The sequence below is a fragment of the Phragmites australis genome, chromosome 8, assembly GCF_958298935.1.
Source record: "Phragmites australis chromosome 8, lpPhrAust1.1, whole genome shotgun sequence".
Taxonomy (NCBI): domain Eukaryota; kingdom Viridiplantae; phylum Streptophyta; class Magnoliopsida; order Poales; family Poaceae; genus Phragmites; species Phragmites australis.
The window spans coordinates 8,557,444-8,618,391 of record NC_084928.1 but is presented as its reverse complement, the minus strand read 5'-3'; the positions used below and the strand labels follow the sequence as shown (position 1 = coordinate 8,618,391).

Genomic DNA, 60,948 nt, shown 5'->3' with positions numbered 1-60,948 from the left:
TTTCGTTGTGGCCGACTTTAGGACCACGTACAATGCGATCCTTGGACGACCAGCGATGGCCCAGTTCATGGCCATTGCCCACTACGCATATCAAGTGATCAAAATCCCTAGGTCAGTAGGGGCCATCACCATTGTTAGCAACACCAAAACAGCCCTGCACTACGACAATAGGAGCATCGACATGGTCGAGCTGACTCCCAGATCGCAACCCGTGACCGCTGAACCCAGCGGGCGACCGGTAAAGGACCATGTCATCGCCAGCCTAGACGATCGGCTCAAGGCAGTGAGCCTGGACGACACCGACCCTACCAAGTCGGTCCAGATAGGGGCCGCACTAGACCCCAAATAGGGACTCACACTCATTATCTTCCTCTAGACAAACGCAGATGTTTTTTCATGGAGTCCGTCTGATATGCCCAGAGTCTCTAGGGATGTGATCAAGCACAAGTTATCTGTGCGACCAGACGCACGACCAGTAAAGCAAAAAGCGCGTCGATTCGCAACCGATCAGAAGGAAGCGCTTCGTTAGGAGATCAACAAGCTCCTGGAAGCAGGCTTTATCTAGGAGGTGCGGTACCTAGAATGGCTGGCTAACGCAGCCATGGTCTGAAAGCACAATGGCAAGTGGAGATTGTGCGTCGACTTCACTGACCTTAACAGGGTGTGCCCAAAGGACCTTTTCCCTCTTCCCCAAATCGTCTAGCTAGTTGACTCAACGGCCGGCAATGATCTGTTATGTTTCTTAGATACTCGATCGAGGTACCATCAGATTAGTATGTTTAGGGAAGATGAGGAAAAGACGGCTTTTGTTACACCCATTGGGGTCTTTTGCTATGTAAAAATGCCTTTTGGCTTAAAAAGTGCCGGTGCCACTTACCAATGGTGTATTCAACTCATTCTCCGATCGCAGCTCGGAAGAAACGTTGAGGCATATGTGGAAGATGTGGTTGTCAAAAGCAGGACCAAGACAGACCTGGTCGCAAACCTTCAAGAAATCTTCGATAATCTCCGGAAGTACCGCATGAAGCTAAACCCGGAGAAATGTACGTTTGGGATTCTGTTAGGAAAGCTGCTCGGATTCCTCGTGTCTCATCGATGGATAGAGGTGAATCCTAACAAGATCAGGGCCCTCGACCAGATGAGATCCCCGACCAAGTTAAAAGAGGTTCAGAAACTAATAGGATGCATTGCTGCTCTGAGCAGGTTCATCTCAAGGCTAGGGGAGAAGGGACTGCCGCTCTTCAAATACCTAAAGAAAATTAACCAGTTCCAGTAGACGCCGGAGGCAGAGGTGGCATTTCAAGAGCTCAAAAGGTACCTCTCCTCCCCTCTCGTATTTACCATGCCTCGACCCGACGAGGAGCTTTTGCTCTATGTTGCCTCAACACCACAGGTCGTGAGCGTGGTCCTGCTCATCGAGCGGGTAGGTCTCCAACGACCAGTGTATTACGTCAGCGACATCCTGCACGACGCGAATGCTCAGTACCCACAGGTTCACAAATTGCTATACGCCATCCTAATGGCCTCTCACAAGCTCAGACACTATTTTTAGGCTCATAGAATCAAGGTGATTTCCTTATTTCCAATTAAGGAAATTCACCATAATAGATATGCGATAGGAATAACATCAAAGTGGGAAGTAGATCTCAGAGGATTCGATCTCCAATTCATCCCCCGAACGTCTATCAAGTCACAGATGTTGGTCGATTTTGTAGCCGAGTGGTCGTCCTTCGAGCCCGAGCAGGTATAGCGACTAGAGGCAGACGAACACTGGACCATGCACTTTGACGGATCGTTAACACTAAAGGGAGCCGGTGTTGGAGTGCTTTTAACCTCACCTATCGGCGACATCCTCAGGTACATAGTTCAATTATATTTTCTAGCCACTAATAACACTACTGAATATGAGGGCCTCTTATCAGGAATGCGAGCAGCTTCCACACTTGGAATTAAATAAATATTGGCAATAGAGGACTCGCTACTAGTCGTGAACTAGGTGCAAAAGGAGTTTTAGTGCTCTGACTCGACAATGGCGGCATACCTCGCGGAAGTGAGAAGACTAGAGCGACGCTTCGTCGGCTTTGAGGTTAAGCACGTCCCTCGCAAGGACAACTTCCTAGCTAATGAGCTGGCCCGTCTAGCTTCTTCTTGTAAACATGTCCTGGTTGGAGTCTTTAAAGAAAGACTCTCACGACCATCCATCGCAGTCTCAGGCCAAGGTGAGGGGATGCTCTGCTAGAAAATGGAGCACCCAAGGCAACACCTTTGAGGCAACACCTCCTTCGATGCCGTCGACATCGAGCGGTCATTATATGGTCGCCCTGCTTGATTTGGGTACGACATAGATGGATCAGATCTTGGATTACCTTCAGAATCAAGCAGTCACTAACGATGATGCGTCAGTAGAAAAGATCTCGTGGAAAGCCCATAAATACTCCCTGGTAGAGGTGTCTGTCGGTGGATGAACACCGCGAGCAGGGATCCTGAGGGACCCCCTTTGAGATTCGGTCGGGGGCTGGTCCTGGAACTACCTCGAACGCGAGATTAATGCAAATTGGACTTAGGCAGGATGGATCGTCAGCTAGTAGAAATGAATGCACCAAGAATTTAGACAGGTTCAGGTCGCGCGGAGGCGTAATACCCTACTCCTGTGTGTCCAGTGTGTCGTCAATGCTCCTCTCCTTTTGTCTCCCTCTATTTCTCTTTTTTTTTCAAAGTGCTCCCCCTCTTTATCTACCGGGGGGGGGAAGTCTTTCAGGGAGTGCCCAGAACGAGGGCACAAGTTCCTGTAAACAATAAATAGAAAGTGACCATCATTGGTCTACAGTTGATGTTACAGAGGGTTGAAAATACATCCCTCGGACGGTTCCATCGGTCTTCGTGTTCCAGCTTTAGCAGGCGCAGGGGCGCCCACCGGCCAGTTTCTGAGTACTCTCTCAGGCCCTTTTGGTCAGAGTAGGTCTGACGCAGTCTGATGTAACAGGGCGATAAGCCTCAAGCCCATCAAAGATATCTTCAAGCCGTCTTTCTTCATGGGCCCCGCGAGGGGACATGCGATGGGACCTGCCGTATTAATTGTGCCCACGCCTTTCTGCCAGGCGGCAGCAAGGACTAACGTATTCAGAACGGCAAGCGTGGGGGAGAGTGGTTGGATGTGACCATCCACGCTTCCCATTAAATGCAGCATCGAGCCTCCCACCGACCGATATCTCATCGTGGAGTCCTTGCGGGGTCCACTGGCATGGGGCTTGCCGGGTGCTCGGGCACCCACTCCCTTATCGTGCTTCCCTCGGGTCCTCGGGGAGGTGGTCCCTGAGGTAAGGCGCCATGTGGTACCGCGCTGTCCTGGCCTCGGGACTCGGGAACCCCCGGATCCCATATCACCGACAGTGTCCCTCTACCATCGAGGGAGCAACAGCCGTTTACTGAAATGCATCACTCAAGAAGAGGGAAGCATAGTACTCTCTGATATCCACATAGGCATATGTGGTTGCCACGCTTCATACTGCACTCTAGTTGGAAAAGCGTTCTGGTAAGAATTCTATTGACCCACTGCCCTCTAGGATGCCTGAGCTGGTGAAATGGTGTGAGTCGTGTCAGTACCACAACTGAAATAACAACCTACCAGCTCAGACATTACAAACTATACCACTCTCTTGACCTTTTGCTGTCTGGAGGCTCAATATTGTGGGACCATTCCCCATAGCCCCAGACGGTTTTGAGTTCCTATTCATGGCAATCGACAAGTTTACTAAGTGGATCAAGACCGAGCTCGTTAGGAAGATCACCATCATAGCCGCGATTAAGTTCATACGAGGGCTGGTAGTGCGGTTTGGCAATCCAAACCACATAATCACGGACAACAGAATTCAGCTCACCAGTAGTGCTTTCTGAGACTATTGCAAATAGATCGGGACCAAGGTTTGTTATGCGTCTGTGGATCGCCCCCAAAGCAATGGACAGGTCGAAAGGGCGAATGGGATGATACTGCAAGGGATCAAAACTCGGGTCTTCGACTGGCCTAAAAGCTATTCGAGACGCTGGGTGGACGAACTCCCTACAGTACTCTGGTGGTTACGAATGACCCCTAGCCGGGTCACAGCCGAAACTCCTTTCTTCCCGGTTTTTGGGGTCGAAGCAATTGTCCCCTCTAAAATCACCCTTCAGTCGCCCCGAGTCAGCAATTACTCGGATAACGACCACGTGGCACGATGGGAGGATGACATAAATCTGATCGAAGAGTTCCGCAATTGTGCTCTAATTTGAGCCGCTCGTTATCAGCAGAGCCTCAGATGCTACCACGACTGAAAGGTGCGGAAGCGAACACTGGTCGTAGGCAACCTTGTCCTTAGGTAAATCCAGAATAAGGCCGTGAATTACACAACTCCTAGAACATCGCCTTGTTGTGCATGTTTTTTGTGTAGGGTCACTCGAAGATGGGCTTATCTTTCTATTTTTTAGGACCTTTCGGACAAGCGTGAAATATAGCTTGTAAGTTCTTAAATTCAAAAAGAAAACCCAGAGTCTCTGTTTTGTAGGACTTCACAACCAAGACACAGGCTCCCAACATATTGATTCTCCGACCATAGCACGTGACCACGCTCGATGACCACTACGGAACTTAGTGACTAAGATGTCAAACGACCAGGAGGCCAGCAACAATACAGGCTACAAGTCCTCGCTAGGGCCTAGTGCTACTCAGCCCTGACGGACTTGCCGAACCTTGTCTTATCCCGTGCACCAAGAACCTGACTAGTGGGCGGATAGAACAAGAAGAGGCGTTCAACCCTCACGCGTTTTCATTCATAGAGAGGTTAGGTTACATGTCGACTAGTTGCATTCAATCAGACTAACTATCCTATTACATGCCTATCCTATCCTCCCTGGCTTAAGCGTCTAGTGCAAAGTTGACAGAAAGAGTCCGCTGAACTCTCGCCTCTATTTGACCTTGAATGAGTTAAGGAACATCTTGAACTTCTCCTTAGGGTGGCAGCTCATCACTCCGGGGATCGGACGACGACTGACATAAGGTCTAGGGAAGGTGGCCGACACAGAGACCCTGCTGGGGTTGTTGACCGGCACCAGGGCACCCTGCAGATCTCCCTTCCGCTTCATTCTAACTCTTCCTCTTCATCGATCTCCTTCTCTAGAAGGTCCCAATCGACCCCCTCCTCATCATCGTAGATATCGATTACCTCGGCTGTGGGATCCGCCCGGGCAGGAGATCAAGACAGGCCGGGGGGGCAGCCTTCTTTGGAATGGCGTGAGCTTGATGGTCACCGACTTCAACCTCGTGAGTGTACCCGCGGCAAACACCATTTCCGGAAGCACCACGGCGAGCCGGAAGCACCACGGCGAGCGGATCCGGAGTTGGAGCCAACTTTGCCCCCGCCAAGCCATCCGAGGTCATCGACCTCTCCGACGATGAGGTAGGGGAATACGCCATAGCCTCCGGGCCTGCAGACACTATGAGGTTGAATGCAAGATGGGATGGAGATAAATGGATTCTAGGATCTAAAAGCTTAAGGGTGAGAAGGAAGATGAGAGGGTGGCTCGAAAGGCCATCAAGCACTCCTCCTTTTTAAACCACAACGACACCCCAACCAGCACGACCTTCAAAATCGCTCGAAACCTAAGGGGGCGCATACAAGGAACCCAGAGTCCTTCAGGTCCAACGACAATTAATGTTTCTCTTTCTCTCATACCCTCTTCTTTCCCACTCGGGATATTTAAACCTCCCCACATGAAGTGAAGTTTAGAGTTGCACTATAAGGACTGACAACATCAATGATCACTCTCTAGGCAGACTATGTCCGCCCGGGGCCTAAGTGGTGTGACCAAACCGAACCACGGTCACGAGAAAGCTCGGGGGCTACTATTGATGTATTAGGTAAAGAGGTACTCTAGCAAACAGGCCCCGTGAGGGATATAACGGCCAGAGACGCATATTTCCTAAAACTGGTTAGTCATGCGACCAGAGTATGGTTACCATAGCCAGTACGAGGCATGCGCGACCAGTCTCCTTGCACCATCACATAAACCCATGATCGGCCTCACCTGGTCGTAGGGCCGGATCTGACATAACCTGTCCAATCACATTTATTGAGATCTACTCAAGTGTTTTCCTTCCCCAGGCGCCAACTCTAGTGGGTGAATTCAATGACGACGCAGAGGGGTCTTGTCCCGTCTGGAGGTGGACGCGGCACTGCACGACAGACGAGACGTTGTCAGCAGGCCAATCAGGCAAGTGGTCGCGGACGGTCCTCCGTAATGATGCCTTAGGTTGATATTAGGATGAGCAGAGTCTTCTGTTTAGACTCACATGTAGTTCTCCTTCTCCCTACTATATAAAGGGATGATGACCCCATTTGTAAAGAGAGAGATCAAGTCTGACAGCCAGTTAGAACGATCTTTGTAACCAATTGAGATCCTCCATAACACAACACACAGGATGTAGGTATATTATCCTCCAAGAGACCTGAATAAGGGTGGGCGTTCGGGTATAACCCAAATTTTCGGTCGGGTATTTCGAATTTCGGTCTTCTGAAACTAGTATCTAAAATATGGTTAAAAATTCGGGTACCCGAAAATTCGGGTCGGGTATCCGAAATACCCAAAATACCTAAATTTCTTATATGATACTCCTTTTGTTATTTTTGGTTTGATGTTTTAGATTTATGCATAGTTATTAAGAAAAAAAGCAAAAGCTTACCATATGCACTTAGTAAAGTTGTCGCTTACTACCTTGTCAAAATTTTGTGTCCTAAACTACCCACTTGTATGATGTATCACAATTCAGACACTAAATGAGGGAACATGCGCTATAGGAACATATATGTATATGTCTCTTCTCGAAACAGTATAACATCAAATAAAAAAAGAACACTTTTCCACTCCAAAAACACTAAATGAAAAGAACAAAAATAATATTTCAGGTACCCGAGGAACATACCTGAAAAAACAAAAAAAATGGTTATCTGGGACCCATACCCGAAATACTACCCGAAATTTCGGTCTTCGGGTAATTCGGGTTTGATCTCGGGTAGTTCGAGCTCGGTTTTCGGTCTCAGGTATTTTTGCCCACCCCTAGGCCTGAACCTATATAACTTCTTGTGTCCCTAAGTCCATTGTACGCGTGATTCTTGAAACACACTCACCCGTTGTTTAGCATACCCCGAAATTATTGTTAGGGACTAACCCTCAACAATTATGATCTGAAAATACATTAAGAAAATTTGGCCCCGTCATTCTAGACAATCTTATTTTTCTGTACATGAAGAAATAAAGAAGCCATTACAATTGTCGGAAATACTAAGCCTACTCAAGGCACTAAAATAGAGGGTAAATTGAAATCTATTGTACAATAGGTGTCTCAATTCAAATTTACTATTTCTAGGCGACAAAACATTTCGCCCTTCCAACAAATGATATGTTTAAAAATAAAAATATCACGTACCATTCTCTTAAAATTCAAAAACTATCAAAATAGTCATGATAAATTCTGAAAAAAAATTGGTGGTGTAGAGAATACTATGATCTAGTTCTCCAACAAATTCCAAAAAAAAAATATAACCTGTAAAATAAGAAACAAAAAAGATAAATTTTATTATACATAGTGTGTCAGACTCTATACAATTGTCTTTTTTTATTGTACACGTAATTGTTTGAGTTAATTTTTTTGGCAGCTAGATTATAGCATCATTTACACCATTAGCAGCGCATCCATCAGGGGAGAGGGGTTCGAGCCCTCTATCCCGTGAGCACAATTGAGAGCCCTCTAGTCCCTCCTACAATTTTGAGGATAAAAGAGGGAAAAAAAAGAAGGAGAAAAGAAAGAGGAGAAAGAAGAGAAAAGAGAGAAAAGGAATGAAGCAGAAGAAAAAAGGGTTGAACCTCTCTAATCTTTGGCACTAGACCTGCCACGATACACTATACATTTATTTTAGATTTTTTCATAACTATCTGATAGTTTTTGGATGTTAAAGGTATTAGAATGCTGTATTTTTATTTTTTAATCTATTTTTTAAGGCGACAGGCTCAAAACGAGCCATTTTTTACAATTTTTCGATATAAAAAATATAAAAATAAAAAAGTTATAGAAAAGATTCAGACCAAACAGGCCCCAAAGCCCACAGCAAGGCTCAAGCAGCCCGAGCTCTGCCCGACTGCTAGATTCCCGGCGTCACGCATTTCCCCCAAACGCCGGGGGAAAAATCCGCCACCACCACCGCCACCGCCACCGCCGCAACACCATGCTCCACTTCCGAAAGCTCCTCTTGCCCCTCATCTCCGCACGTCCTCTCCCCACCCCCACCGCCCGCCTCCTCTTCTCCACCACCGCGTCCACTTCCCTGGAGCCCTTCGCCGTCGAGGAGTACCTCGTCGCCACCTGCGGCCTCACCCGAGCCCAGGCTCTCAAGGCATCCAAGAAGCTCTCCCATATCAAGTCCCCCACCAAGCCTGACACCGTGCTCTCCTTCCTCTCCGCGCTCGGCCTCTCGCGCCCTGACATCGCCGCGCTCGTCGCCGCCGACCCGCTCTTCCTCTGCGCCAACGTGGAGAAAACCCTAGCTCCCCGCGTCACCGAGCTCGGCGACCTCGGCCTCTCGCGCTTCCAGATCGCGCAGCTCGTCCCGCTCGCGCGCACCTGCTTCCGCAGCAGCTCCCTCGGCCCCAACCTCGGGTTCTGGCTCCCAGTCATCGGCTCGTTCGAGAAGGTCCTGAAAGCGCTCAAGCTGAACTCCAACATCCTTGGAAGCGACATCGAGAAGGTGGTCAAGCCTAACCTGGCCCTCCTCCAGCAATACGGCATACATATGTGCAATTTCCTCCATACATTCATGCCCATGGTGGTCACCAGGCCACCTAAGCACGTCCAGGATGCGGTGGCATGCATCAGTAAGCTTGGCGTGCGGCAGGACTCGCCTATGTTCAGCAATGCGCTCATGGTGTTTGCGGTCCAGAGTCAGGAGAAGGTCGACGAGAAAATCAGGACCCTTGAGATGCTCGGTTGGTTGCAGGACGATGTGCTGATAGCTGTGAGGAAGATGCCGTCTTTGCTGAACATGTCGATGGAAAGGTTGCGGAGAAATTTGGATTTCTTGACCAGGGATGTTAGGCTGGAGATACCTTATATTGCTCAAAGGCCAGTGCTGGTTATGTATAGCCTTGAGCGCCGGTTGATACCCCGGCATCGCTTGCTCGAGATTCTCAATTCAAAGGGATTACTTGATGCTAAGTTTGACTTCTATTCCGTGGCTGCACTGAGTGAGAAGAAGTTTCTGGACAGGTTCTTGCGGCCTTACAAGCATATTGTTCCAGACCTTGCTGCTGCTTACACATCTAGCTGTGGTGGGAAAGTACAACATTGACTTACTATCTGATATGACTGAGCTAGAGAATGTGCTGATGCTTGTGCTGGGAGTGTACCAATAGGACTACTGTATTTGAAGGGCGGTTTTAAGGTTTGCCTTCCCTAGGCTAATTGTTTTCATGTTTTAGAATTTTGATGTAGGCGATCCATTGTAGTGTCACTAACTAATTAATGAATGTCAGAGCCATGGTCCATGGTTCCCGTCTAGTAAGATCAGATATGTATCAGGTGGGATGGATGGATGGATGGTTGAGATAAGGCGTGTGTGCACAAGCTCATGCGGTTTTGCATTTCCCATCAGATATCGTTCCTTTTGGAATGGCATTTCCTGGTGCAACATGCTTCATTTAATACGGAGTATGTAACTTCTTTTCTTAGGTTTTCACTATTTTATGCTGTTTATCCTGAATGGTTTATAAGTTCTGTTGCCAATGCATATGGGGAACAAAGAAGATGATAATTAAATACTGCATGCTACTCCTACCTTGACATTCAGGGAAATTGTGGTGGGAGTTCATTTCTTCAGTTTTGCCCCCAAACTGGACTTTGGATGTCTAGCGTAACTTTGTGTACTTTTTTTTGGTCCTGATGGAATTATCATTTGATTCCTGGTATATATTCTGTCAGGAAAAAAACAAATTGAATCATGCATCTTTCTGAATTTTAAGCTAAATATATAAAACTGGCTGCCAGCCAGTCTGCCTCCTCGACTGCAGGTGAGCCGGGGCGCCACCACAGCCTCATCAGTGGACCACGCTGACACCGCTGCCCCATCCGCCCAGGCCGGGGCTCGCGCCTTTGCACAACACCACCTCAGATCTGACAAGAGGAAGAAAGGAATGAGAGAGGGGAAGGAAGGAGATGTCGATGGACACCGTTTGGTGACGCCGCTGGCCACTGCCATCGCCACTGGCTGACGGTGGCCGTTGATGGGCGAGCAGCGGGGTGCTTGGGCTGGAGATGGTGTCGTCCCTCACACCGACACCGAGGTACCATGCAATTAACCCATATGCTGACTTCAAATCTTGATTTTCTTGTATCATGGCTGGAAAGGGTCTGCTTGTTTGTGTTATATTTACCATGCAAATAAAATGAGCAGAAGTGGTATTCCTGGATTGCTTCCTACAAGATGGACTTGGCTTGGGCCTAATCTTTCTGGGATACGGGCGTCCAGCACATTGGGAGATGAAGGGTAAAGATGACATTTCAAGCTAATAAGCAGGGGAAATGATAGTTGCTGGAAACATTTACGTTACCGATTTTTAAACAAAACTTGTACACGATTATTGATATTTTATCTCTCAAGTGATTCCATTTTTGTTTTGCTAATTTTTCGTCAATCGAATTTGCATTCGAGGTACGCCTATTTTGTCTGACTGAAATACCCATGTCTGCTGCAGATTTCGTTGAAGTGTTGGTTTGTGTCGATTTAAGTGCAAATGACATGTTTAAGAGCTGAAATTGTATGATTTGACCATATAAATTGCATACTTTGACTGGAGAAGGGCGGTTTATGGCAGCTTTGAGGAGGGCACGGCGACGGTCGTGGATGAGCTGATGTCCGTGTGGTTCATGCCTCGGCCGAGGCTATCTCCGGTGCATACCTTTACGATATAGGCAGATCACGTTGCTGTCATATTTTCTGATTACATATCGACCACATTTCATGATCTGCAAATACTATTAAATAAGGTAAAGCAGAAGTGTGCGGGGCACATTCACAGCGAAAGATCGCAACCTGTTCTTATTTGGAATGTAAGGTTTTCAAGTGAATTTTGCATAAATTTTACATGGCTGTGTTCAATTTTCATATGAATATGCACAAAAGTAAAATCTACGTTCAAAATAGGGGCTGAGCGTTTCTTCATGCATCCTTGTAGGCATTTGGTATAAGCATTTGCTCTGCATACTTGAATCCAGTAGGATCCAGCTTGACAAATCAAGAACAAATCCATTGTACATTAGCTTGACAAACAAGAGCAATTGCACTGAATAAGGACGGCCTAAATGCTCACAGGTGCACTCAAATGACCAGATGGAGCCGTGCATGACATTGTTCATCAAGAATGGCCTTCATTGGCCACACAAAGAAAGCATAACAAAATTTTGCAAACATAAATGATAACCACAACAAATCTCAATACACTCTGTTGACAAGGCAGACAGCTTCAATTGACAAGTTTGGAAACCAGAACAAGTCAATTCCCAACATTTATCAAGTTGGTGAAACCCACTGTTGAGCCCTCAAATAAAATTATCTACTAAAGAAAGCTTACATGTATGAACTGAAATTTGGGTCTTTCAGATCGCTAGACATGTAGTAATTTCACTGTAATCACATATTTTATCCAAGTGCACAATCAGTTCGTTAAAAATGAGCCAAGAATGACATAATTCCACTTGAATTGAGCATACAGGGTCTCCTGCACAATAGGAAAACGAAGCCTTGATCAGTGCAGCTAAAATTATTACCGCAGTAAGAAACAATTCTGTACTGAAATATTTCCGAGCCATTTTATACATCTGTTAACAAATTGCAATTTTGTATGACAATGAAAAGGCACAAAACACAAATTAAAGAGGCTGGAATCAGGTAATGTGTCACGCGCGACAGGATCTGTTGAGAGGGGTGCGGGAAGAAAGGTGACACAAACCGCGGGAAGAGTAAGAAATAACAATCGAAGGGGTGGAGAAATCGTAAGTTCGTTTGCAGCGGTGCGGTTCAGATGAAGTAAAATGAGGTCACCTATTTGGTGCTACATACAAGAGAGGGGAGGAGTGGGATGAACCACCACCATCGCCATTAAATTCTTTTTAAATAAACAGAGATCGAAAATACAAAAATATCACCTAAAGGGGTGAATAGGTGTTTTTATAAAAAAATTATCCCCTTTTACTGTTAGCCTAAACTTGCAGCAGAATATAAACTAACATATTTTTTACAAGAGAAAAATTTTAATATGTTAGGCTCAACTAGTGCACAAATCATCCTAAATAAGTGTGAAAATCACGATCCTAGTGTGACAAAAATTATTCAATTCTAACAAAAGATATGTAAGAAAACACTAATTGAAAAAAGCTGAAAACACTGTTCACCGAAGTATCCAGGTTAATCCGGATACTCCGGATTATACAGTTCCAGAACCTCCGGGTAAATCCGGAATCTCTGGGTTCTGTACAGAAAATGAGCTCGAAACTGATATTAAAGAACAGGGTAAAGAGTTAGAGCTCAAACCAAGTAATGTCGTGTGTTCCAAGTGATGATTCTACGTATATCCACGGAGAACCCACAATCAAATGCACACAAACAAGTAGATCGAGTAATATGCACAAATATTGAGCAAGAACTCAAAAGTAGAGAAACAAAAGAGGAGACACAAAATTTATTTCCCGAAGTTCGGATTTACCACCGTGAATCCTACGTCTCTGTTGAGGAAGCTCCAACGAACCGGGTCTATTTCAACCGCTTTCCTCGATCCACTCTTGATTTCTTCCCTTGTGGAGGCGAAATCAAAGTCTTCACAAACTTCCGCGGCACACTACAAACTTAGGTGCTCGCCGGCAACACCTAGCTGGCTAGGAGCTCTAAGCTCCAAGAGTAATAAATGCTTCACAAACTTCTTGCTGATAAACTCAAGTGCTCAAGATTGGATTTAGCTCACTTGCACTCAATCTTACAATCTCACAACCCAACTCACTTTTCTTCTCAAATCTCTCACTAAAAAGGAGTGAGAAGGAGTTCTTTTAGCTCTAAGAAGTGTTCTTTTTCGTGCTCCAGCAGCCCCAAAGGAGGGGGGTGAGGGGGTATAAATATCCACCTCCAAAAAATTAGCCATTGAAGACTTTTCTAGCATGACACGGAGTATTCGGGGCAATCCAGAGTATCCAGGTTAACTGAAACAACCCAACCCGAGACTCTCTAGCGGAGCCTCACCCGAAGACTCCGGACAACCCGGAGTATCTGGGTCAACCCAAAGTATCCAGGTTCAACACAACTGACCTCTGAAAAACGGCGATAACTTTTGATCCCAGAGTCCGATTTCGACGATTTTGGACTCTATGGAAAGCTTATTCAGAGGGATACACATCCCAACTAAAATCATGACCTAAAACATATAGGATTAAATTAGGAACACTCCGAAACCCAATTCGGATACTTCCACACTTTCTGCTCCAGATTTCTAAAAAGAACTCTCACTATGGGTTTGGTTAGAAACTCTTGAGCATTGAGACACGATAATTAGCTCATATTGCATCCCTTTTAATAGTGCGGTATACCTATACTCAAATTCAAAGATAAAACTCGTTTGAACCACTTTGAGTATTTGAAAACTTTCAAGTACTGTTTTTTTCTTTCAAACCTTGAGGGTTGTCAACTTCCATATATTCTTCACTATATCTCTTCTTGATTCTTCATATGATTGATGTGAATTATCCATAGCTTTCCATGGCCTCGCAAGGTCCATCGGCGCAAAGCCTTCACTCGCTCTTCACCACTGTCTTGGTCCTTCGGCGCCAAGCCATTTGCTTGCCCTTCACCACCGGATGGTCCATCGCAGCCGAGTCTTGCTTACCCTTCACTGTCTTGCCATAGAAAATCACTTTGTATTCTATATCTTCAAAGGATTCACTTTATCAAATATGGAGTCCACTATTGTTCTTCACTCTTGGCACATATGATTTCAATTCAACTTATACTTTCTTATGAATCCTAACCCCAACTCACTCTTAAACACATAGCACACGGGTTAGTTCATAAAACTCTATTGATAAGTCATACCTTTAGTTACTTGATCTCCACAAGTAACTTAGCCTTCAATCTTATTGCCAATCTTATTGAGCTTCTTCTTTTTCTTATGAGCATCACTAAAATCTCAATGACTTTTGATGCAATTCTTTGAACTCATGGTATTTCTCAAAGAATCCATACTTCATCATTTATGCATCTCATATGGAATAATCTAATAGCAATTCTCAATATGATTGTTAGTTTATAGGCATTGTCATCACTTACTCAAGCATCACTAGAGCTCATTCATCTCGATGCATTTTCAATCTCTCCATTCACCTAGAGCTCATGTATATCTGCCTAAAAAAAAGAGCTCATGTATATCTCTTATCCATGCATCACCTATGGAACAATATACTAACAAACTCAACACCATAGGTATTGTTATTAATTACCAAAACCATATATATAGGCTAGATACACTTTCAGAGATAGAGATAGAGATAGAGATAGAGATAGAGATAGAGAGATTAAACTACGCTAAACCGTACCACGTTAGACAAAACCAACATTAGGTAGTTTTGGACCTGATTTGAACGATGGGTTATTTTTAACAGAAATGGTTTTTTCTTTTTAACCAAAGATAGTAGGTCATTTCCTTTGTACGTCTACTCCCGTAGTCTCTAATATATAATACAAGTTGGTTCTAGTGTCACATCTTCTTTCTACTCTTCTCTTATCTAATTGAAACCTTTAAAATTCAAATAATGTATTTAGAATTGTCATCCATCCTCATTATCCAGTCTCCTTATCTCGTTACCAGCTACGGATATAAGATCTATTTTACTAATAAAAATAAATGAAAAAATAGGAGAAAAATTAGCGGGTAATCTCTTCTTTTTTCGGATATCATCTAAAATCAAAATACGGTATCATTTCCAATATATTCGTTTAGCGACACTTATATAACATATGTATACTTATGTACCTCAAGTTCATATTTGATATTAGCATATGCATTGTTTATATTTTCGTTACCTAGTTGATGACAAAACCGGTAAAGGATAACTAACCCGGTGAGCAGCACCTGAGAAGCCCAGTCTAGCACTGCAGCGACGGATTTCGTCAGCAAATTGCATTCGGGAGGGACCCCGTCAGGGCACGGTTAGCCGGCGGCTTGTCCTTGGTCGTCGAGATCAAGAACGAGTAGCAACAGGAGGAGGAAGAAGGAGGAACATGACTGCGGGAGCTAGGAAAAAGATGAAAGATAATGTAAATTGTGTTTGATCGATTGGTTGATGTCCTCAAATGGCCATGACCCTCTCATATTTAAAGGGTAGCAGGTCTTAGTCGTAAGAGATCATGACTCATAATTCAAACCGAATGAGACTTACAGATATGATTCGGCTATGCCTACTTAATCTCCAAACTTTCTATAACAAACATATATTTCCTATTTGAACATGTAAAACTCCCATACATCTACCGAATACACTTTAATTTAGTTCGGTCTTTTTAGATTCGACCAACTCTTCCATCTGTCCGAATACCAACTGCATGAATAAATCATGATCACTAGTCGCCTGGTCATTCGTCATGACCACTGATCATGTTTACTGGTCTGAAATCACAGTTCACTGATCGAAAGTTACTGTTCACTGGTGTGGAGCTACTATTCACTGATCATATTACTGTTCATCTGGTCGCCTATTAAACCACTCGTCGCTGCAATGGTCACTACAAATATCAAATCTTGTCATCAATATAACCAAAGATAGTAGACCGTTTCCTTTGTACGACGACTCACGTAGTCTTTACTATATAATACGAGTTGGTTCTAGTGTCATCTCTTCTCTCATCTAATCGAAACCTCTAAAATTCAAATAATTTATTTAGAATTACCATTCATCCTCATCATTCAGTCTCTCTGTCCCGTTACCGGCTACGGATATAAGATCCGTTTTACTAATAAAAATAAAAAATAGAAGAAAAGATAGCAGATAATATCTTTTTTTATCCCATCTAAAATCAAAATATAATATAATTTTCAATATATTCATTCAGTGGAACTTCTATAACATATCTATACTTTCGTTACCTCAGGTTCATATTTGATATTAGCATATGCATTGTTTATATTTTCGTTACCTAGTTGATGACAAAACGAGGCACAAGTCACCCGGCAGTGGCTCAAAAGTTTAGGACTGAACCTTACCGGAGGCGCCGGTTTCGTGATTTCCCCACCCACCGCAATCCTGCCCGCCGCCGGCGCCATGCTCCGCCTACGAAGATGCATCCTTTCGCATCTCCTCTCCCCGTTCCCTCCTTCCACACCCTCCACCCCCACTATCTGCTCACTCCGCCGTCTCCTCTCCGCCACCGCAAACCCCTTCGCCGCCGAGGAGTACCTCGTCGCCAGCTGCGGCCTCTCCCGGGCGCAGGCCCTCAAGGCCTGCAGGAAGATCTCCCACCTCAAGTCCCCCTCGAAGCCCGACGCCGTCCTTGCTTTCCTCGTCGGCCTCGGCCTCTCCCGCTCCGACGTCGCCACCGTCGTCGCCAGATTTCCGCGCTTGCTCTGCGCCGACGTCGGGAAAACCTTGGCTCCCCGCGTCGTCGAGCTCGGCGACCTGGGGCTGTCGCGTGCTGAGATCGCGCGCCTCGTCTTGACCGTCCAAAACCCCTTATGCAGGAGTTCGCTCGGCCGCAATTTTGGCTTCTGGCTCTCGGCCTTCGGCTCCCTCGACGAATTCCTGCAGGTCCTTAAGGTGAACGACGGTCTCCTCAGCAGAGACCTTGAGAAGGTGGCCAAGCCAAACATGGAACTCCTTCAGAGATGTGGGATAAATGTTACTGATTTGCTCCACACTCACAGGTTTATGTCTCGAATGCTGACCAGGAGCACTAAGCACCTGCAGGAAGCTTTGGCACTCGTTGATGAATTTGGAATTGAGCAAAGCTCGTGGGTTTTCCCCCACGCGTTTTCAACATTTGCAATCCTCAGCCGCGAGAAGCTCACCAAGAATATACAATTGTTTGAGAAGCTTGGATGGTCAAAGGATGATATATCATTAGCGGTGAGGAAGGAACCGCGTATCCTTCGCTTAACTGAGGAAAGAGTTCGGAGAAGTTTAAAATTTCTGGTGGTGGATGTTGGGTTGACGATACCATATATTGCACCAAGGCCATTGTTGATGCTGTATAGCATTGAGTGCCGGTTGTTGCCGCGGCATTGCTTGATGAAATTTCTCAAGGCGAAGGGGTTGCTTAATGCTGAGTTCAACTTTGACTCTATTGCCAAAATGAGCAACGGGAAGTTTCTGCACAGATTCGTGCATCCTCACGAGGAGAGTGTTCCAGGCCTTGCTGCTGCTTTTGCCTCTAGCTGTGCTGGAAAACACCAATGGGAGCAGCTATGTGAGACTTGATAGAGGAAAAGAGAAAGGGATGGCACTAATGTGCTGCTTGCTGCTTGCAGTGGGGAACTGCCCACTAGGTTCAGATTGCAGGAACCAAGAACCAGCTTGGCATGCAACAAAGTTTTGACACTTAACAGTAAGCTGGTAATTTCTGTTTCAGTGGTCTTCGCCTACCTATCGCGTGCCTGCTACATGCTGGTTCGAGTGCGCTGAATGCCCAATGGAACTGGTCTGTTGGTTCCTGAATCCTGATTGTTGACTTGTCTTCATCAGGTAGAGAAGTAACTATGTGGCCTAGTTATGCCCATGACCAGAATATCTGTGCTCTGTATTAATCAAGTTGACTCAAACCTTCAACATCTTTATTATAATATTATGTGTTAAAAGCTTCACAAGTATGCATTAGTCATTGTTTTAATTTGTACTCCTATATGATTTCATGGGCTTGCACTTAGTTAGTATAAACTATTGCTCTATAGTTTCTAGACTGATGCTAGAGACATGTCATGACTCATGGCACACACTAAGGGTATAAGTTGTCCCAGTGCAATTGCATTGCCATCTTTACTGAGGAAAGGGTTCAGAGAAGTTTAAAGTTCCTGGTGGTGGATGCTGGGTTGGCGGTATCATATATTGCACAAAGGCCAGTGTTGGTGTTGTACAGCATTGAGCGTCGGTTGTTGCCGCGGCATTGCTTGATGAATTTTCTCAAGGCGAAGGGGTTGTTCAATGCCGAGTTTAGCCTCTTTTCTATTGCCTTTATGGGCGAGGAGAAATTTCTGCATAGATTTGTGCATCCTTACGAGGAGAGTGTCCCAGGCCTTGCTGCTGCTTTTCCCTCTAGCTGTGCTGGAAAACATCAATGGGAGCAGCTCTGAGACGACAGAGGAAAAGAGAAAAGGCTGACAGTAAAGTGCTATTAGAAATCTGTTTGAAGGCTTATCATCTGCATGTTTCGTTCTTGCTCAAAAAAAGAACTAACATTTTCTATAGGTGATCATCTTTAGCGTTGCTAACTGATGAAGAGCAGTGCTCTACACTGTGACATTCCGATTCCGACTAGTTAGATATGGATTGTGGAACCAAAGTTTGATTAGTGAGCATAGTTATTAAGAGGCGTCGCCATATCGGCGATATATCATCGTGGCGAGAAACAGTAGCTCGCCACGGCAACGCCATGGCTAGGTCGTGTATGGCATCTGCCATAGCAGTGTGATGTTGCCGTGGCGCCTCTGTGGCATCCTGTGGCGAGAAGAAGCCCTATGGCGCCCGCCACAGGCAAATGGATGATTTTGTCGTTGTCTCGTTGATGGCCTTCACCGACTAGATTTTCCATCGTCCACAGGTCCATTCCGCCGCCTCCTGCTCCATTTCGCCCGTTGCATCCCCCCTGAGGATGGAGCTCTCATCAAGAACTGTAGAAGAGGGAGGAGAAGCAAGCTCAACGATGGTATTAGGGCGATCAAGATCTGTGGAAGAGGAAGAGAGATGAATGCAGGAGAAGGAAGCATCGATCTAGATCTGGTGTCTTCAATTGGAGTGGCGGCTGCAGGCTGCTCGGTGGTGCTGTTAGGGCATGAAAGCGGGAAAAATGTTAAGATTGGCTGTTGGGCTTGGAAGAGGTATTGGGCTGAGCTGTGTAGTGGCCTATATCACCTCTCTTTTCCTTTTATTCTCTGATGTATATGTGATATAGGCAAACCCTGCTCCCTTCTCCTTTCCCCTTTTCTCCTTTTTCTTTTTTCTTTTTCTTTCCTCCTCCATGCTGTTCTTTTGGTGTTTCTTTAGTCCGTATGGCGTCGCCACGCCGCACCCCATAAGTGATATAAATGTAAGGTAGTGGATTGCTACGTCTCGCCACACCGCCATAATAACCTTGTTAGTGAGTATGTATTTGCTTCCTTAGGGTCTTTGCGATCAGAAGTTTTTGTGTTCTTGCTCGAAGCAATGTATTTGGATTGACATACTTCCTTTGTGTTCTGATCTCCATCTTTGAATTAGTTTTTGAAACTAGCATGTTCTTGGAAGTGTTTTAGTAATACAAAACTGGAAATGCAGTTGTTTTCTTCTGGAGCCAAATTTAGTTGCGACAAATTTTGTCTTGCTTTTGTGTAAGCCAAATTGAAGATATTGCGGAGCCTTTATAGGATTTCTGTTCTGCAAATTAGAGATTCAAGATTGTTAGACTGGCTAGATATGTAAAGTTAAACTGTTTTTATTTTTGTGGAACAAAATGATCAATGCTTCATGACCTCTTCGTTGTGTCCGTCGATTTATAATAAACGTGATCCGTTCAATTGTTGGGTCATATGAAGAAAAGAATACAAAGGTTGGGCACTGCAAGCCACAATACGGAGTTTAGCTGAAGTTGGATGTACTATAACTATACCCAGTTTACATTCCCCTTATAAATATAACATAGAAATATGTACTATAGTTGTCCCCAGTTTTCAGTCCCCATAAAAATATGATATGGAAATATGTACCCTAATCCATCCTACGGACCAATTTGTATGAGCTGTTGTGCCTTCCACACTTCATCCATGACTTCATATGCAAAGTGATAGGTGGTTCTGAGCTCCTGGATGCATTTCAGGGATCTGTCTTTCTGGATGTTTTGATGCAAAATCCTCTCACGCCAACTCAACCATTCTGTTTTGTGCTTGAGGAACTGTACACTCCATGAAGGCCAGTGCTGCATTTGTGCAGCTTTGAGCACTGCAACATTGCTTGCGTAAGGTCCTTAAGGCATTGTGATTTCTGAATGTCAAGTGGACTGCTATTTTACGGCCTCGCTGCTGAGAGAAAACTTTTTGGTAAGTTTGCATCCTTATAAGTTGTCACTTGCAATGATTTTATTCCAGACTTTTTTAATGAACGATTGCGGTGACCATTGCGGTTTCTAAGCTGCCGGTGGTGCTGAGGAACTCCAAGGACCGTCTGCGCCGCATGCCGGAGTTCCTAATCACAGGTCTGCATTGCTCACATAGCTTGGAGGGCCGCCGCATGCCCCAGCACTACGATGTGAAGTTTCTTAAGGCAAATGGTTGTTGAAGCACAACCAGAGCCGCTATACCGCAGCCCAGGTGAGCGAGAAGGTCTTCATCCAGAAATTCAAACATCCTAGACTATCTTCAATCATATTCTCTTTATTTCTTTACCTTTTCGATTCTCTTCTTCGTTCTCATTCCTTTTATTTTCTCTCATCTTCAACAGCTTTCTTTCGAGAAGAATCGTGAAAGAAAAGAAGAGAATCTCGTTATGAAGGGAATCTTGGGAATTCCTTTGTAACAGAAACCGAGAAAAAAAAATCGTTGGAACGCTAAAGAGAATAAAAATCTCATCGTAAAGGGATTTTAAACACTGAAAAGAAACCCTTAAAGATGATCTTACAAGATGTAAAGAAGCTGCACCGCTTCCTTGTGAAAGACTGCTGCTGCCAGTGGGCAACTAACTGCCCACTAGGTTCAGATTGCAGGAACCAAGAACCAGCTTGGCAAGTAGCGAAGTTTTGACACTGAGCACTAAACCGGTAAACTGTTTCCGTGTTCTTCGCCTAAGTTGTGGCTAATGTGTAACTGAACGATATTTTAGCTTCCAGTCGTATTTTTAGTTGAGTGGCATCCTATCGTTGAAATACTCCCTCCGGTCAATAATATGTCGCTGAGGGTTTTGGGTGAAGTACACAAATACAGTACTTGTCACCGAGGCAAAAACAGGAGCAAATGGCCTCTTATGCCCCCAATTAATAAACTACTCAATCATTCTGTTTTCATAGCTAACTCAATGAATGCCTACTCCCATGCCGTTACTTCTGTTCAGAAATAGTAGACGTATTTTTATTCGGTTTTAGTGGATCTACATTCCAATCACTTATCATGACAGTTCGGTGTCATTTTATTTGTCGTCATTTTTCAAACAGCCGTTTTTTCGCCCACGGGCAAAAACACCGAAATTAGGGTGAAATTTCGAAAATTTCGGACAAAGTGGCACAACCAAAATGATTGCAACAATTGACAGCGTAGTTTGACAAAACAAATGTAAAGAATTGCATATACGTTGAAGGGATATATAATGCCAAAAGGAGAAGGAAAAAAACTCATTCTTCGTTCTATATAATGCAAAAGTATTCTGGCGAGAAGATGAACCCAACAGTAAAGTTAGATTTTAACTAAGATTTTCTTACAAAATATATTATTTATAGCTACAAAACATATATAGTGTGAAATTATTTTGAATTACGAATCTAATTATATAGTTTTTATACACTAGATATTTCTATAATTTAATTAAATATTAGTTAAAGTACACAAAGTTTGACTTTTTCAAAATAAAATACGTTTACTATTTCTGAATAGAGGAAATACCAGTGAGCGAGATTAGTACTCTCAAACAACAATCTAAATGTTATTGGTGCATCTGTTGATCTGAACAATCGACGCATCCTAAAAAAACCTTAACCAAACAAAAAAACCAAGATCATGGCTACTAATCAGTTCGCGGAGATCTACTCCGCAAGAACATAAGTTGTAAGAATTCGAATGTAATAGAATGGAACTGAAAGCGGAGAATAAAACGAGGATGATTAGCAATAGTAGAAGAGATGAGGGATCTAACCGAGATGGGCATGAGCATGGAAATTAAAGATGGAGCAGGGAAGGCTAGGAGATGGAGGCCTACTAGTACAAGTGGCCTTCTTCACTGGTATCATTGGAGGAAGTTGATGAGGCACTTCTCTCTAATACCTTCAGCACGACTTGTACATCTGTCGTAGCCATGGACGATGAAGATGCACTCATCAGCGGTAAAAGCAGCTGTTGGAGAGTGCTGGAGGCATGCAGAGACCAGATTTGACGACGACACATGGTGGTGGTTGAATGGAGACGGTGTGCGAGAGATGTAGTTCTCACGTCGTGGTTGAGGTAGCAGCTGGTGAATGGAGGCAAAGGCAGTGGATTGGTGCGTGAGGATCGCGAGACATGATCTATAGTTTGGTGTGTGAGGCACCTGTGAGGGCCATGAGACGGGAGCACGATGACAGTATCGTCAAAAGGTTTGTACCTTAATTTAAACGAACATGTGAAATGACAAGTAAAAGTGATCTGAGGAGTATATATCTCTAAAGAAAATTGTATATAAGTTTTTTATGAAAGAATAGCTTTTCACAGAAAAGAAGCAGTTAAATTATAAATCAAGTATACTTTTGTTGACAGACAAATAAACACCACTCAAAATCCACAGCAAATTGCGGGATATGGTCAGTAATCATGCTTGTTTGCAGTGGCAAGGGTGTAAATCAGGGTTCAAAAATTCGTCGGTAACCGACCAAAATACGCGATAACCGGTCATCTCGGTCCGACTCGGTTTCAGAAACCGAACGGTAACCGAATTTGAATTCAAAAAATTTGAAAAAATAAAAAAATTCCAAAAAATTCCAAAAAATCGTAAAAAAACTAGATACAATTCTAAGACCTTCTGTGAAAAACAATTTCAAAAATAATATCGTTTGCAACATATTCTATAGGGAGGAAGTTTAAAAAAAAGAAAAAAGTTGAAGCGTGCGGCTCAGTTATTAACTCACATTAAGAAAAAGCTTAACACGCAAACATATATTTTTCTTGTGTAGAACTTATCTTAAGAGGATCTTTAAAATTGATTTCACTTTATTTAGAGTTTTATTAATTTCTCTATGATTTTTACAAAGTTCACAAGCATAAAGTGAATATATTAAGAAACAACACTGTAATTAACTTTTTCATATCTAATATTATTTTCCTACATAAATAATAGTATAAATAAACTAATAAAAGTGGTTTCACTAATTTTTGAGGTGTGATGGGTCAGTTATGAATTAATATAGTCGCAATATATTTACACAATCCTGCATGTTACAATAACTAATTCATGAGTTCATGTATTTTTAAAAGAGATAGGATCATGTAAGAAGACTAACAAAATTAGTTTTATGATTTTTGGATTAGCAAAGAGTAAACTATACATTTAATTTGGTTTAACAAATACATTTTCTCACAGAAAAATTTTGAACTTTTTTATGAGTATAAATACTTTTATCATGTAGATCATGTTACAAGAAAACCGAAAAAATTTGTTTCACTTGATTTGAAACTCAGATGAATTAGTTTTACCGATAATGCGAAAAATTTAAGGAAATCACTCGGTAACCGATCCAATTCAACCGGTTATCGAGAGATCGATTTCACGATTTTTCTCCAAATTTTAAATTTTATCAAACAAATTTTGTCTGAAAATTTTTGAAAATTTAAGCAGTTATCACGGTTACCACGGTTTTTCGGTTACCGTCGCAGCTCAGTTAAGCTGGTAACGTGAACCTTGGTGTAAATACAGAAAACACTAGGGCCACGTAGCAAATCACCCTCAACTAGAAAGTGGAATTGTTGAAGCCGTCCGAACTCCGAAGTCCAAACCCAACTTCGTCGGCCGCCGCCGTCGCCACCACCGCCGCCATGACCCACCACCTCCGAGTGCGCGTCCTTTCTCTTCTCCTCCATACCCCATCCCATCCCCCAGCCTCCCGCATCTCTCCTCACCGCCTCCTCTCTACAGCCGCACCCACTTCCGCAGAACCCTTCGCCGTCGAGGACCGCCTCCTCTCCACAGCCGCACCCACTTCCCCAAAACCCTTCGCCGTCGAGGACTACCTCGTCGCCAGCTGCGGCCTCACCCGAGCCCAAGCTCTCAAGGCATCCAGGTATCTCTCCCACCTCAAGTCCCCTTCCAACTCCGACGCCGTCCTCGCCTTCCTCTCCGGCCTCGGCCTCCCCCGCTCCGACATCACCACCGTGGTCGCCATCGACCCGCGGTTCCTATGCGCCAGCGTGGAGAGGACCCTAACTCCCCAAGTCGCCGAGCTCGGATACCTCGGTCTGTCGCGCCCCCAGATCGCGCGCCTCGTCCCGCTCGCCCTGAGCTCCTTTCGCATCAGTTCCCTCGGCCGCAACCTCAGCTTCTGGCTCTCGGTTTTCGACGGCTCATTCGAGACGCTCCTTCAGGTCCTCAGGTATAACTGCGGCATCCTCAGGGTCGGCATCGAGAAAGTGGCCATGCCCAACTTGGCCTTCCTCCAGCAATGCGGCATAAATATCTCTGAAGTTGCCGTTATGAATATGTACTCCAGCCGGCTGTTCACTCTGAAACCGAAGTCTCTACGGGAGGCTGCGGAGCGAGTAGAGGAGTTAGGCGTAAAGCGGGGATCGCGGATGTTCCCCCGTGCACTTGCTTTGGTGGCGTTCATGAGCAAGGAGGATGTTGCTCGGAAGATAGGGCTGTTACAGAAGATTGGCTTCTCACAGGATGATGCTTTAGTAATTGTGAGGAAAGCACCACCTGTCCTGCGCTTAACCGAGGAAAAGATTAAGCGGGCTATGAATTTCTTGACGACGGATGTAGGTCTGGAGGCACCATACATTGCAGAAAGACCAGCGCTGTTCATGTATAGCCTTGAGCGGCGGTTGTTGCCCCGACATTTCCTGCTCAAGGTTCTCAGGGAGAAAGGATTGCTGAACATTGAGTTTGACTACTACTACACAGCCTCGATGGCGGAGAATATTTTTCTGCAAAAGTTTGTTCATCCTTATAAGGATCATGTCCCAGGCCTCACTGACGATTATGCCTCCAGATGTTCTGGGAAGGCTGCTGGGCAAGAAGTCTGAACTGGATGATGCTAAAGCTCGTTCTGGGAAAGTACAGGTTGATTGTTGCAAAGTGGCGATAAACGTTAAGGCTTGTCATTGCCTTGTTTTGTTCTGGCAATCTTTCCGATTTATCGTTCAACAGGTTGATATTTCTCACCATATGGTTCTTGATATCACTCTAGCTGTCTAGCTACATGCTTGTGCTCAAATTATTATTGCTATTTAGTTCAGTTATGAAGGTTGCAATAGATTAGTGAGTGCAACAAGTTAACAGCTTGCTTTCTGTATGTGATCCTGCTTTTTCCAGCTTGCACTAGCTTTCTTCTTATATAACAAAGTTGGTATCTGTCACCTTCTCAAAGGCTCAAAATAGCAAGCTATGTAGAGAATTTAGACCTGATGTCTTGTGCACCCCACATGCCTACTTGATCTGCCGTAGCTGCTACAGTTGAGATATGCTTGTCAGTCATGAAAATTATGAAAGCTTATTTGAGGAATGATGACTTTACTTGCTATGTAGAAAAAAAAAGAAATGACATAATTATAAATGATCCTGGGATTTCATCCTTGAGAGCTTGAGAAATGACAAATGAAAAGTCATCGAAATGAATTATAAGTAATGTATTCACCTTTATCTGATCATTATATGATTTTACTTCATTTTTTTACAAAGTCATATGCTCTCTGTTTCATAGGATATTGAGGCTGGATGTTGTATTTTTTCAACGCTAACCATCTTTTATCTGAATTTTGGTCCTTTGTCATGCATTCAATCACGTGATTCATTCAAACTATTAGTGGGTTTCTTTATATTGGTAAGTGCTTTGATTGCTAATTCGTCATCATTGTACATTGTCACTTATCATGTTGAATCATAGATGCAATACATTTATGCACATTACTCTATTCTTAGGAGAACAGTTGGGGATGTCCCTACTGATTACATACATACTACTATTTATTACAATGTTGCTTGATATTTTGATGTGTGGTGATGTGTATGCTGACATCGAGTCAATTTTTTTCTGGATCATCCACTGCACTAATATGTAGATTTGAGAAAGCGGTGACTTGTTTGCTTCTTTTCAGAATAAAATAAGCATTATAAATTGCAACTGAATAATCTTCCAGTTAATATACCGGGGGTGTTTGGTTTAGTATCAGCTTGCTTGGAAAAGCTGATGTTGGGGATAAATGTGTGGCTTCTTTGGCAAGCTTGCAGGCTTTCCTTGACAACAGTCCAGCCCATTTTTTTCCTTAGCCATTGTCACAAGCAGTCTTCGCTGTCCTCCTAGATCCCTGGGATGGAAATGTAGGAAATCCTCTACTTTCGGATGAAATCCAACTATTACCATGCATGGGCCACGGTGTGCTGTAATCTGTTTTTAGTTTTTGTATCGTTCACTTCATGTTCATACATTTCTTTATATAATAATTTAAGCAGACATTTTTTAATAAACATAGTTCACAATTTTCAAATTTAGCTGTGTTTCTATATGCTGCCAGTAGAGTCCTCAGTTCTTGTCTGTCTGTCTCCCATACGGTTCTTGTCTGTCTCCCATATGGTTCTAATGAGCCGATTGCTGATGCCATTGCTCCTGTCTCTGAGCTGATTTGTCTATTTGACGGGTCTGTGATGCATGCCATGGTCATGGCCAAACACGCATTCTACGTATAAATTTTGTAGCGCTCACAAAACTTGCTATCGTTGTTTCTGATACATTTACATAGTAAATCTTTAGTTTTAGATACACCTTTTCAAATTGCGATACACTGGCACACCAAATATGTAGTTTTGTAACTCTTTTAAAATACAGATTTTTAGATAATTTTGTAACCTTTCTTTCGGTGATAATTTTGCCAGCTTACATGCAATAACTTTATAAAATGGATTTGCATGAACAAGCACTGGTATTTGATTATACCATATGGTTGCAACTGTTATTACTCATATAGGACGTTTACAGCACAACTGTGATGATGACCCAATTGTTGAGAACTTTTTTTGGGGTACTTTCTTCAATAGCTGAGAACTTTTTTTGGGGTACTTTCTTCAATAGCTGAGAACTTTTTTGGGGGTACTTTCTTGAGTACAAAGCAGACAAACATCACCCGCACATGCATGTGTAAATAAAATAGGGAAAATTTGCTGTGGGACATCGAACATTAATGGCAATTGCCATTTCACACTAAACTTTCAATATTTAGCTAGGTAGCATTATAAAATCATGGTTTTTTGCCACAACACACCTAGCAATTGGATTAATATTTCTTCTGATTTGTGGTGAGAGAGTGCTGATGAAAAGACTTTTTTACCTTTGTGGTTTGCAGCAACAGATTTTAGAAATCTTTGCCACAGCACACCGGAGATATTAGTTAGATTAACAAGTAGACGTGTAGCCTGACTAGTAAATGATGTATAACAAAGAGAATAAAAAACTGATGGACAAATTTGCACATATATAGTCTGAATTTTTTCCAGTCTGGTCTTTCGATCTTTTCTCTGCGGTGACGTGTGTTTACTAGTGGTGGTAGGAGTGTTTGTCCGTGTTGTACAGACGCACGGTTTGGTTGCGTAGTGGGTGGCATGCTCAGAACATTGGTTGGAAATTTGGAATCGACGGGCGAGTGACTCCGGATTCATAGAAAAAGTTCTCACCCAATTCAGGCTACATATGTGCAAATTTGTCCATCATTTTTTTTTTCCTCTTTGTTATACATCATTTACTAGTCAGGCTGCATGTCTACTTATTAATCTAACTAATATCTCCGGCGTGCTGTGGCGAAGATTTCTAAGAACTATTGCTGCAAACCACAAGGGCAAATAAGTCTTTTTATCAACATTCTCACCACAAATTAGAAGAAATATTAATCTAATCGCTGCGGTGTGTCATGGCAAAAACCATGATTTTGTAATGGTACCCAGCTAAATATTGAAAGTTTAGTATGAAATGGCAAAGGCCATCAAAGTTTGATGTCCCATAGCAAATTTCCCCAATAAAATAAAATTGGACATTAGCAACTCTAGTGAGCCGGATGCAAAGGGACGGGGATCCTCCGACGGTATTGTATGTCTGTTGACATGTGAGGTCTAGGATCGTATGTTAGCGGACGTGTAGCAGCGGTGCATTACATCATAGGAACCCTATCATGCACCAGGTGCACGACCCTTTTCTTTTTATGGAAAGTTCAGAGATGGTTATTGATTTTTCAAACTTGTTTTCAATGTTGGTTGGTTTTTTCATAAGCCTCGTTTGGCACACGCTTCTAAATTTTTGTAGGAGACTTTTACTGGTTCCTTTGAAAACTGATTTCAAATTCCTGCGAAACTTATGCGGACCAAACATAGTCTTTGAGGAGAATGTGGATTTGGTGTGCTTGGATGCACTATAAATATAAATATGGGCTTTGGGCTTTAAATTCGGACTTCCTTGTCGGATCGGGCCTATTCCTTATCGGGTACAAATATGGGCCAGCTTTTATATTTACTCTGATTCACTTGTAGTTTTTGCGTTTGCTTCAGAAAACTAAAAGAATTGAACCGCTGAAGCACACAAAAGCTAAACCCAATTTTGTTCGCCGTCGTCTGTCTATCGTGACAGAAACAGTTCCTCTGATGTAACTATATGGAGTAATGTTGTCGCTGACATGTGAGCCTCATTGAGAGTTGGCCCATATATCAATAGCCACACGTTAAGTGAAGTTACACTAGAGCATCTCTTCTCGCCGTGATGGCATGATCCACCACCTCCGGCAACGCATCCTCTCCTTTCTCCTCCACACCCCATCCCATCCTCTGGTCTCCCACACCTCTCCTGTTTTCTCTCCCTTTCTCCCCCTTGCCACCATGCACCACCACATCCATTTCCGCAAAACCCTTCGCCGTCGAGGAGTATCACGTCACCACCTGTGGCCTCTCCCAAGCCTAGGCCCTCAAAGTGTCCTAGAAGCTTTCCCACCTCAGGTCCCCCTCTAGGCCTGATGTCATCCTTGCGTTCCTTGAAGGCCTTTGAGTCCTCCGCTCTGACATCACCGCCGTCATCGCCGTCGACCCACGTTTCCTATGCATTAGCGTGGAGAGGACCTTTGCTCCCTGCGTCAACGAGCTCGGAGACCTTAGTTTGTCACGCACCTCCTCCCTCTCTGCATGTGCTCCTTTCACAACAGCTCTGTCGGAGGATTAACTCCTGTCGCAGGGATCCCGAGAGACTCCTTTTTAGAGATTCGGCCGGGGGATGATCCTGAATAAGTTCGTCGGAGAAATAAATGGGAATGAATGCAACGGTCGGTGGGGGGGGGGGGGTGTGACAACCTAGTGCAAGAAGAAGTAAATGCACCGGAATTTAGACAGGTTCGGGCCGCACGGGGGCGTAATACCCTACTCCTGTATGGATGCTATAACTGTCCTGAGGAAGTCCCTCAAGGATGTTGCTGGTTACAAGGATGTTGGCCTAACTATGAGCTTGAGGCTCCTTGTTCTTCGGCTGGAACTGTGCTCAACCTTGCTCACAGTGTCTCTCTTGCGCTGTGTTCTTCGTGGGGTTGGGGTTCTTTTGCCGTTGTTGGTGTTGCCTCTCGCTGTTCTTCAGGATGGATCGATCCTTGCTTCTGTGCCGCCGGCTGTTTTAAGTACCCGCCGGCCGAGACATGCCCCGAATGGGAAGGAGGGGGCACGAGTTCCAAGATGCCATGAATGAAAAGGGCATCATCATTTCTTCTGGGTGAAGTGACCGGGGGTGGAAAATACGTCGCACGCCCGGTCGCCCGTCACCATAAATACCCTGGCAACGGGCGCCGTGGAGAGGGCCCACCGGGCAGCCGTAGAGCAACCCGGCGTGCCCGCCCTGTCTTGTTCCCCTGCCACAGCAGCGCGGCAGACGAAACGCCTTGATCCTCACGATGTTATCCCGAGACAAGCCGGATGGCACGGGACGTGACCTGTGCAATTAATGACCCCACGCCTCTCTGCAAAAACGTGGCAGGAACTGACGCTGAGCGCGGCGGGAGCAGTTGGAGGTGTCAGGCCACGCACGCTCATTAAATGCGGCCTCGGACCTCTGGCTGGTTGACACCTCATCGGCAGGCCCCTCGGGGGCCTTTCTGGGTCGTCGGGGTACCGAGTGCTCAGGGGTACTGCTCACATCCCCGGGCACTCTCTCCCGAGAATGCCTATCCTTGTCCTCGGGGTGCCGGGTGCTCTGGGGTATTGTTCACCTCCTCGAGCACTTTCTCCCGAGCACTCTTGCACGAACCCTCGGGGAACCGAGTGCTCGGGGGCTGCCACGTACAACCCCGAGCACTCTCGCCCGGGCACTCTTGTACGGATCTTCGGGGAACCGAGCGCTCAGGGGCTGCCGCACGCAGCCCCGAGCACTCTCTCCCGGAACTTAGCTCTTCCGATCGTCGGGGGACTAGGGTGCTCGGGGGTGACCGGGCACCTCCCCGAGCACTTTCTTCCCGGTACTCGGATTCCGTGGATCATCGGGGTACTGGGGTACTCGGGGGTCACCGACTGAGGCCCCGAGCACCTTCTCCCGGGACTTGGCCTTTCCTCATCCCACAAGAGAGACCTCGCGGGATGGCGCCATGTGGCGGATGGCTGGCCTGGCCTCGGGATTCGGGGACCCCTGGTTCCTGATACACCGACAAGCTCCCTCGACCGCAACCTCGCCTTCTGTCTCTTGGCCTTTGGCGGCTCATTCGAGACTCTCGTCGTTGCATTGAAGCATAACTCTAGCCTACTTGGCGGCCACCTCAAGAAGGTAGCCAAGCCCAACGTTGCCTTTCTTCGGCAATGCTGCATAAGTGTTTTTGAAGTTGCTGGTATGAATTTCTACTCCAATGGACTGCTCACTCTGAAACCAAATTTGTTCGGGGGGCCATGGAGCGAGCGGAGGAGTTAGGCGTGAAGCGAGGCTCATGAATGTTCCGTCGTGCACTTGGTGTAGTCACTTTCATGAGCAAGGAGGATGCCGCTAGGAAAATAGAGTTGCTCAAGAGGATTGATGTTAGGTCCTGGTTGCCGGTGCGTTTCTTCCTTTGCCGCCAAGTGCTGAGATGTTTGATTTCTGTCTGGTGCATCTGGATGGGCCGCGGCCCATGTAATTATGGGTGTATGGCTAGGTGTATGGGCTCGTGAACCAGCTATATAGGACAGTGAGATGTACTCAATTGGATCGAACATAACCTTCCTCTAACTAATGAACAGAGATAAATCCTCATTCCCCACGGCTCACGTGTTCTACCCGCGTGCTCCTCTCTTGTCACCGCGAATCCTTCCTCACGCTGCTCGTCGGTGACCCTCAACGGCGGGGAACGTGACAGTTGGTATCAGAGCTACTCACCTCCACCACCGCTCATTTTGGCTTCGAAGAAGAAATCGACGAAGTTCGAGGCGCATATGGCGACCTCGATGGATGGGCTGGTGAAACAATTCTAGGGCTTCAAATTGATGCTTCAACAGATGCTGGACAAGCTTAGTGGCATCGAGGCATGGCTCTCCACCGCGGACACGTCGCTCAGTTTGCTCCTGCAGAAGTTTGAGGAAGCGGCCATACATCTTCAGACATTGGAGACACAACCTCAACCTCCGGCGATGCCAACCAGTCCGATCGATGTGACTCCATTGAAGGCGGCGCGCCCACCTACATCGACCTCGGAGTGGCCCCATGGGCACTGCGTTGACTCTTCAAACCGGGATGCTGGCCCAGGGGTCCTCGGGGCCCCTCCGCCACTCCTGGTCGCAGGTGCGTCAGGTTACGTAAACCTTCAATTGGTTAGGTTCTCTGATGAGCGATCAGGAGGAGTTGGGTGTTCTGGGTTGATGCCCAAATTGGAGTTCCTGAGGTTCGATGGTTCAAATACTCACCTCTAGAGAGATAGGTGCGAAATGTATTTTGAAGTTTTTGCTATTAGTGAGAACCTGAAGACTCGATTCGTTGCTTTGAACTTCACCGGAGCAGCATCGCGGCTTCAGACTCTTGAGTTGTGAGGTCGGGTTATGAATTGGGATGAGATGTGTCAAAAGGTTTGTGCTCGATTTGATAAGGATCAGTATCAGATGAGCTTGTGTTAGACCGGGTCGGTGTCTGAATACTACAAGAAATTCGAGCAACTATCCCATAGTGTCCTCTTGTACAATACCACCTACGATGATGCTTTTTGTCACTCGTTTTTTTGGGGGGGGGGGGTTGAAAGAAGAAATTCGTTCTACTATTAGTCTTCATCGTCCGAAAGATGTAGATATTGCTTCCTCGTTGGCATTATTGCAGGAGGAGCTAGAGTCCCATAAGAAGAGGAATCTCAGTAAGGACTTCTCTCGCGTTGGTAGCCAAGTTTTCTCTACCAGTGAGCGAGTCAAGTTATCCACCCCAAAGGAGGAGAACAAGATCCCTGACAAATCTATGGTTGAAAAGCTTGAGTCCTTGAAGTCTTATCACTGAGCTAAGGGTGAAGGGAATCGAGGACGTCCTAAGAGGGGAGGGGGGGGGGGGTGAATTAGGACACTTAAAACTATTGGCTCCAAAACTTTCACAAGATAAGTCTATTTTAATTTATATCTAAATATGCTCTAGGCTTATCTAGTGTGTCTACTCTACCGCTTAAGAGAATTGTAAGGTACATTGCAAGTAAGTAAATGCGGAAACGTAAATGAGGTAGAGAGACAAACTCGGCACGACGTGATATCAGCGGCACACAAGCCGCCCCTAGTCCATGTTGAAGCTCCACAAACGATATGCTCCCGGTCGCCAAGTCTCTTCCGATCACGGCTCTTGAGATACCAAGTCACCAAGACAAGGCCTCAAGCATGATGAGCCACCAAGCCACCAAGGCGATGTCTCACCACTAACCTCTGTTCCCACATAATTCTGCAATTATAGTGGTGCATTCAGAGTCATTGCTTTTTCCAGGACATCAAGGTGTTACCCCTTCAATGCTTTGACATGATTTTGGGCATTGATTGGCTATGAGGACCATAGTCCAATGTGGATTCATTGGAGATTGAAGAAAATGCGCTTCACTCATAAGGGTCACCGAATTTCTCTGCAAGGTATTTGTGAAGAGGGGAATCGATGCACAGAGATTAGTGCCAGGAAACTTGATGGGGTGATTCATTGTGACACACTCGTGCATTACCTGGAACTTATTCCCTGTGGCGTTGTGTGTTCAATGGCTGCTTCAAACATTGACAGCTTGCCAGATGGGCTACAATCGCTCATTCGTGAGTTCCGTGATCTGTTTCAGGGCCCAATTCCCTTCCTTCGCCTCGACAATTGGATCACCAAATACCTTTGATTCTTGGAGCTCAGCCGGTTCATATGCGTCCTTATCGCTATGCGCCTTCCCAAAAATCGGAGATCGAGCAGCAGCTATAGTCCATGTTACATCAGGGGGTTATCAGGCCGAGCTCCAGCCCATTTGCTTCGTCTGTGCTCCTGGTGAAGAAGAAGGACAGGTCATGGCGATTTTTCATGGATTACAGGCATCTCAACGCTATTACTATAAAAAACAAACATCCCATGCTGATTGTCGATGAGTTATTGGATGAATTGACAGGTGCAACTATCTTTACCAAATTGTATTTCAGTGCCAGCTTTCACCAAATTCGTATTGTACTGGGTGATGAGTTTAAGACTGCGTTTCACACTTACAATGGGCTTTTTGAATTCTTGGTGATGCCCTCGGCTTGACTAACGCATTTGCCACATTTCAAAGTATTATGAATCATGTTTTCTCTGATCTTCTCAGGCGGTATGTTTTGGTCTTCATTGACGATAGCTTGATATACAGTAATTCTCTACTCGAGCATGTTCAACATCTTCGTCAGATGTTCTCTATACTTCGCAGTCATGAGTTCTTGATATAGCCATTGAAATGTGCTTTTGCCCATTCCTCTATTGAGTACTTGGGCCACTATATTTCTGCTCATGATGTGGCTACTAAACCCTCCAAGATTGTTGTTGTTGCTGGCTAGCCTACTCCGTCCTCTAGCAAGTAAAGCATCGTCGCAGTTTCTTAGGTTTCACCAGCTACTATCATTTGTTTATTTTCCACTATAGCATGATCAACTGTCCACTTACTCAATTGATGAAGAAGAATACCCCATTTCAGTGAACTCCTAACGCGAAGGAAGCATTTTGACTGCTCAAGAAAGCACTAATTCAGGCTCCGGTGTTGGTCATTCCTGATTTCGGCAAGCCATTTGTCGTTGAGACTAACTCCTGTGACTTGGGCATTGGGGTATCTTAATGCAGGATGGTCATCCTGTTTCCTTCCTCAGCCAATCTCTTTGCACCAAGAATCGTGCTCTTTTGACTTATGAGAAAGAATGCATGGCAGTTCTATTGGCAATGGATAAATAGCATTTTTATCTTTCGACTACTAAAATCGTTATCAAACCAGATCACCACAATCTCCTTTTTTTTTGACAGAACAACGTGCCACTACCAAGCTGCAGCAAAAGGCCGTGCTCAAACTCATGGACCTGAACTTTCGCATCCACTTTAAGCAAGGGAGCACTAATGTGGCTGCAGATGCGTTATCTCGGCATCCAAATCATCACTCAGTCATGGCTCTCTCATCCAGCACTCCAGCTTGGATTGAAAAATTTGTTGCCGGCTATAGTGATGATGTGGATTGTCAGAAATTGCTCATTGAATTAGCTATTTCAGGTACCAACGATAGAGGTCTTTCCCTTGCTAATGGTCTTCTCCGATTCAAAGGACGTGTTTGGGTTGGAAATAATGCTCTTGCCTAGTAGCATATACTTCAAGCCTTACACATTAGTGATATAGGGGTCACTTGGGTTTTCATGCCACCTATCATCACATCAAGTCATTGTTTGTCTGGCTGAAGCTGAAAGAATCCGTTCATCAGTTTGTTCAGGCTTGCTCAGTGTGTCAACAAGACAAGGTAGAGCATGTGCCATTGCCAGGTTTATTATAGCCTCTTCCGGTTCCTTCTCAGGCTTGGAGCACAATTAGCCTTGATTTCATTGAAGGGCTTCCCAAGTCGGGCTCTTATACTGTCATCTTAGTGATCGTCGACAAGTTTACCAAGTACAACGACTTTCTCTCTCTTGCCCACCTGTTCACTGCTCTCCAAATTGCTTAGGTCTATATTGATAATATCTACAAGCTCCATGGCCTTCCTCTGGCTATTATCTTTGACCGCAACAAAGTATTTACTTGTTGACTGTGGAACGAGTTGTTCCGGCTTACCGACACTCAACTGCTCATGATCTCTTCATATCATCCGCAAATGGATGGGCAAATGGAGCGCTTGAATTGTGTCTTGAGGCTTTGTTACGCTGTACCATTCATTCATGTCCTCATTAGTGGAGTAAGTGGCTGCCATTAGCGGAGTTTTGGTACAATACTTCGTTCCACTTGGCTCTAGGGCGCTCGCTGTTTGAGGTATTATATGGTCATCCTGCTTGGCATTTTAGCATCACTAATCTGGAGGGTTGCACTGTCCCTGACCTGGATGCTTGGTTGAAAGACGCCACTTTATCTATCCCTTGATTCAGCAGCAACTGTTGCGTGCCCAACAGCGAATGAAACATCACGCTAATGCCAAGCGCTCTGAGCGTGAGTTCTATGAAGGTGATAAAGTTTATCTCAAACTTCAACCCTATGTGCAGCCGTCTGTGGCTTCCCGCGGCAACAACAATCTTTCATTCCGCTTCTATGGACCCTTCACAGTCCTCCAGCGCGTCAGCAAGGTTGCTTACAAGCTCAATCTGGCAGCACAGAGTCAGATTCACCCTGTTATTCACGTTTGCCAGCTCAAGCTTCACGTTTCGCCTTTGACTGAGGTAACCACTGATCTCTCCATGGTGATTACTGATCCTGATATGAGCATTTCTCCTGTCCACATTGTGGAGTGTTCTCCAATTCCTCATGCGGCGTCGATGGCTCGGAGGGTGCCGATGCAATAGAGCGGGCTTCCTCTGGCGTGGGCCACTTGGGAGGATGAGCAAGATTTGCGACGCCGTTTCCTGGATGCTCCATCTTATGGTCAAGCTGCACTCTAGGTGGTGGGGGGGGGGGATGTCAGGTCCTTGGTTGCCGGTGCGTTTCTTCCTTTGCCGCCAAGTGCTGAGATGTTTGATTCGTGTTTGGTGCATCTGGCTGGGCCATGGCCCGTGTAAGTGTGCGTGTGTGGCCGGGCGTATGGGCACATGGACCGGCTATATAGGGCTGTGAGCTATAATCAATTGGATCGAACAGAACCTTCCTCTTGCTAATGAATAGAGAGAAATCCTCCTTCCCTTGGCTCCTCCCATGTTCTACCTGTGCGCTCCTCTCTTGTCGCCGCGAATCCTTCCTCACGCTGCCCGCTGGTGACCCTCAACAGCGGGGAACATGAAAATCGGCTTTTCACAGGAGGATGCATTAGTAACAGTGAGAAAAGCACCACTTGTCCTGTCCTCAAGTGAGGACAAGATTCGGCGAGTTGTGAATTTCTTGACGTGGGATGTAGGTCTGGACACACCGTACATTGCAGGAAGGCCAGCGCTGATTATGTATAGCCTTGAGAGGTGGTTGTTGCCCCGGCATTTCGTGCTCAAGGTTCTCAGGGAGAAAGGATTGCAGATAGGGATGTCAATGGCGAATTCCCCGTCAGGGAATGGCTCCCCATCCCCGTCCCCACACGAAGAAAAATTCCCCATCCCCATCCCCGCCCCCGCTCGCGGGGACTATTTTCTCCCCATCCCCGTCCCCGTGCGGGGAATGGAGACCCGACGGGGAACCCGTCCCCGCCCACCTGGGCCGAGGCCACTCACTGGGCTGACCCGCACCATGCCACGGCGCCAGGCCGTGCCTGGTTGGGCTGCGCGGTAGCGCCCACCTGGGCCTGTCGCGCACGCCTGGGCCACCACCGCTGGGCCGAAACGGGTCCCCGTGGGAAAACGGGGACGGGAAATGCTTCCTCATACCCATCCCCGCTAGACCCGACGAGGATATGATTTATACAATTTATATCCCCGCGGATGACAAAATCTCCTTATCCCCGTCCCCTAATAGGGGAATTCCCCACGAGAAATCGGGGATCGGGTCCCCATTGACATCCCTAATTGCAGAGCGTTGAATTAAAGTACTACACCGCCTCCATGGCTGAGAAGATTTCCATCGCGGCGGCCAACGTGTCTCGCACCTGCTAGCCGCGGGGCTCGCACCGATACTCGAGGCGGCCGTGTGGTAGAAAAAATGACAAGAAGATATTGGAATATCAATTTGAAAGACATGATAGGAGCGGGAGTTTATTTTGATCATGATATTAAGAAATGGAATCATAAAATAGCCCAGTACATCTTAGCAAAACGTAAAGGTACTCATGTTACAAATCTCGCTAGAACGGCTCGTTTTTATCAGACGCTTGTGATTTAGTTTTTGATGCAGCAAGTCAGGGAAAAAACTTATTGTTGGACACATCCGTGACGGACGGACCGCTCGATCTTGACGCTTTGCAACCTCTGCGCCGACAAAAGCAAGCAGGTCGCGGACGCCTCCGGCGTCGTGGCCAGTGTTGGTGCCGCAGGAGCGCGGGTGCCGGGAGGAGGAGACCGCGGACGCCGGCATGAGCGTGGAGAAGCACGCCGTGCGGAAGCTGGTGCAGCAGAGCTTGCACAGTAACATGCGACGCATAGTGCGGCGCGCGGCTGCCGCAGGACCTCGCGCCGTTTCGTCGGAGAGCCTTAAGGCGCTCACCGCCTCCTCAGGACCTCCACGTCCAAGAGCTTGCCGTTCTGAGACGGGGAACATGCAACGGGAGGCAGCGGCACAGAAGTCAATTCCTGAGCTCGCCAGGTTGGAGCGTCCAAGTAAAATAGCTGAAAGTGGTACATAAGTAACAAGTTCCTCTCTTTCCTGTGGCAAAAAATTAAAGATGACGTAAATAGCATTTGAAAAGTGGCCATTATTAATAATAGCAAAAACTTAATTTTCCCAACTTATCTACTCTCGTGTACCAGGAGGCAAGCGGAGGTCGGGCGGTTTCTAGAAAGGGCCGAACGCCGAGCGACACACTCCAAATCAGATGGCATATAGCCAGCGGTGCTCAGATCGGACGGTGACCACGTGGACAGCCTCGCCGGCCTGGAACGCGACCCGTTTATATAGGAAAGATTTGAAAGTAGCGAACAAAGAGATTCGGAAAAAAGAAGTTAATTCTCCCCTGCGAGCTATCCTGCTCCAATCAACCGGCGACGACCGCCGAGGCGGCGCCATGCTACGCCTCCTAAAAAATTGTTGTGTTCAACAGTTCGGGGAATATCACTGCAAACTGGAGCTTTGGAGAAGACGGTTAGGTGTTGGACAGGAATCATGGATGCACGCACTGTTGTATATTTTGGAAATTTCAATGTGTTCAAGTCTTGGGCCGACGTAGAGCTGCTGGACCGGGCTGCTTCCTTTGCTTTCGGCCTAGGCCCGTGAAGAGTGGCTTTTAGTCGGCCGCTAGGGTTGGATGAGAAGGACTTTTCGGTGTTGTGGATTTCGATCTCTTCCTGGGTGCTGGCGGCGGCTCAACGGCTGAGGCCGCATCTTCCACACCTCGAGGGCGGATTGAGCTCCTGGGTGCCTTGGCCGGCTGCTTCGGTTCCTGGAGCCGTCGAATGGAAGGTGGCCGCGGGAGATTCGGAGGTATGGCTATGGCCGGGTGCCTGCCATGGGACCGAACTCACATATTTATATCCTCTCCTCTCCCTCACATTGTTTTCAGATGAGTTTTGATTCACTTTTGCTTGTCTCCCCTGTGATTCCCCCTCTGGTGCATTGGTGTGTTTGAGTCTGAGTTTAACTCGTGCTTGTGGGCTGGTACTCAGTTCTGAGGAAGATCGGTTGGTGCCTGGAGCTGCACTGTCGAGGCTCACCCGTACTGCAGTGGCTGTGAGGTAGAGGTCTTGTATCTCTGTCATCCCTCACACCGGCAGAAACGGCAGGTTGTTGGATTTCTGGGTCAGCGGTATTTGTGCCGTGCCTTACCTCGATTATCAGTTCTCTTCAACATGTTGCACTGTGAGCCTTTCTTCTCCCTTCTGATCTGATTGTATGGATCCCTAATTTATATGCTCTGTGATGATCAATTTTATTGAAATTGAATTAGAATAGTGAGTACAATAGAATCGGTCTTGATACTCTGATTATTAAAGCATAGGCAGTGCTCTATTTTGTGATCTGTTGAGTGGAGTTCAGCATGCTATTTAGCTGATGGTGAATCCTTCTTTTCAGTCACTGCCTATTGTATGCAATACCTGGACATGAGACTTGATTATTGATCTCAGTACATTCTGTTATCTTGGTTTGATATTCTGTTAGCCTTGCTTGAGGTTCAGTTGTCCTGTTGTTCTCTGTGCAGAGGACTCTAGCTGTATTGAGTCTCTTTTCAGTATAGTTTTAATCTATAGCTCTGTCCAGGTATTTGTAGCCTTCAGAGTATTGTATATCAATATCGTTTTCTAGGTGTGATCTCATATTCTAGTTTAACTAGTGATATATCTAAAGGACCAGTTTGGGAGCAAATCTTCAAAGATTTGGGGCCAACTGATGTGAATGATCTGAGAGCCATTTTCATATAACATCATGATCAGTACTGTTTCAGATACTTGCTAAATAATTTCTGTGGTTATTTTCCAGCAGCCACTTGAATTATGATCATGTTTTTAACATATGTTTCATGCTGCTCTTGTTATATTGGGATATGTATATATATGCTCATATTATCGCAAATACTACAACACGCACTACAATATCTATGCTGCCAGTGCTAATAACCATCTGTTGGCTGTTGTGCTGTTGAAATTTTGTAGTTCCTGATCTAAGAATAGACCATTTGTTTGGAATTTGCTACAATTTGTACATTATTGGAACTTCTGATTTCTTTCCCGTTATGTTTTGTTAAGGTTGTCTTTGAAATACTATTTTTGGTTCTTTGGGTATCTGGAGAAGTGAGTCGCTGCGTTGATTTTGCTAGTGAGTCACTACTACATAAAATGTCATCACAGTCGGGTGGTAACACCTTTCACAGGCGTTTGGCGCACCCATCTGGGACCGAAGGCCTGTGGAAATGAACAATTTCCATAGACGCAAAACAGACCGCCTGTGGAAATCCATTTTCACTGGCGGTTGGCTTAAGGAATCAGCGGCCTACTTTAACTGCCGCCTATAGATATAAAGATTTCCACATGTGGTTCCGTAAGAGAACCACCTGTGGTATGTATTTCTTTTAAAAAAATAATGAGTATATATTTTATTCCCTCCAGATTTCACACAGTTTCAATACAGACGTATCACACTTACTTAAAGTTGTAGGGAGCCAAGATGTAGTCATTGTCCTGCATTTCTAGCATAGCTCTTCCTATATAGGTTGACATTTCAAGCCTGCGTGTTTTAGTCATTTCTCTTATGACCCTTGATTTCTCCTTGTTACTCTTCCCCTTAATATGTGAGTCATCAATCCTCAAGTTCACGATCATGTTAGGCTTGGAAATTCGTTGCGGATTAATGAATCCGACGGGTGCCTTCAACTTTTCCACATCGTTAAATTGCATCCTACAAAACAAGTCACTAGTCATTAGCTTCTATTGCATACATTGGTAGATATATGAACGTAAGGGTAGATTGTAGGCACTTACAGGCACCACGCGCTTATGAGATTGACGTCGAGTTTGTCGCGACGGAACAAAGCGTGCATGTCCTTAAAATCCACCATGAGATAGGAGTCTCCACTTAGATAAATGTTAGCGGGGACAGAAGCAGTTATTATGGAGAACCCCACGTGACATGCCCTCATGTACCATTCGTGGAATTTCCTCATCTCCCATGGACCTTCTTCGAGTTGAAACGATGGCAGAAATGGCCTGCCATGCTCATATTTCTCAGGAACATCCAGTGTAGGCAAGAAATCCATCTGAGAGGTACTTAATGTTTTGCTCATCTCTTTCGCGAGATCGCCCTTCGTTGATTCTTGAGCGGATGATGCCTTTCCTTTTGATGAGGTCAGAAGCCACCTCTTCACGGGATCAGGTAGAGTCTTTTCGTAGGGGGTAACCATGACAGGAACTCTCCGATGCTCTGGTGAATGTAGTGGAGGCAGAGGTGCTTGAGTCACAGACGCTGAAGCATGATGTGAAGATGCCTGAGGTGGAGATATTGGGCGCGGGGGTGAAGATGCCTGAGGCGGAGAGGCTTGGCCCTGGGGCGGAGGTGCCTGAGGTAGAGATGCTTGGGGCGGGGGCGGCAGTGACGCTGGCGATTGTGACTTCTGATGGCTGAAGATGATATCCCGTCTGGGCCACAGAATGAAGTTGCCAACAGCCTCATCGAGAAGCTCGATACCCTCAGGTGTGCTGATGTCTAGCTTGTACTTCATGAAAAGCGGTTGTATCAAGTCCACTTGTACCCTGGCGTAAACGGCTGAAATGTCTTGATTGTGAAACATACAGCCTGGAATGGCCTGGCCCGTGGCAGCTTCGACAGTGAAGTTTCCCTTGCCGACCGGAACATGTAGCATGCAGGGGGTAGCCTCTGTGATATCATCCACATGATATCTCTGATTATCGGCCTGCGTGGACCCGACGCTGCTTCAAAAGCCTAGGCTGGTTGGTTGCTTTATCAGCATTAATGCAGCCCTTTCCTTCTCTTTTTCATTCCACATCTTCATGAATTGGACCTTGACTTGTTCTTGTATTTGTTCCTCTAGGGTCTTCTTATATCTATTACGGGTCTTGTACTGGCCCGCAGCGTCTGGAAATCCATGCTTCCAGGCCACTTTTGATCTGATGCCTCGAGTGCGACATGGGTGTTCGTTGTTCCCCAGGGCCTTGGTAAGCAGGTCATTCTCCCTGTCGGGCTCTAGAGAGCCTTCCTTAGCAATACCTTGAATGGTCTGGGTCACCTCCATGGTCTCGGGGCTATTGAAGGCTAAGTCCCTAGACTCGGTTTGTTGTGACCGAGAGTAGACCCAGTTCCTGCTTTGCTCGTCACAATTTTCCAAAGGGTTCGGTTTCCCAGCCCGGGTAGCCCCTTCTTCTTGCCTCCTCCACTCAGGAATTTTGGGGGCGTACCCAGAAGAGCCCAGGTGATGGTGGTGCTTGTTCTTCTTCGCAAGGTGCTTGAACGATTCACCCAGTTTGATGGTCTCAGGTGTGGTCTTCTGCCTAACAAACTCTACCCATTGCTCTGACGTAATCTTTCCGTATTTATTAAAGGATACCAGGTTCTTCTTCACGAAGTCTTTATTTAGCTCACTCTTCCAGCCCCGAAAGCTCTTTGCCATAGTTTTTAATGCATTTTGTTTGGCGGCTTCCTCTGTTCCCGAGAGGAATCGGATGGTTCTCTGTAATGTTGGCCACAGGAACTCCTTCGTCTCATCCAGCAGCAACCGCCAATCAGTTATAATGATTGGAACGTACTCCTTGACAAGAAATCCGCAACTGTCATGGAATTTGGCGCAGGCCTCACGAGGTGCAACAGGCTCCCCCTCAACACCGACCTGTGTTATTGCATAAATGCTGGATGGCAACTTGTTTCTGCTACACTCGCCCCTTCTTTGTTTCAGTGTAGGCCCAGAGGGACTCGAAGTTTCGGGCACAGAGGTAGCGGTGGGTTGTGGCACATAATGTTGTGGCACAGATGATCGACGCGAAGATCTTTGTACCCTCACCCTCTAGAGAGAAAAAAGGAGAGTTGACATGAACAGAAGATATTCCTCCATTTAAGAAGTATAAAATGCATTGACTTAACTAAATACCTCTTCGGCGGGATCGTAGTCGTTGTCACTTTCCCGATGTCAGATCTCCCGATCGCACGGAATAGGGCTCGGGCTGTGATACGAGCCCGAGCTTTCGCTGTTGTTGGAGGAGGACGGCTAATGCGGGCTTGGGCTCCTATCCGACCTCCTGCTTGCATTCGCTCCATCTTGTGTCGGGGCGTCCTCTATTGAGAGCGGCCTCTTATGCTCCATGGTACTTACTCGACAACTGGATTATTGTTACATAGAAAGATGCAATAATATTACTTTAGAGGAACGAAAAGGAATCAATGTATGTGTTTTAGACTTTTTGTATAGGAAAGAAAAGGAATCAAGTGGTATTATTATTGAGCCATACTTAATTGAACTAACTATTTCGCTTTTCTTAGTCTACATTTTTTGAAAAATCATCAAATTTGTTGCCGTTTGTTCTGGATCCAAATGTTGATCTTAAATCACCTCTCCAGCTTCATAAATTTCTTCCTTCAATCTAACCCTAAACTAACCCCACTGCTCCCCATCTTCTCTCCTGTTGGCTGTTGCATTGCCACCCCTGCCTTCGGGCCATGGCGGCTCACCGCCATTGGAAGACCAAAATGACTCTACTACTGACCCACATCGTAAATAAACGAAAATTAACATCGAGCTGTGTTTAACTGTTATATATAATTCTTCGTATATACTTCATGGAATTATGTACATGGGTGAAATACCACATATTATTTTGTACTTTCTAGGATATTTACATATATATTAAAATCAGAACTTTTTCAAGAATTTATTATCCAAGGTCTACAATTATATTCACATATACTGATATATGGATTTCTAACTCTTTTGGTTCTAAGGAAGTATATTTAGTAATCAATATGGAAGAGAGTGTTTTTCCTCAATCATTAATATAATCTCTTCAATATGCACTGTATCTTAGATTGGTTTAAAATCCACACAAGATTTTAATCAATATATTACAAAATCTAATAAAATTAAGATATAAAGAAGTACGTTGTGAGAAAATCATCCAAATCCAAATATTTAAACAGATAATGAACTCCAAGTTTAGAAAAAATTGCATGGATGTCCAAAGCATTATGCTCTTATGAGCGGAGGGACCGGAGCATGCAACAACAAAGCACGATTTATGGATGGGTTCTTATATTCCAATTTTTCATTTGAGCCACATCCCATGACTTTTTCTAGAGAATATGATATAACTTGGTTGCATCTAGCTGAAGTGCGGGCAGGTATTTGGATAAACAATTGGTCATATGACGTTGATTATCAAACCTGATATGCATTTACCTATGATTAATATAGCACTGCATATATGAACCCTGTGGCATATTTTCAGTGAGGTCTCTTCAAGTGCCAATTAATTTTTTTCATGCTATAACTATATAGTTCATGTTTTTCTTTGCAATGCAAAGTTAGGACTACACACTAAAAAATAACCAACAATTCTTGAGCATGCATCCATTCAACCAGCATCTCAACGGCACGATGGTCGGCATCACAAAGAGAGGAAGGCATCACACGGCCGCCCGGAGCACCAGCTACGACGGCGCGGCTGGGAGGGGGATGGAGCGACTCCCCACTTACTGCTTCAGCTGCGGTCGTCGTCAGGAGGGGGGGGGGGGATGCGGCCGGAGTTGGGAGGAGCGCGTCGAGGCGTCGCGGGTGGAACTTCCTCGTCGGGGGCGGTGGCGTCGCGGGGAGGCGTCTCTTCGTCGCAGATGAGGAGAGCGGTGGCGGGGGGACGGCGGCGTCAGGGAGACGGCAAAGGTGGCCGGAGTCGAGGAGAGCACGTGGCCAGAATCCGGGAGGAGCACGGTGAGGGAAGAGGGCAGCCTGACGGCACGCGGCCAAACTTCGTCAAAGAGATAGGGTTTCAGGGGCCTTGGCGGGTTATATATATATAATTATTTCCACAGGCGGTTGACGTAAGCAACCACCTGTGAAAATGCTTACGTCAACCGCCTGTGAAAATAATTTTTTTTTTTTTTTTTTGGGCAAAACAACAACTTGTTAATACATGCCCTAAAGCATATTATTTACTCCATACATGCCCTTGAAATAAATTAAAGCATAATCTTACATATTGCATACAAAGTCCTTGACCGTGGATACATTTCGAGTACAATAACGTAAAACATCAACTTGTTTGGTCAAAAGAGGCCCACAATGACATTTCAGAAACAGTAAAGTTTTCATAAGTTACATAGCATCGCACTTTTTGCCTTGAACTATTTTCCCTACACCATCAAGGCGCATGTAGGGCATCACAGATCTATCTAGGGTTGCTTCTACAAGTTTGATTTTTTCTGGATCTCCGAAAGGCGGTACGTCATCGAACTGATTGTATTCTTCCTCATCCTCCACATTCTCGACTCTGATAATTTTTTTTTCGGCAATAATTATGTGCTTTTTTTCATTTGCGGGGTCGATTATATAGAAAACCTGTGCGACATGATCAGCGAGTACCCACGGGTCATCTTTGTGCCCTATAAGGCTGAGGTCGATAGTTGTGAACCCGTAGTTGTCCACCACCACGCCATTTGGGTGTTTGACCCATTTGCATCGAAAGACGAGGATCTGCATATTCACGCCATAGTCGAGTTCCCAGATTTCATCTATGAACCCATAGTAGGTGACCTTTCCCCTGTTGTGTCATATGCTTCTGTTCGAACGCCGCTGTTTTGGGTTATGCTTTTCTTGTCCTTTGCTTTGGTATAAAATGTGTACCCATTAATATCATACGCTTGCCATGACATAACTAAATTTGATGGACCACAAGCCAACATTTTCAAATTTTTTTATCTACAGATTCACCATCCGGAAGGTTTTGGTCCTTGAACCATGTGGTGAAGTGATGCTTGTGCTCTTTCAAGATCCAATCATACGAGCGGCCTTGATTTTTTGTGTGGAGCTCATCCAGGTGTTGCTCGACGTACGGCGCCACTAACTAGAGCTGCTGCAAGATGGTGAAATGTGCTTCTTCCACTGCTTTGTAATCATGAACGATGAATCTTTTCTTTCCTTTGGTCCCTCTCCCAGACAACCTCCCCTCATGTCGAGATACAGGTACACCAATCGGATTGGAATTTTTTATGTAATCGATGTAACACTCAACGACTTCCTCGGTACTGTAGCCCTCGATCATGGAACCCTCTAGGTGAGCACGATTCCATACATAGCCCTTGAGAATGTGCATGTACCGCTCAAACGCATACATCTGATGCAAGAATACAGGGCCGAGCGCAATTATCTCATTCACGATGTGAAACAAGAGGTGTACCATGATATCGAAAAGGGATGGAGGGAAGCACATCTCAAGTTGGCATAGAGTCTCTACCAAGTAACTATGTAGAGCACCCTGTTTTTTAGCATCGATCACCTTCTGAGCAATTGCGTTGAAGAAGTGACACAACCGTGTGATGACCACCTTTATGTATCTTGGCTTGATACCCCTGATTGCAATAGGGAGCATCTGCATCATCATCACATGACAATCGTGAGACTTCATGCCGATTAGCTTCAAATCTTTCATCGAGACTAGGTTCTTAATGTTGGATGAGTAGCCAGTCGGGACTCTCACCCCACGTAAGCACTTGCACAGTGCCTTTTTCTCCTCAGGTGTCAGAGAGTAGCTAGCCGGGGGAAGATAATGTTTCCCATTTGGTCTATCTTCAGGGTGTAGCTCTGGCCTGATTTGAAAATGCAACAAGTCCTTACGTGACTTGATTCCATCCTTTATCTTGCCCGGTATGTCTAGTAAGAGGCCAAGGATGCTATCACACATATTCTTCTCAATGTACACGACATCGATGTTGTGACGGGCATCCAAGTCCTTCCAATAGGACAAATACTTAAAAAAAATCGGTATCTTCTTCCACAGCATGCTGGTCGGCGTCTCACTTTTCTTCCTCTTTTTACCCTTCAGTGGCTTCCCAAAAACAACCTTGATGCTACTGACCATTTGAAACACTAGTGCCCTGCTGCGAGGTTTCGGGCCAGTATCTTCCTCAACTGTGTTGTCAAAATATTTCTTCATCTTACGGTATCTATGAGTTCTGAGTAAGAACCATCGGTGTCGCGTGTACACTACCTTCTGTGAGTACGGAAGGTACACAGACGCGATTTCATCCAAACACACTGCATATCCTTGCTTCCCTTTTACCTATCCCGATAGGGAAAAAAGGGCGGGATAATCATTGATGGTAATGAAAATCATGGCTTTCAGTGTGAAATACTGTCGTTGGAATTCATCCCACACCCGGACCCCCTTGTGCCACAATTTCGTCATATCTTCCATCAATGGTTCCAAAAAAACATCTATATCATTGCCAGGTTACTTCGGTCTAAATAAATCTATGTGAAGAAGCTCCAATGGTTTTGTTGTTGTCATCACATTCTTGGTGGGATAAAGAGCTCCAATTTGCTTGCCCGCTTGACATGTACTACAAATTCTATCTTTCTCAAAAAAATATTTGTTAGACCTAGGATGTGCTCCCCCTTTAGAAGTTTAGATAAGTTCCTCATGCTAACATAGGCTAGTCGGCGGTACCATAGCCAACCCATGCTAGCAATCAAACAAGTCTGCCTCACTTCATCTGTTAAAAAGTCAACAAGATAAAGCTTACCCTTCAAACGACCAATGAAAGCTATTGAGGAGTCTTCCTTTCTAGATTACGGTTACACCCTCATTAGTAAAAAGATAATTATAGCTTATTTCAAAAAGTTGTGATACGGACAATAAATTGTAACTAAGATATTTGACTAACAACATATTTGAGATAGAATGATCATTGGAGATAGCAATTTTACCTAAACCAATTACCTCTCCTCTCCTGTCATCACCAAAAACAATATTTTTATGGGATCCTCCATTTTCTTCAAATGATGAGAATATTCTATTCTTTCCGGTCATATGATTTGTGCATCCAATATCAAGCACTCAACTTGATCCACCGAAGTAGTATGCCTACAAAATAAGTTAAGCTTTTGTTTTAGGTACCCAAATTTATTTGGATCCTTTAATGTTAGTCACAAGCACTTTCGACACCTACACATTTCTTTTGATAACTCGATTCTTTGTGCGGACACCAACATATAGAGCAACCACTTTACCACGGTGGTTCCTTTTCAAAACATAAGATCCATAAAAAATAGATTGAGGTGCATGACCCTTGGGTTGCTAGAATTGTATGGTGAGATCACTTTGCTTGCCTCCCTTGATGAACTTGAGGCACTCCTTGCCATTTATCACTACATAATCACTTAGCTTGCTTGTATGCATATCAAACTCAAGGCCTCTCTTTTGTTTATTGTTCTTAACCTCAATGGTGTTGTATAGTGCATCTTTGAATTTGTATGTCTTAATACACCCATACTTAACTAAGGCATTTAGCCTCTCATTCTTCTTTTGTAATGCTTGCAAAGATTGAACATTAGTAGCACGAACATTTATATCAACATTGTAACTAAGTCCTCTTGCTTCTCGAGAATCTCCTCTTAACTCCCTATTATTTTCATTAGCTCTTTTATTTTAGACATTGCACTTTTACTTAAACATTTAAGTAAAGATTCACAATCACTATCATCATCACTATCTAGGAGCTTGGGTTGTGATTTTACCTTGAGCTCTTTTGCCATGAGACACTTAGGAGTGTCGCCGTCGTCACTCATGTCACCAAAAAGTGACTTCGTTGGTGTAGAGGAGCGAATGACGATGGTGGCGACCCCTTCATCATCGGAGTCGGAGTCGGCGTTGAAGTCCCACTCCTCGCCAATGTGAGCTTGACCCGAATATTTTTTCTTGTGGGTCTTGTACTTATCCTTCTTGAAAGACTTGTTATTCTTTTCTTCCTTATCCTTGCTCTTCTTCTTGTTAGGACATTCGGTGATGAAGTGGCCAACTATGCCACACTCATAGCAAGCTCTCTTGGGTGTTCTTCTTTTGGGTATGTCTCTCTTGTGCTTGCTATAGCCACCCTTCTTCATGAATTTCTTGAATTTCCTTACAAAGAAATCAATCTCTTCATCATCGAAGCTCTTATCTTCACTTGAACTTGATTCTTTAACTTGCTTGCCTTGAATGCTACTTCTTTGTTCTTAGAAGTTGAGCTTTACTTGACTAGGTTCTTGACTTTATTGGCTTCCTCCTCCATGAGCTCATGAGCAAGAATTCTATCGAGCACATCATTTGGTCTGAGCCTCTTATAGTCTCTTCTTTCTCGGATGAGAGTGACCAAGGTGGCGTTTCTTGGTGCAAAAGCTCTTAGAAATCTTCATACCAGCTTGTGATCATTTAGTTCTTTACTTCCAAGCCATCTAATCTTGTTCACTAGCACCATCATGTGGTCATACATTACTTTGGGGGGGGGGGGGGGGGTTTCATCATCTTCCATAACAAATCTTCTCAACTTGCCTTCAAGAAATTCTATCTTGGACTCTCTCACGTTGTGGTGCCTTCATGTGTGATTTGGAGTGGATCTCATATCACTTTGGCTTCCTCAAGTCCATCCACCTTTAACTCTTCGGGGCTCCAAGCAATACACTTACTGCTTGTGCATTGCGGTGAATATTTTGTTCTTGCTCAGAAGTAAGCTCTTTGTCCTCATCCGGTAGCTCAAAACATGTGCAAACAATCTTCCAAATACTTGAATGAAGAGAGATTAGATGCAATTTCATTTATGCCTCCGAGTGGTATAGTGAGTGCCATCAAAATACGGAGCACGCCTAGATGACACGGATATATAAGAATTAGATGCATTTAATTTATCATAATTGAATTCAATTGTAACTCCCTTGCTTTTACTGTTACCTAAAGTCAAAACATCATCGTTTGGACTCTTTGGGCTTTTCAGACTCCTGGACGTCGACATCCTCAATTTCTCCAAGCGGTGAAGCCTTGTAGGAGATTAGACTCTGATACCAATTGAATGTACATGATGTCACCTAAAGGGGGTGAATAGGCGTTTCCTAAAAATTAAAACTTCGCAGCGGATTACAGATTTTGGATACTACGGGTCAATCTGGAGACTCCGGGGTTTGGAGGTTCTGATCTTAACACGGACAGTCCAGATGGAGCACAAAATCAAAAACTAAAAACATCTAAGCAAGTCTAGTTGAATCTAAGGATTACCATAGGTTTCAAAGAAACTTAAGGACAATTTCACCAATCACCTGTAGCTATAAACACGCAAACATGTAGATAGGATAGCTTTCCCAAAAGATCAACTAGAATGAGAAAGAATGCAAGAAGGTAAAGGAGACAAGAATATGTTTCCCGAAGTTTGGATCAAACGATCCTACATTTCCATTGAGGTGCTCACAAGAGCCAGGTCTCTTTCAACCCTTATCCTTATCAAGCGACCATGAAGATCGAGCTTAGACTTACTCAAAGCTTCATCTTTCCTTGCAGAGGTCAGGATGACCTTCAGAAACTTTTCGGGGCACTCCACAAGCTTAGGTGCTCTCTGGGTGACACCTAACTGTCCAAGAGCTCCAAGCTTCAAGAGTAGTGAACGTGAATCGACTGCTTGATGATGAAGTCAAGTGCTCAAAAGATGGATTTATGCTCACTAGTACTCAATCTCACTTTTTCAAACTAACTCTCAAAACCTTACAAGATTTGATGCACTAGAGGAGTTAGGAGGGCTATTGAATGGATATGAATGTGTTTGTCTCGAGTTGGTTTAGCAACAGCAGCACTTAAATGGAGAGAGTTTATACCCTTCCCCCTAAAAAATTAGCCATTACAGTATTTTTTTACTAAATTAGAGTATCTGGGTTCAACACAGAGACTCCAGGTTGGCACTTTAACATGTAACCGAGGGCTCTAACCGGAACCCAACATGCAAGGTTCGGATGACCGACAGATCCTGGAGTATCCGGGTCAACCCGGAGACTCTGGGTAAAACACAAGGGCCCAAACCAAACACCCTCTGCTAGAGCTGGACTCAGAGACTCCGGGTAAGACACCATAATCTGGAGTATCCGGGTTAGCCCAGAGACTATAGGTACAGACTAAGACTTAGAACTTTCCAGTGTTCATGGGGTGATTTGTGTCTCTCTTCTTTGGTCTAAATTGGTACTTTGAGCACTAAGACATTTTCAAGTCTATCTATATGCATCCCTCTTGATAGTACGGTATACCTATACTCAAATTTGAAAATAAAATCAATTTAAATCTATTGAGTGACTGCATGCCACTTCTCTTTTTCCTTTTGAGGGACGCCAAAGTCATTTAATTTCTTTGATGGGACTAAAACATATTCCTAACTTTAATAAACTCATTGGTCTCTTAATCATTTATCATCAATTATCCAAAACCCACATTGGACCCTAGATGTACTTTCAGGAACCCGACTAGCTTGTTTCAACTCAGGATCTGACCTCCCCACTATAGGAGAATGAGTAGGAACTAGGCTTGACAGCCGACAAGCTCCCGACAAGTTCTGACAAGGATTCGATTTGAGTTGTCTTCTCTCATATTTCTTGTGTAAGTGTAACAGTCAGAAGATCATTTGTTGTGGTTGTATCCGAATAAGTGATGTCCTCATCACCCATCAAATAAGGAAACTAATTGTTCTTAAATCTCAGTCTTGAACTTGTTTATTAGGATTTTGATTAGTTCTGCGATTTGGAGAAGTAGGCATTTCTCCCAAAATATTTGTACTTTTATAGCCTGTGTATGATGGATAACAAGCATGATACTATTTATAAGGTTTTTCTTGCTATATGTCGTACTGTGCATTCTGGGTTTACAGCAGCTCACATTATGTATGCAAGACCTTGTTGAAGTGTTTTCTAAACAGGATTACAAAGTTGCTGTGGCCACTGGTGCTCTCTGTTTTGAGCTGCTTCTGAAAGTCCAGACCTCCGGAGGACTCCTTATTTATTTATTAAAGTGCAGTTGTTGTCCATGTTTTGATAAATTCTTGTGTTTCTTATTTTCCACAACTCACGTGCAGAAGCAACAAAACAGATTGGCCAAGTGCATGCATAAACTTTTTCTGCCATGTGTGTAATAATAAGAATTATCTTTATAGAACATATGCCCACTGCATGTTAAGGGTGTAAGCTTGTTCGCCTCCAGAGTCATTTATTCGAAGAAACGAGTACCAAGTTCCAGAAATATGTTCTGTGTGGAGACTGCAGGCAATATTCATGCCCTTGCTTCCAAGTTTCACGATCTATTTCCAAACATAATTCGAACTTCAGTGTTTTTCAGTCAGCTTTTTTTTAACTTATGGAGTTTTCTGTCAGTTGTGGTTCTGTTTCTATAAATGAGAGTGATAGTTTTACACATGCAGTCCTGGATCAAAAGAGTTAAATTTCATTTGCCCAGGTCTCAGTTTCGTATGAAGTTTCAGGATCTAGGTTTGAGCAATTAAGTAAATTTCATACATGGAACTGCAAGAACATTTGTAAAGTTTTTATACTGGTCTCCCTCACTATACCTGTCCCGGTCTTTCACATATTAGTTATATGTTTAGTTCAAAGTCATCCAGGATCCGTGGCGCAATGGTAGCGCGTCTGACTCCAGATCAGAAGGTTGCGTGTTCGATTCACGTCGGGTTCAAATCCCCGATCAAAACCTGGGCATATTTTGTTTTTTTGTTTTGTTTTGGGACCTCTCAGTAGTCTGTAGAATCCACCAAGCATGCAGCTGCTGAGACGGTCAGGACTGTCCGCCTCAATTCTTCAGCTCTTCTCCTGGCACTCGGAAATATTCAAAGCGCTGTCTCCGGTAGCAACCTTTTGGTTCTTCCATTCCACGTAAGCAATTAGCACCCGGTCGAGCACGCCCGCCGCCACGAGACCATGCCGTCGGCAAGCTGCGGCCAATCTCGCCAGATCGCGCAGGGACACCACGCTTAATGCCTCGAAAGACTCTCGCCGAATTTCTGGCTGGCACCGCCGCGGATGAACCGATCAGGAGCAGCTCAGGACACGAGATCAGTGCACCAAAAGTCAGCTGGAGTCTAGCTAAAAAGTGAGCGAACCCTCGGTGTTTAGGCTAAACAAGATCCCCTGCTTCGGGCTGCCCAACCCACTGCTATTCGGCCCGTGTGGGCGATGGGCGGGTCTATCTCCAGCAGACCAGCAACAACGAGATTGTTATCGGAGGTTAATTTTTTATAATAATTTTAGGTGCACTGATCGATGGGTGTTTGTGATTAACTAAGATCATAGGGATTATTCAGGTTTACGCCTCTTTAAGAATAATAGCTCTATGTCATATGTATTTTATTATCAATGTTTGTAAATTGGTTACAGATGAGTTTTCTTAACGGCTGCTTCTTCACCTTTACAAACTGGATCATTCTTTCTTTATATACTAGAAAGAGTGGACCTTATTTAGTAGATCCATATATGACTAGATATTCTACTCTTAGAATATTATCATAGAGAATCGTGTGAACTCAACTTGCCGTGAGAACTCTGTCTGTCCATCCCATCCATAGAACGCTGCCGCACCTGCCTCCCCCTGTCGGGCGGACTGTCCCATTGCCGTACGCAGCAAGTTTGTCTGCCAATCCATCTCGTCCATACGCTCCGTGAGTCTATCTACAAAATCATCCACTGACCCGATCATTCTGCAGATCATGTCTCATCCGTCGCGTGGAGCAAGTCGGTCCACAACACCCCACTCTGTAGCAATTAATGCTATGGGACATTGCATTTCCCATCTGCGCCGGCCACAACTTTGTTCGCTGGAGGATGTGCTTCGGGAAGAAAAACACTTGAGTAGACACCAATAAATATGATTATATAGATTAAGTATAAGCGTCCCATGACCAGTAAAGGCTGGTCGCGGAACCATATTATATCGTAAGGAGGCTGACTGCGCAAGCTTTACACTGGTTGTGCGAGCCAAGGGTTGGTCATTCGATGGGCTAGCATTCAGGAAAAATCCCTCGCCGATCACCACATTCCTCGTGAGGCCCGTTAGCTAGAATGTCCACTTACTCAATACTCCGACAGTAACCCTCATGCTTCCCCGTGGTCATGGTCAGATCTGGTCGCACAACTTGGGCTCCGTGGGTTATAGACCATCCAGAGCTTGGTCATCGATGCTATTTAGCTTTCATATTTTGACTTTGAACTTCCTATCACGTGGGGAGGTTAAGTGTCCTGAAAAAAGAGAGAAACATTTATTGTTGTTGGGCTTGAAGGACTTTTGGTTCCCCATGCGCGCCCCCTTAGATTTCGAGCGGTTCAGATGTCGCGTCGGTTGAGGTTCATCAGTACTTCTGAGAGTGAGGTGTTTAAGATGAGATAGGTATAAGAAGCCAAGATGTTGGTGTCCAGACGCAGCCACGCATGCTCAGTTTTTGATTGGGAGGTAGCCGTAAGTCCCCAGGGTAGTGAATGATAGGATCGAGGACACCCAGCCGGCACCCCTTTTGGTTCCCCAGGGTAGTTCCACCCTTCACCCCAGGTATGAATCAATGGCTGGTCGGACTATAAAAGTAGGAGTTCACCCAGCCGACCACCCATCAAAGTTTTTGCAAGGCGATAGGGCAACTCTTCTTGTAGATCATGGCGTCCTCCTCCCATTCCTCGCCAGGAAGTCGATGATCTTGGAGGATTTGGCAAGGGCCGAGTCGCCTCTAACACTTGCTCCGCTTGCTGTGGTGCCCTGGGGCAGACAATCTCAAAGTCCTTCTTGCAGGGTTGGAGCCAACCGTCATCATGCTTCCCTCATTATAGAGAGGGTCTCCTCCTGTCGCTCTCTCTCGATCTCCAGCCAGTGTGGTTGCCCTGATCGAGATTATCAACATCTCCGAAGATAAGGGGGAGATCGACTGGGACCTTCTGGAAGAGGAGACCAACAGAGAGGAGAAGGCAGAGGTAGTGCAGAAGGAGGGTTAGCTGAGTTTGCCTGCGTTGGTCTGCAGCTTTGGCAGGGTCTTTGCACTGGCCACCCTCCCTGGCCCCTACACAGGCCGTCGTCCGATTCCCAGGGCGACCAGTTGTCGCCTCAAGGAAGAGTATAAGAGGTTCCTTGACTCGTTCAAGGGTAAGTAGGGGTCTGCAAACTTCAGAAATCTTAGAAGTGGTGGATCTTCACGATATGCCACAGTTAGGCAGAACCTTTCCGTCATCCTGGTTCTAGCCACCTGAGTCAAGAGGGAAAGAACAAGCATGTAACAGGATTGTTAGCCCGATCGAATGTAATCGACTCGCCTGTAACAAATCTTTTCCATCAATGAAAATGTTTCGGCCCTTTCTGATGACCTTGCCAATGGCTAGAAGACCACTCGAGAGGCCTACGGGTTTTGGACCGTCTGGTCCTAACTACTGTTCGGAGTGTTCAGAGAGTTTTCCCTGTGCTGTCATGGCGAGTAGGCTCTAACTGGTCCACCCTGTTTGCTAGTTAGGCTTTCGAAGCGCGGGATGACCCTTAGCATGACAAGTCCTTCGGCAGCGACCATCACCCAGCCCAAGTGAGGACTTGTGGCGTTGTGGTCATTGTCCCGAGTAGTTTGTACCTTTGACATTGTGCGAGCAGCGATCCCACACTGTTCATGAGTCTTTGGCTATATGGTCATTTTAACTTCTTGATCGCCAAGTTCCATAGTGGCCGTCGAGCGTTGTCGCGTGCAGTGGTCGAAGAGCCAATCTGGTGGGGGTTCGCTGGTGGTTGTGAAATCCTACAAAACAGAGAGTCTGGTTTTTTGGAAAAAAAACTTACAAGTTATATTCCACGCCCATCCGGAAGGTTCTGCAAAATAGAGAAACAGACCTATCTTTGAGTAACCCTATACATAGAACTTATGCAGCATGGCGATGTTCCAGGGGTTGTGTAATTCACGGCCGTCCTCCATGGCTAGCTTGACCGCATCAGGTCAGGTGACATCAACCACTCTGTAGTGCCCTTCCCACATGGAGCAGAGTTTATTCTGACCGGTGTTATTTTGAATTTGCCTAGGGACAAGGTCGCCTACAACCAGTCTTCGGTCCCGCATCTTGCAATTGTGATAGCGTCTGAGGCTTTGTTGATATCAGGTAGCTCAAATTAGGGCACGCTCATGGAACTCTTTCATCAGGTTTATATCATCCTCTCACCACGCCACCTGGTTGTCATCCAAGTAGTTGGCCACTCGTGGCGATTGAAAGGAAGTATTGCCTATTCGCCAAAAACTAGGAAGAAAAGGGTTTTGGCTGTAGCCCTACTAGTCGTTCGCAGTGACTAAAGTAATGTGGGTAATACGTCCACCCAACGTCTTGAATAACTTTTAGGCCAGTCAAAGACCCAGGTTTTGATCCCTTGTAGTATCATCTCATTAGCCCTTTCAACCTGTCAGTTGCTCTGTGGGTGTGCCACTGACACATAACAAATATTGGTCCCGATCTCTTCGTAGTAGTCCTGGAAAGCATTGGTGAACTAAGTTTTGTTGTCCATGATTATGCGATTTGGACTGCCAAATTGCACTACCAACCCCATATGAACTTAATCGTTGCTACGGCGGTGATCTTTCTGACAGGCTTAGCCTATATCTGCTTGGTGAATTTGTTGATTGCCACAAACAGGAATTCAAAACCGCCCGAGGGCTTTAGGGAATGGTCCCACGATATCAAGTCCCTAGACAGCGAAAGGCCAAGAGAGTGGTATGGTTTGTAGCGCTTGGGCTGGTAAGTTGGTATGTCGGCCATGGTACTGACATGACTCGCACCGTTTCACCAGCTCGCGAGCATCCTGCATGGTAGTGGGCCAATAAAATCCTTGTCGGAACGCTTTTCCGAACCCCAACACGGTACGAAGCGTTGCTTCCGCATATGCCTCTGTGGATATCAAGGAGCATTGTGCTCCCCTCTTCCTGAGTGATGCATTTCAGTAAAAGTCCATTGCTCCCCCAACGGTAAAGGCGTCGCTCTACCAGCGAGTATCTGCGGCGCTTACTACGAGACCTTTTCTGCTGACGCATCATCATCAGGGATTGCTCGATTCTAAAGGTAGTCCGAGATCTGATCCATATAGGTCATACCCGAATCGAGTAGGACGACCACATGATGGCCACCCGAGGTCAACGACACCAAAGGAGGCATTGCCCCCAAATGTGTTACCTTTGGTGCTCCATTTTCAAGCGGAGCATCCCCTTCACATTGGCTAGAGACCATAGCGGATGGTCGTGTGAGTCTTTCTTCAAAGATTCTAACTAGGACAGGTTCGCGAGAAGAAGCTAGACATGCCTACTCATGGGCTAGGAACTTGCCCTTGCGAGGGACGTTCTTGACTTCAAAACCAAAAAAACATCGCTCCAGTCTTCTCACTTCAGTGAGGTATGCCGCCATTGTCAGATCAGAATACTAAAACTCCTTTTGCACCAGGTTAACAACCAATAGCGAGTCCCATATCGCTAACATGCGTTTGATCCCAAGTGTGGTGGCTACTCACATTCCAGATAAGGGACCCGCGTATTCTACAATATTGTTAGTGGCTGGAAATAATTGAACTATGTACCTGAGGAGGTCACCGGTTGGTGAGGTCAAGACCACTCCAGCCCCTGCTCCCTTCACTGTAAACAACCCATCAAAGTGCATGGTCCAGTGCTCACATGCCTCTAGTCGCTTTACCTGCTCGGGCTCAAAGGACAACCACTTGGCCATAAAATCAACCAACGCCTAGAACTTGATAGCCGTTCGGGGGATAAACTGAAGATCAAACTCCCCGAGCTCTACTGCCCACTTTGTTGTTCTTTCTGTCGCATCCCTATTGTAGAGAATTTCTCTAATAGAGAGCAAAGAGATTACCCTGATTTTGTGGGCCTGAAAGTAGTGTCTGAGCTTGCGAGAGGCCATCAAAATGGCGTGTAATAGATTATGAGGCTATGGGTACCGAGCCTTCATGTCATGTAGGACCTTACTAACATAGTATACTGGTCGTTGAAGACCTTCTCGCTCGATGATCAGTATCGTGCTTGTGACCTGTGGGGTAGATGCAATATAGAGTAAGAGCTCCTCGTTTGGTTGAGGCACGATCAGTACAGGAGAGGAGGAGAGGTAACTTTTTAGATCTTCGAGGGCTGCTTCCGCTTTTAGGGTCCACCGGAAGTGGTCGCTCTTCTTCAGGATCTTGAAGAGCGACAGCCCCTTCTCTCCCAGTCTTGAGATGAGCATGCACAAAGCTGTCACACATACTATTAGTTTTTGGACTACCTTTAGCCTGGTCGGTGATTTCATCCCATCAATGGCTCTGATCTTGTCAGGGTTTGCCTCTATCCCTCGGCTAGAAACGAGAAACCCAAGCAACTTCCCTGATGGGACTCCAAGCATGCACTTCTTAGGGTTCAGTTTCATGTGACACTTCCGAAGGTTGTCGAACGTTTCCTAGAGATCCGTGACCAGGTCATCCTTGGTTATACTCTTGACGGCCACATCATCAACATACGCATCGACATTTCTACCGAGCTTTGGTCAAAGAATGAGCTGAATACAATGCTGGTAAGTGGCACCAGCACTTTTCAAACCAAAAGGCATTACATAACAGAAGACACCAAAGGGTGTCGCAAAAAGCAGTCTTCTCCTCATCTTTCCTATACATGTTAATCTGTTGTACCTCAAACGGGCATCTAAGAAGCTAAGAAGATCACTGCCAGTGGTTGAATCAACAAGTTGGTTGATCCGGTGGAGGGAAGAGATCTTTCGGGCATGCCTTGTTGAGGTCAGTGAAGTCGACGCACATCCTCAACTTATCATTGTGTTTTCGGACCATGACTGGATTAGCCAGCCACTATGGGTACTGTATTTCTTGGATGAAGCCTACTTCCAGGAGCTTATCGATCTCCTTACGAAGTGCTTCCTTTTGATCAGATGTGAACCAACAAGCTCTTTGTTTGACCGATCGCGTGCCAGGTCACATGGACAACCTGTGCTTGATCACGTCCCTGGGGACTCCAGGCATATCAGACGAGCTCCATGAAAAGACGTCAGTGTTTGCCCGAAGGAAAGTGATGAGTGTGAATTCCTATTTGGGGTCCAGATCGGCCCCTATTTGGACCGTCCTGGTTGCGTCGGAGTCATCAAGACATACTGCCTTGAGCCGCTCGTCCTGGTTGGCGGCAACATGAACCTTCACCGAGCGGTGACTAGGCGTAGCGTTCTCCAGCTGTGACCTGAGAGTTAGCTCAACCATGTCGAGGCTCCTCCTATCGCAGTGTAGGGCCATCTTTGCGCCGCCAAATATGGTGATGGCCCCGATCGGACGAGGGATCTTAATTGTCTGATATGCATAGTGGGTGACAGCAATGAAATGAGCCATCACTAGTCACCCTAGGATCATGTTATAAGCGGTCCCGAAGTCCACCACATCAAACAAGACTTTTTCGAAGTTACTTGCCAAGCCAAAAGTGACGGCAACTCGGCTCACCCCAAGGGCTTGGCCGAAGAGCTCGGGGTAATCCCAAAGAAGGGGGGAGACAGTTTCAACACGCTCCTTGGGACTTGCAGAACGTCTAGTGTATCGACAAAGAGGAGGTTGATGGAGCTCCCTCCATCAGTCAGCACACGACCCAATCGGTTGTTCTGAACGGTGGGTTCGACCACAGTAGGGTAGTGACTAGGTCGCTTGACACTCGTGGAGTGGTCGGCCTGACTAAAGATAAGGGGTACATCCGACCACTTCAGACATGGGCTTGGGCCTGGAGTGGTCGCCCACACTTCCTGGACCATCGACATGTATTCCTTATTCGAGGAATATGTTGTTGTGCCCCCAAAAATATGGTGGACCATGTGATCAGCCTATTAGTGCCCCAGTGACGACTGGTCGGGGTCAACCCCATCCTCTTCGTGCCTAGATTTATGCTCTACAAGCTCCTTGTCGATAATATCCCACACAACCTTACACTCGGACAGGTCGTGGGCATCCGTGTGGTGGATCGGGCAGTAGCATTGACTCTTCTGCCCCTCCCTTTTCTTAACCCCCATGATGTTGGATGGTCCCTCCTTATGTTTGTTCTTCTTTTTCTCCTTTCAGCCGACCGCTTTGGTGGAGGCGGGCTAGTCGAAGGTTGGTCACGACCTGGCATCAATCTGATGCTCTCGGGCCTCGGTGGCCTGGCAACACTTGTCTACGAGCTTGAAGAGCTTGGTAGTGTTTCGAATTTCCTTGGTGGCCAGCCCTCTCTTGAATGCTATGAGCACGGATTCACTCGTGATCCTTGGAATGATGTTTTGGCGCTCGGTGAAGCACCGAATGAAGTCTCGCAACGACTCACCTTGTCGCTGCCTGACTTGGTAAAAGTCATTCTCGACCCCAGGTCAGGCATAGGTTTCCTAAAAGTTGGCAACAAACTGGTCGCCCAGATCTGTCCAGGAGCGAACCAACTCACGAGGGAGGTTCATAAGCTAGGACCAGACTGAACCAGTCAAGGCGGTTAGAAAGTAGTTGGCCATGACTTTTCTATGGCCTCCCGTGGCCTGCACTATGGTGATGTAAATCTGCAGGAACTCCTCAGGTTTGGTCAAGCAATCAAACTTTTTGGCTAGGACCAGCCAAAACTTGTTAGGCCAGTGCACATCCCGCAGTCAGGCTAATAGGGTGTTGCACCCTATTTTGTAATAGGGAGTCACACGCTGATGGGCAACAGTGCGTGCTCGGAGAGAGAGACAACGGTCACGCGGTCCTGTGGATGAGATGGAGGAATGTGATGCCTCCCTGCGTGGGGGAGGCGAGTGATAGGGCTGCTTGCCCTTTTTCTGCTCTCGCTGGGTGTGATCCTCTTGCTCTCGCATGGCCATCTGGCTCTGGATCACACCGTGGAGGTCGCGTTGGCATAGACAGTCGTGCAGGTTAGAGGGTTGGCTGTCCTGACACGACGGGGATCTCTGAGCACTCCCTGTTACTTAGGGAGGACAGGATCTTTCCTGCCATGGGAGCTACCAGGATTCTTAGCATCATGACCTTCACCATTCCTAGCGACTGGCGTGGTGTTTGCCACCGCAGTTTGGCGTCGGGCGGTCTCAACTAGGAGGGTGAGGTCATGCAACCAT

At 45.5% G+C, this 60,948-nt stretch overlaps 3 protein-coding genes and 1 non-coding gene across 7 annotated transcripts; all 4 read left to right on the top strand.

Annotated features, from left to right (window-relative positions):
- Nucleotides 1–8,130: 8,130 nt before the first annotated feature.
- On the top strand, nucleotides 8,131–10,702 carry LOC133926529 (transcription termination factor MTEF1, chloroplastic-like). 4 transcript variants are annotated; one of them, XM_062372510.1, is made up of 3 exons: nucleotides 8,131–9,464; nucleotides 9,556–9,730; nucleotides 10,067–10,702. In XM_062372510.1, the coding sequence occupies exon 1, from the start codon at nucleotides 8,253–8,255 to the stop codon at nucleotides 9,369–9,371; it is 1,119 nt and encodes a 372-aa protein (XP_062228494.1). In that variant the 5' UTR covers nucleotides 8,131–8,252; the 3' UTR covers nucleotides 9,372–9,464; nucleotides 9,556–9,730; nucleotides 10,067–10,702. The 4 variants fall into 4 exon arrangements, with proteins under 4 accessions (XP_062228494.1, XP_062228493.1, XP_062228491.1 ...); XM_062372509.1 differs by having other exon boundaries at nucleotides 8,131–9,730; nucleotides 10,067–10,362; nucleotides 10,473–10,702; XM_062372507.1 differs by having other exon boundaries at nucleotides 8,131–9,730; nucleotides 10,090–10,702.
- A 5,553-nt stretch (nucleotides 10,703–16,255) lies between these two features.
- LOC133926528 (transcription termination factor MTERF4, chloroplastic-like) lies at nucleotides 16,256–17,916 on the top strand. The gene has a single exon (XM_062372505.1). It carries the CDS (start codon nucleotides 16,376–16,378, stop codon nucleotides 17,525–17,527), a length of 1,152 nt encoding a protein of 383 aa, XP_062228489.1. The 5' UTR covers nucleotides 16,256–16,375; the 3' UTR covers nucleotides 17,528–17,916.
- Nucleotides 17,917–23,896: 5,980 nt separating this feature from the next.
- On the top strand, nucleotides 23,897–25,537 carry LOC133926527 (transcription termination factor MTERF4, chloroplastic-like). The gene has a single exon (XM_062372504.1). The coding sequence runs from the start codon at nucleotides 24,004–24,006 to the stop codon at nucleotides 25,207–25,209; it is 1,206 nt and encodes a 401-aa protein (XP_062228488.1). The 5' UTR covers nucleotides 23,897–24,003; the 3' UTR covers nucleotides 25,210–25,537.
- Nucleotides 25,538–52,459: 26,922 nt separating this feature from the next.
- TRNAW-CCA (transfer RNA tryptophan (anticodon CCA)) lies at nucleotides 52,460–52,531 on the top strand. The gene has a single exon. It is a non-coding gene; the product is annotated as a tRNA-Trp (tRNA).
- The last annotated feature ends 8,417 nt before the right edge of the window (nucleotides 52,532–60,948 follow it).

Excerpts from the sequence above, each read along its gene's own strand:
- LOC133926529 (XM_062372510.1), top strand. The coding sequence starts at position 8,253 with ATGCTCCACTTCCGAAAGCTCCTCTTGCCCCTCATCTCCGCACGTCCT.
- LOC133926528 (XM_062372505.1), top strand. The coding sequence starts at position 16,376 with ATGCTCCGCCTACGAAGATGCATCCTTTCGCATCTCCTCTCCCCGTTC.
- LOC133926527 (XM_062372504.1), top strand. The coding sequence starts at position 24,004 with ATGACCCACCACCTCCGAGTGCGCGTCCTTTCTCTTCTCCTCCATACC.